Source organism: Platichthys flesus, chromosome 16 (assembly GCF_949316205.1).
Source record: "Platichthys flesus chromosome 16, fPlaFle2.1, whole genome shotgun sequence".
NCBI classification, from domain to species: Eukaryota; Metazoa; Chordata; class Actinopteri; order Pleuronectiformes; family Pleuronectidae; genus Platichthys; species Platichthys flesus.
Genome location: NC_084960.1, coordinates 13932366 through 13990947, shown reverse-complemented (window position 1 = coordinate 13990947; position 58582 = coordinate 13932366). Strand labels below are relative to the sequence as shown.

Below are 58582 nucleotides of genomic sequence, written 5' to 3'. Positions count from 1 at the left end.
GATCAGGAAATGAGCAGTGGAAATGAGGGCGTCGGGGGCACCAGGCTCCTACAGTTCAGACTGATGCTTAACAGGATTAGTGTTGCGGTGCAAATGCTTGTGTGTGATGGCATCATCTCCATTGCACTGCCCCGCATCTCCCCATCAGCCTGCATAACCGTCAAATAAAGCAAGTCATCCAGACGCTGCAGCCAGACGCGTGTGCATCTTGCCAAGACGAAGACCAATCGGCTGCTGCTTTGTTTGTGAAATTCAACCCACATCTGAGTTTATCTGGACGATCTAGTCCCACTTAGAGGCAGGTTTATTACGGCAGGATGTCCTCAAATTCAGCAATGTGATCAGCCATTTGCCCTTTACCTCTGAGACGCCAGGGGGATTAGTGCCTTCGCAGGTCCACGCTCCGTCTCTGCATTCTTGACTTTCCCTTCTCCGGCTCTGACCGACACAGAGAGCCCAGTCATCTCAGCTCCGGAGCAACCCAGAGGTGACGTCACGTGCACAGGAAGTCCACCATCACGGAGCGCTCTTTGGCAAATTACTACAATTTGCAGATGGGGTTGTGTCCTCAGAAATGGCAGAGCGACAGAGAGAGGGCAGAGAGCGATAGAGAGAGAGAGAGAGAGAAAGAAAGTGATTGACACACCCAGACACACGGAGGACGGGTGATGGAGAGCGAGAGAGACAGTACTTGGCCCGTCTGCTGACAAAAGGCCACAGAGCAGTCACAAATTAAATACAGTCATGAGAGGATTCGTAATGAGAGGCAGTATGCCACACACACACAAACACACACACAAACACACACACACACACACGAAACTGGCAGAGATTACGGCATTGACGCTCACAAGAAAATGCCTTCAAAGGCATATTAATCTGACGACCTCGCCCAAGTTACCGCTTAAGATTTTCAACTTTATTGTTTCCCGCTTCCCAGTAGATAAACTCGACAAAGTAGAGTCCAGCCTGGTCCCCTCCCTTTTGTTGGTTAGCAGTGAACCACAGGCTATGGAGATTGATTAGCCCACGGTTTAGTGCTTTCTGCCGTAGTTAAAATGTGTGACCGAGTTGATCGAGTGTGTGTGTGTGTGTGTGTGTGTGTGTATGTGTGTGTGCACGCGTCTGTACTCGCCTACATCTTTATCTGTATTTGTCTCTGTGACTGAGGTTACATCTGGGACCAACATCTCAAAAGTAGAACAGGGGAGGATTTGACTAAAGGGAGAAGTTATTGATATTGTAGAAGGTGAGTTTTTCCATCATGTGTTCTCAGATGGATGCACACACATTTCCCTGAGGGATTAGAGGTTGTGTGACTGGGCTGTGCGACGGGGAAGCGGTGGGGGTGGTGGGGGGCTGATGTGGGGGGGCTGACGTGTGGGGGGCTGATAAGACGTAAAAGATGGAGAGGTTTGGCAGCGATATTCAGAATCCACTGCTCGAGTCTTTAAATTGGAGTCCACAGACTGATTCATATCTTGGAGGGCTTCCATGGAAAATAAACCAGCTTTTATCTGTGATTGAGGTGAACAATTCGGAGGATTTATTGTGTGTTGCAAAGCTGGAGCCGGTCTGAGCTGTTGTTTTCTTTAAACTGGGCTTAGTTAATTGTTTTAATGCTTTACTAACATTATGTCTTTCATGCTCTGAAAATGGCAGCCACGATCAGAGCCGGAGCAGAGCCATTTTCTTACGTCATCAAGTCACGTCTCTCCTCGACTTGAAGACATTTTCCATCGAGGTCAAGGAAACGTAGGAAACTGCAGCCTTAGGGCTCCATTTTAATTATCTCAGCTCATGGTCTAAAGCGCACAGTGCATTCTGGGCTGTTTCCAAATCCACTTTTGCTCGTTTCAGGGTGGAACAAGGTTTGTAAAGGGTTGTGCTTGCTCTCCTAATGAATCCCAATTTGTCAATTAAAGTGCTATAAATCAATCAGAGAGCCAGCTGCTATTCCCTTTAAAAGCCAGGTGAGCTTGCACCTTGGTGCATTGCTATTAAAAGGCGGATTTCCAGGTAATAGGAAAGAACACTTCTCCGGAGAGGAAACAGTTTCGCAAAGCACGTGAATAGATCATCTGTGTGCTTCGCGCTAATGATTGGGCTTCATATGTAGGTGCATAATACCATCTTGATAATGCACATATAATAACCGAAAAAGACCGCAGATCAGATTTTAAAAGTGTGGTTATAAGTGTAATCACTTTCCACTGCGTCACACATCTCCACTTCCTCCCACCATCCAGAAAATGGAGGATAAATAACCCGGATACAAACGCTGCCATCTTGTGTATTTGGACCCAGAGTCTGTACTGCAAGGTCCCATTGGTTCACGTCTCAGCTGTCAATCATGACTTTTAATCCTCTTCTCATAGCATCAGATAATTAATTAATGGAGGAGGTGGGCAGAATGACCTGTACTGCAGCCAGCCAACAGGTTGTGATTGAGTCAATTTAGCTTCTCTTTGAGGGAAATGTCACGTCATACGCCTGACCACAACTCGTTTCAAACCAACACAGCATGAGTGGTCAAATGGTCACTTGCTATTTTAGCAATATGGGAGCTGGATGGGAAAATGACTTGTTTGGTCTGAAACTAACAGTCAGTGGTGATGTGCTTGGAGTCAGTCTAAGTCGGCGTAAGACAGGGCCCTTATTCCTGTCAACTTGAAGCAGCTACATGTGTTAGATTCTGAAGTATATTTGTTTGAAGTCATATGCTCAAGCTGTCAGGAGCCAATCATATGCTAAATAACTACCGCAGCAAGTTGCAATTGAAGCCACTTTGCAAATATCGGTTCTGCAGCTGTAGTTTTAGTGGTCTTAAACAATCCCTCTAATTGTTGCCATGCTTTGGGATGGGTCAATAAACCCAAAGATGTCCTTGTCCACAGTCACTTGGGTTCCAACTCTCATACATGTAGCAGCCAGTTACGCAGTCACACAATAGGGAGATGCCCTTTTAGTCGTCCGCCATTGTACCATTGAGCAGCTCGACTGGAGCAGCCGGGGTTCTGTGCCTTTATAAAGGGCAAGTCACTGTCAACCGCTTCGGAAGGGAAGAGCATTAATTATTCACCACTGCCAATGAGGTAAGATCATTTCACCTGTTGCTGTTCCAGTTTGACCTGTCGAGGGAGCTTCTTTTACTAACCAGTGTTTTAAAAAATCCTATCTTGAAATATGTCAGAGAACAAAGGTAAGTGTCCTTTGGAATTAAGGTTAATTTCCATTGGAAACCAGACATGTTTTTCTTTTTGGTCCATCAGTTATTTTTTTATTAATACGAAAAACTCTGAATCGAATGCATCTTAGAGCTAATTAGGTTCTTGAGGACGTGGTTTGGATATCTGCTGTAAACCTGAACTTGTATCTTCCTTTGATCACATCCCTGTATTTCATGTTTGCTCCCCTGTATGCAGCTGGTCAATAAAATGTGACCATAATGCAAAGCAGCTCTCGTGCTGAACAGAGAATATTGTTTGACCTTCCTAAATAATCAAACTCTTGGCATGAGGTTGCTCTCTACCGCAGCAGGACGTAATATATAATATAACTTTTGTCCTTGAGGAAATACTGGCCTTGTGGCCATGCAGGTGAAAACGCAGAACTCCCACAGACTAGAGCCTACAATGCATAAAGCAGAATAAAAAGCCAGCAATCTGAGAAGGCAAAGGAGTACGCACTTCCTCTTACACAGGGGAGGTCAGTTGAGTAGGTGGTCTGCTATTGTGGTTCCGGACACATTTGCCTACACACCGCTAAAAGACTAAGTCTCACATCACCTCCAGGTGTGGTCTGAGCAAATGGATCTCAGTATGTCTTTATGATCAGAGCACCCAAGAGTCACATTAATGCTGGATATGAACAGGGCCCCAGTCTCACCCGAACACTTTGGAAGAAGTGAGGTAGTAGTGGGTTTGTTACGTTTTTCAATTGCTTGGAAATCTAATCTAACTTGTTTCTATCGGAAATATAACCTTCTTTTTTTTTTAAACATTGACATAGCCTCATGTGCTATAGGGTTTTGCTTTACTGATCATTCTGTCGATCATAAACACTGTTTTTCAAATAAATAGCTTGACCTTTACCCAATAGCATCTTCCAACTAAAATTGCATTCAGAGTGCATATCTCCACCAAGGCCCAGCAGTCCCCTTAAATTAAAACAAGCCTTACAGGTTTACATGACGCTTCTCAGCTACACATTGGTGAAGTAACAGGTATCTAACTCTATTTGTTAGCATAGAGATGAAACAATCCTACACCTGCACTAAAACCACATTTCAATCCCCTCGATCCAAATCTGCACCAAATTGCCCACAACCATCAATATTTATGACCTAAATATTATTTATTAAGATAATTCTCTGAGAAATTCATGAAAATGTCAAAAAATTCCACATCAAACAAAAAATAAAACATTCTCACACTCTACCGATTCCACAATTCTTTTTATGTGTCTTTCCTGACCTGTACCCCATCCTTCCACCGAGTTTTGTGGTAATCTGTCCGGCAACTTTTTGTATTTTTCAACACTGTACCGTGTTATAAAGTAGATTCTGTGATAGAACGGTAACAGAGGATTTGTATTTTCTGGCAGTCAGAGCGAGATGAAGCAAACCAGCCGCACACAGTCAGCCGACCCAGCCACGGTAAATGTGCCATCATGAAATAAACACATTTCAACCATAAACAAGATTTCAATCTAAGAAAAACCAAACTATGACGCAATAAACAGCAAAGCACTTTCAGGGAATTTTTGCATGTGTGCATTACTCTACTGTATTTTTAGGGTTAGTGGTGAAATCCTGACATGTAAAATGACATGAAAAGGAAAAAAAAAAAAAAAAGCAAACGATTCTATGCACCTGTTGGGTTTTACAAGGCTTCAATAAACTCGAAGTGACATAATTGATATCATTAACTAATCAGCAAGTCCTTTAGCTTTGTTTGATGCAGTCACTCAGCGTGATATTGAGCGTGTGTAATGGCTCCCATGTAAAACCATGTACCATGTGCATGAGAACAACACTTCAGATAATTATAATCTTGCCGGCCCCGTCGGATATGAGAACAAGCAAACCCATAGAGGCCACACATAATGTCAGCGAAGAGGCAGCCTCATCATCCGTCTTCTCTCGGGGGAGGAAGCATCTCAGCCTCTGCACCAGCTCAGCCGAGGTGATTATGGAGCAATAAAAAAAGACGTCACTTGTGTATCACAGATCCGACTTGTGAGGCCGACTAATCTGCTGCTGAAAACCCCCCCACTCCCGCGTACATGTGGCTTTCTGAGACAATAGGAGTCTGGTTTGGACAATTAAACACACATTAGGGAACCAGTCAGGTGTTGTGCCACGTGCTGTCGGAGTCCTCCGCCCATATGCGCGCCCCCCCGCAGGCGTTTCACACCCGTTCCACCAGCGCATCAGCAACAGAACAATAGAGCTGATTGTAAATCACGGCTGTTATCATAACAGAGACCAGAGAAGAAACACAGCAAATTATTCAAAGTGGGCTCTCTGACAACCTGACGGGATGAATAGTAATATGATTGTGGCAGAATGTGAATCTGACCCCGACGGGTTTCCACAGAGAGGCTGACGTCATGGCAGCCGTGTGCGGTGAGGCCTCAGACTGTCGATGAGCGGCGTCCGAGACACGTCGCCGGTTGACCTGGCGGAGGTGAGTCCCTCGGCTGGACCTCAGGGCAACGAGCAAAGCCGAAAAGTGCAACACGTAAAAGAAGAAGTGGTGGAAGGAGGCGGACGGAGGAAAACTAGAGAGGGGGAAGAGGTGTGGACATGGGTGGTTTATTGGTACGGAAAAAGCCACTGAGCCATTCCTAATCAGACCTGTGTAGCCCTGAGCACACACTCCGCCATGATGCAGGGGCTGGAGTGTGTTTAGTTGACTGGCCAGCTGCTTTCCCCTCGTCCTGCTTTGTCTGGCTCTGCATTGTAAAAGGTCACTAATGTTATTCAGACCACTGATGCCAGGGTTGTAAGAAAACTCCTCGGACTTCTTCAAGCTGCAGCTCACTTGGCTTCACTGTGTGTGTGTGTGTGTGTGTGTGTGTGTGATATGCAGGCCTTCACACACACATGAACAAGCTTGTTTCTTCATATTCTATTGACCTTTGCTTTGGTTTTACAGGCACAGCTGTCTATTATTACGCGAAAAACGTGTGCTCCATAAGAGGGTGTGTGTGTGTGTGTGTGTGTGTGTGTGTGTGTGCGCGGTGGTGGGGGGCTGTACTGGCTGCAGTCCAGGCCCAGCTAAGCCATTGCTGCCAGTTCTTTGGATGGCATATCACCAAGTTGGCAGCGATCGCTTTCAGACTCGGAGGAAAGAGCGAGAAACAGAACGGGAACTTTGTCATGTGGACTGCTGCTGTGGAGTCGCTGGGTATAGGTTGCCTCGGCAGTTAAATGGCAGCGGTGTAGAGCTGGCCGGCTTCGACTTGCACTTTGCAATTCAAACGAGAGAAGCGAGGGAGAGACTCGCACGTCGAGAGCCCGACCGCACATTTGTGCACGTTATTTCAGACATGTTATTGCACACTTACATGCGTGTAGAGGGCATTCACGCTCCACTTTGCTATGAGCAACAAGTGCCTCCATGAAATGAGAATTAACATGTGCACTTCCCTCAGCGAGCTGCACATGCTGTGGGTTTGCTGCCGAGTGTGTTTGAATATGAATTTAGCGTCTGATCTGGTATGTTTGTTATGCAATGAAGTGTACGGGTGAATCTACTGCTTTGGTTTGTGTGCATGTGTGTGTCTTTGTTTATTTATTTATAGCTTCATGGCAATGCATACATTTATGCTGGGCAAAGAGGAACAGATGAACAAACAGCGAGTGAAGGAGGGCTGGCCTGAAGGCTTTTTATCTGTGTGTGTCTGTGATTGTGTGTGTCTGTGTGTGTGTGTAGGAGACAGTGAGAGGTAATAACCAAAGCTTATTTTATGTCCTGTTTTGGTCCACCCTGAGAGTTTGCATTGAGTTTTTTTTCCATGTGCATAACTCCTGTTGATGGCTGAGTTGTGTCAGCAAGATGTGTAGCCTCCCTCCTGCGCGACACATAAATCATCGCCTCCCCCGCTGAGTGACTACACACACACACAAGCCCATCAACCCCATAACAACTCTGGCCACAGAGGAAGCATCCAGCGTTGCATTTCCTCACCTTCAACTTTCATATATAGGCAACTTCTCTGTTTTCCACAGGGTATTGAATCTCTGAAGACAAATGATTATTACAATCTACCTCAACATTTTGTTAGGTACAATATATATTCCCTGCCCCCCCCCCCCCCCCCTTCAGATTAAGAGTGACAGAGGAGAAAAAGAACTGAACCACAGCAGCTATACATGTTCCTTTCTCCATTTACACCCATGTAACATACAAGCTGCAGCTGGTGGTTTTTCTCATGAAATGTTCAGACCTACACGTTCCAACTGAGCTGGTTACATGGGAGACATCCAACACCAGACTGTCATCCTGGCTTACGAATGAGTCCTACACCCCCAGGGCAGGCCTGGAGCCAAGGTCAGGGTCTGGCACACCGGAGGAAAGTTAGCTCGGCGGAGCCAGAGGACCTCGTTGAAACGCCCCGGGCTGGTCACTGCAGCCACACAGGCGTGAATGCATCTCGCGCCGGGGAGATTTCCCCGAGGCGAAACACAAGCGCACGTTTTGGTTTGTTGCCTAAGCTGAAGCTGTCGGCTGCAAGGATCTGTGGTTTTTGTAAGAGGTGCAGGTACCGGGCTGACGGCTGGTTTACTGTTAGAAATACTCCAGATTTTTTAACTTGGTGGTTTATTTCCCTCGCTGCACTGCTGTGTTCCATTTGACACAGATCATTTCTTCTTCTATGGCTTTCTAATATAAGGCCGGGGCTTTTTGTTAAATAAGATTAAACGCAGTTCCCTGGAAATCCTCTGTAGGCCCCCGATGCGTTTCACTTGATATTTTCCAGTGGAGGAAATGAATGTGAAAAGTAATCGCTTTCAGCATAAGCAGCATTTTTCTTCATGAAGTCATTTTTATAAAATTTCTGCCAACTGGCAGCCACACATGAAGGACTTTGTGACAATAAAATAGGAACAATGATTGTAGAGAAATAAAGCAGACACATGCACTGATGGATGGTGCTTATTTTTCCAATACTTGAAGTGGTTTGACATCTGCACGCGTTAAGACATATCGTCTAACAAGGTGGAGGAATAAGAAAAATTACGAAGATTACAGGAAAACAGAGTAGATGTGAAATAGGTGATTATGTCGACTCTAAATCTGAGTAAACATTCACGTTGAGTGTCCCAGAAACAGGACAGCTCCGACGCAAGTTTTCTCCAGATTGTTTTCAGTGTAATGTTTTCAAGTACACACGCGTCTCGATGATTGACGCAGCTTCACTACAACATTACAGTAATGGCCTCAGCACTTCCAGCTGTCCCCGGTGTCTCGGTGTCAGAGACAGACAGTGAATGGCAGTGAAAAAAAGTGAGTGCCAGCCAAGGAAAATGGGAAAGTATTTAAAAATGGATTTCCCATTTAAACTGCATGTAAAATCAAGCAGATTAGAGATGTATACATTTAGCACTTCACAAAGGATTTCTCTCTTTTTTTCTCTCCGTCAGTCTCCCGTTCCCTCAACCCCCTCTCGCTTTTTTTCAGCTGCTATTCTACTCTAATTTGGTCTTTATCTCTTTCGTGCTGATTACTTCTTTTTGTAAGACAATGACACAGACTCACTCGAAAATGACCAGCTACGAGGAGCCAGGAAAATTAGCCCGTGCTTGTGATTTAATTTCAGATTTTCATACTTAATTACTTGTGTGTACGTACGTGTTACTCGGAGTGTGTGTCTTTGTGTAATTTGTGTGTCGCCCGGGTACGAAAAAGAACATTGTGACTGACTGTGGGACAGCACATGTGTACGGACCCCCATAATCTTGGCATTGTCAAACTCAACTCATTATTTAAGATAAGATGGCTCGAGTCTGTCTCCGGGAAACAAGAAATGGAAACCTTTGTGTTTCGAGAATAAATGTGTTATTTACAGAATGATGTATCTTTGGATTATGAAGCCTGCATGCTGGAAATGATCGTTCAATATTCAACAACCATTCAGAGTTGTTACTGACATTCAGAAGAGTTACTGACAACTCTCGATGGAAAGAATGTTGAGAAATGACATTTGATTAGAGAATGAAAAGCAAAGATTTATTGCAAGGGTGGAAGCAGTTTTTTTTTAAAATATATATTTAGGTGTCCAGCAACAGCAATCACTAGTTACCTGCTTGGTTTGCTGGTTTGTTTACAAGCACAATTACCCATTACTTGGTGAAAGAATGCGTTATAAACCAGGTAAGAAGACATTTAGTTGTGATGCAGATTGGGATCAGAGAAAAGATCCAGAATTTGTTTTTTTTAGTGATAGATTGTTTTTGAACATTTCACAGATTTCCCAGGGAATTTATCTTAGATCTTGAAAAAAAAAGTGAACTGATACGAGTGTGTGCAATTTGGCGCAGCTTGGGTAAATGTATGGTTTTAAGACGATTTGAATCTGGCCAGAGGAATGCGCTGTACTTTAATTTTTTCTAAGCAAGAACCTGGAAAAATGTTAACGACCAAACAAGTTGAACACGTCACAGTGAAAAGAATGCGTCCATATCCCTGCACCCCAATTTTCATTTAAATAGAAATGTTTAGTTGAGCAATGGGCAGGACGCACTTTCCGACGTTACACTATTACAACTTTGGCTGTATGGGAAGTCACTCTTTATATATTATATTAGTTAATGTATGGTCAGAATTGTTTATATTCTGAACATAGGGGTCTTAATACTGTATATGCAGCACAGGGTGGCTGTGGCCATGTGAGTGTGCGGTTCAGGCCCCGGCCTACAGGCACTCCGCACCGCGAGTACACAGGGGCTCTCGAGTTTTGATGTTGTGGTCCAACACCCGGTTGAAAGCCTTGTAGACTTTGACAAATGGACCTCGACCGTCTCCTACCTAATCACTCAGCATGCTAGAGGACTGCTTGGAAATTCTGAGAGTGTGGGTTTGAAACTTACCAGGCTCAGGGAATTACCAACCCCAGAGTGAAGGCGCGAAAGCACCCAGAGAGAAGCTCCTAATGCAGTTGGAAGCGTAGTGGGCTTGTTTGTGACTGCAAAGTGCCAGTGGTGCAGCATCTGGCTCAAATCCTGTAATCCTCTAGTGTTTGGGAAATACTAGCTTGGCTGTGATATCCTAATGCTTTATTTACTTCTTCCAATGCTTCGAAAACCCTGAGTGGAATACATGGGCAGCAGAAGCAGTGGCAGCCATGCTGGGTTTCCAGATAGCTTTGATGGCCTACGTGTGTACTCCAAGGAGACAAGATGAGGGGGTGGATGCTCCTGGCCTGGGGTCTGAGGGTTGGTACTGGTGAGTGTTTTTTTTTTTTTTTGGTATGAGCAAACCTGAACACTGATGGGCCACACCCTGGAGCATTTGGTGGAAGCTAATTCTTGGGTATGAATGGAAGAGGCTTTCAAAAAGGACAGGGGAAGAAGACAATGCTGCAAAAGAGGAGGTGGAGGAAGAGTGTTCTCCTGTTGCCTTGGCAGCTGATGAGTCAGGAAGTGAGAGAGGTTGGCTAAGAAGAAGAAGAAGAAGAAGAAGAAGAAGAAGAAGAAGAAGAAGAAGAAGAAGAAGAAGAAGAAGAAGAATTGATTACTGATTACACTGAATAATGAGCACCTATGGGATCTGATCATGCATCAATGGTGAGATTATTCCCGATACAATGATATATCCAATGTCTGGACAGAGATCATTTAAAAAATCACCAACAGAGCCTTATGTTAATTTTCCATGAAATACTGGATGACAATATTCTGGGCTGGGCTACGCCAATGTTTTAATATTCCCAACACCTCTGTCTGGAGAAATGAGGTGTGAAAATAAAATCAAATTAGCCAAAAAAACAACAACGAGGCAGCCACATCCAAAGCAACTGGCAAACAGACAAAGCGATTCCCACTGGTCCTCCTGAGAGGAAGGGCCAGGCCTTCTCTCTCCATGTGGTCACAACACCAGCAAGCCAGAGCCGAGGACTTCAAAGCAGCCACACAAACGCCACACACAGGGTCCGTCTGAGACATCTCCGGTCATGTGACTCCACACCAGGTGCACTCCGACCGGGTCGCTGGCAAAGCGGCGTGGTCGCTGCCCCTGTCAGTTTGGACCCGCAGCCAATCAGGGGCTATCCGTCCTTTGAGGAGGGGGCGTTTCGGGGGCTCAGGCCGCCTCCCAGATTGGCCGAGCACCTGCTGCTCTCCAATATGCCCACCCGCTCCCCACGGCGTCTCAACAGGCCTCTCATTCACACTCCCTCAAGCACCCCTCCCCATCCATTTCCCCCCGCCAGGTGGGACCCAACACATGCCTGCTGTCTAACAAACACCAAGACGTGCCAGCGTTGCTCAGCTAGCTGCGAGGAGTCCAGAGAGATGTCAAACTATCACAAAGACTCGTGCCGGAGCCAAGCAGTTCACGGAGGAGCCAAAGAGCTGATGTGCAGAACAAATCCCCAAAAACTTTAAAACACAACAGCAGGCACAGACACACACACAATGAATCAGATGATTGGAATAACAACGCAGCAGAAGCAAAGAAAGACAGAAAAATGGCAAACAATCTCCAAAGCAAAGGCCTAAGAAAAGATTTTTAGCATGAATAAACACGATGCAGAAAATCTCCACACCATATTTACAAGAGGGATGAAGGGAGGGAAGGGCAAATGAGAAATTGCCTTTCCCCTTTTGTTCGTTCATTTCCTGCAAAGAGGCAATGATGACCAATATGTCTGCTCATCAAACCATAGCACCCTCCTGCAAATGGCCATGTGATGTCGGCAGGGGCGGCATTAGGCGCTGCAGCGGAGCCCCAGGCCGGCTGATGGAGCCAGAGCGGCTCCCCCAATGAGGACAGACATGGGGTAAATCAAGCCAATCATTCACTCCCCCTTCACTCCTTCACATGCCTCTCTCTCTCTCTCTCCTTTTACTTCTCAATAACCACACTCCCCCGCTTTTCTCTTCTCTCTGTCTGTATCACCCGCTCAGCCTCGTCCGCCATCCATCTATTAACCCGTCCCTCTCAGCAGAGCTGGGGCAATCTCAGCAACGCAGAACCTGATAGTGTAATGCTCCCCACTTCAGCTCAGCTCCAACTGGAACTCTTGAGCTGGAAATTACATTTTCACAGCTTACTAACACTGAATTAATGACAATTCTAATGGGTGTTTGAGCCGAAGATGCAGCTAAAACATCGGCTTTAAGCCGAATGAGCATGTTTGTCTGAGACCAAACGTCAATATGACTCCAGCTACATTTTAGTCAGGTGTAAATTGCATTCAGAGCAAAATCTGAAACTCCACCTCACCTTTTCCCTCCCCTCTGTCTTATCGACCAAGTGAAGTGGTGTCAGATATAATTAGAAAACATAGAACATGATCAGCATAAATGTATGAATGACAGAGTTCAAAGAGTGAGGAGAGGACCGAGGACGACTAGCGAGCAGTGTCACAGAGTGCTTGTGTGTCTGGTGGAGAGATTCGGATAAATGGAGAGAAAATAACGGCACTTGGGAGGAGAGTTAATAGTGATAAAGTGCTGTGCTGGAACAAAGTCCCCTCAAATCCATATAGTTGAGGCTGTGTGACTGCCTCAGACAGAGAGGGGGGGGACTAAACAGTTATTTTTCCAGAGTTGACAGATTTTCAGTTTTTTTAAATGTTCCATGGTGAGTGTTAACTATTTACAACCCCCCCCCACCCCCCCACACACACACATACACACACACCTAAGTGTATCTGGAACTATTCAAATGTTGGTAACAGAACTACAGGATTTACAAAACTGCAAATCGATTCTGGACACTGTCAAGCTAATTTTTTTCCCGTATATTACGAGGCAACATTTTGATTATGGTACTTAGATAACTTTATTCGGTACCCGTCAAAAGACTGGACACACCTTCTCATTCCATGGTTTTTCTTTCTTTCTACATTGCAGATTAATATTGAAGACATCCAAACTATGACATTGAAAAATACTCAACAAACCGGAATATGTTTTATATTTTAGATTCTTCAAAGTAGCAAACATTAGCTTCGATGACCCATTTGCACACTGTTGGCATTCTTTCATGCTGTAAGTCACATTATTTTCATTTTAACCACAGTGAGAACATTGTCCTTGTGCTTGTTAATGTTGGTTTAAAAAAAAAAAAAAGCCATTAGTGTTCAAGACACTTCTCCTGTGTGATGTGTAGCTGAAATTAGAACTGAAATATCACACATTGTGTCGCCAAGTGTTGCCCAATTCCCCGTGATGATCACACCTGTCATTGACACCATCTGGAGCCGTCACGTTCCGCTACTCAGATTCACGCTCGCTCGCCCTCACTCCTCTCCCCACGTCCAGAGCCTTTACCTCCACTAGTTGTGTGTGTGTGTGTGTGTGTGTGTGTGTGTGTGTGTGCGTGTGCTTTTGATATATCATTTATAAACCAAGTCCAGCAGGTCAGGCATCATAGCCTTCTCTGATGATGGAGACGCTGCATATCTCTCCTGAATTGCAATAGAGCAGATACGGGGGTTGCCATGCAGCGCTAGAGTTGCTGTCGATGTTTGCAAAGAAGCAGCCTTCAAATGCAGATTACCTATCATGTACTTTAATGTCATTATGCGTGTGTATGCATTTGTTTGAAACGCACTGATAGAGAATCAGAGTGCGGGAGGAAACCGGGCCCTGATGTGTGACGGCTCATCTCTGTAGGGCCGTGTCGTGGATGTACACAGCTCATTAAAATGAGCCGCGATAATGGGGACAGGCTTGATTATCTGGCTAATGGCATGTTGTCTCATGAAGAGGGAGCTACAGCAGATGGATTAGTGTACAACACGCTAGCGCAGAAACAAATATTTCAGACTCGCCTCTCAGATCTTAATTGTTTGGCTGTGGACAGATGAGCTGTTCTAATAAACGGTGTTTTGTAAACGAGAGCCAGGGTCACAGTGTCACCTCACCCAAATGATCTAGGGGTGGATTTTCTCACAAGTGGTGTTCAGTCATGCAAACAGTCTTTAGCAAAAAAAAGAACTGCAGGGTTCTTTCTCATGCAAGCTTTGGGCTAAGTGTGAGATTTTGCCGTAGCCTGCACACGGCGCACTACCATGTTTCTGCAGAAGGTTCCTGTTGCAGCGAGCACAACGATCGCCTATTGACTGAGAGGCTTCCGTGGGCCAGTGGCCGTCTGCCCAGGAGCAGAGGGATGTTTTTCGGTGAGTGTGTGTGTGTGCCCATTTGCTCTTTTCCCCCACACAGAACCTCTATTGTGATGCTTCTTGGCGCTCTGCGGCAGCATTTGACCAGGGGAGGCAGGCTCTGCCAGTTCCCTCGCCTGCCTCTGTCTTGGGATTTAAAGAAGACAGACAGGTGAAGAATCACATACTGAACTGCTTCTCCTATGAAGAGGGTGAATCAGAGCGGGGGAGGGCCAAGGATTTGCAGTTGGTATATTCATCAAAAATCTGATTTTTCCTCAATATGTGCAGCCTCCGGACATCTTGGATATCAGATTAGTCTGTTTGATTTTTAATTGAGGAGCTATGAGGTCTCATTATCTTCACATCTCCTGTACGATAGAGCTGTTGACGTTTGGGATGTTTCAGCCGTCAGACTCTTTTTTGAAACCACCGAGCTGTGGGATCAAGAGTCAGCGCAGGTATCCCTCTCTCCTTTCCTCCCAGTGGTTCACCCATCTCCTGCCCCTGTCAGTCAACCCCTCTCCCGCAGAGTGACGGCTCTGTCGGGTGGTGGCGAGAAAGGGGAGACTGGGCGGGTCCAGTCACATCTGTTGTTTTACAGGCGGCCTGTTTTCAGCCCCAGGGATCTCATTATAACCGGGGCCTGTCGAGAGAATCGCTCATGAAGCGCTCAGCCAGACAACGACACACAGACGCAAACGAGACGGCCATGCTTTAAGACCAAAATAAAGCCATACGTTGCTCGTGTTCACTCGATGTAAAACATGCCAGTTCAACCACAGAGCTTAGCAGTGCAGGGGATAAGAAGGGAGAAATGAGGAAATGACAAAGCAAAAGAGAAACTGCAGCACACGCCATGCAAAACAATGAGTGGCACCGCTCAGTATTCAGTATTCACTGCTTGTATGCTGCTGTCAATGTGGAATTACACTTTGCCTGCAAACAGACACCTAAGGTGAACGTTCAAAGTCAAGAAGGCAGCGGTCAGGAGGCGGCTGCTGCTGCTGCTGCTGCTTCCGACTGGCCTCTCGCTCAACGTCACTCCTCCATGAGCCCATGTTGGCTGATTGGCGTCACATTGCTGAGGCTCAATGGAGTGACGGGCACAGGGGTCCATGCAAATCAGCTGTGTCTGCTGTGTGTGTGAGTGAGTGGAGAGGAGGTGCGAAGGATATCATGGATAAAACCAGCGTGCATGCTGGGATATATATGTTGATGCAAGTCAATGTGTCACTCTGGCTTTCTGGGAATGCAGGCTCCACATTTACCCCCCACTAGTTATTACATTAAGCACACACACACACACAAAACATGCAAATCTACTGTCCGATGTGCTTTTCAATATAAATAAACAAAATCCTATGAACATATAAACAGATGATTCTAGTTTCTTATTTTCAATTTTTCTGTCACGCTCAAAGTAACTGCTGAGAATTGGGAACAGAATAATTATAAGTAAGATGGAGCAGTAAATATAAGCTCTCAGATGACAGGTCACTTTGTAAGAAACATTTTAACATTTTAACCTGATTATCTATCAATTTATTTTCAAAGCAAAACCAAATGTAATTTACATAATTCAATATGAATAAATATGAATGCCTCACAACTACAGGAGTTTATTTTCTCCTCCAAATAAGTTTGACTAACTCACAAGAGTTTCTGACAAGGTCTCCCATACTAGATCTTGGTAAATTATTTAATGACTGTATCTGTGTTATTTCCTGCACCGAGGAGGCTGTTTGTTTTTTTGTATGTTTTTTTGAAAGATTACTGATGGATGCTTTACCTCAAAAGCTCCAGGAATTTAACTTCACCATATTTTTGTGATAATTTCCCTGGGAATAATTCAAGGCTCTTGATGGGAAAAAAAGCCTGGTGCATGTAGGGAACTGATATTTTAAGTGTGTGCAATTTGGTGCAGTTTCAAGGGACTATTGAGTTTTGTCTTTTGTCCGAGGTATGCGTTCCAATTATCCTTTAATTGAAAAGCTAATGTGAATCTTGTATAAGCAAAACTCTGTCACACCTTGTCTAGAGACAAGTTCAAATTAGATGATATTCTTACACAGGAAAATAATCAATATCATATTCAACGCACACGGTCCATTTTCTTTGATTTCTGATTCCCTCCTTATTCACCACTCTGCCTCTCGATGTCTGTTTAATAATTCAGCACCCTCATCGCTTTTAGTGAACACCACTGACCCGTGCTCCCATGTGCCACGGGGGTTTTCGACGAGACATTGTGCGCACGCTGGAAAAGTGCGTATTTTAGCCTTTGAAATTTTCAATCTGCTTGGTCAGAAGGGTTAAATTAAAATTCACAAAGAAGTGCTTCAAATCCAAAGGCATGTCAGGAGCAGAGAGAGAAGATATGAGTCGATAAACACGGCAGCCTCGGGTCAACACACTCAAGACCACATGCCCCGGGCCAAAGCTGGGCCACTGTCATCTCAGTCAACTCACCTGGGCTCGCCGGCGGCATTTATGTCGGCACTGTCAAGTCGAACAGATTCCCAGAAAGGGCCTGGAATGAAACATCTCATCTCACAGTATTTAAGCTTCCCTGGTTGCTCAGGATGGCACTCAGCTGCAAACTCCCTCATTAAGACGTATAGGTTCTGATGGTCCTTGTGATGCAGCTTCAGCAGATCAACCTGCTGGTCCAAGTGGAGAGGAAAACAAACTTTGAACAGACTAAAACTCTGCCTTAAAAGAATCCTAATCAGCAAACTAAATTGTGTACAGGCAGAAACTGCCCTCGATCTGATGCATGGCTGCGAGGCAAGCTCCTCCACAGTTTCCCATTTATAATTTGATCACTCGCCAAAGGCTACACACCAGCTTAGACAATCCTCTTTAACCAGCTTTTTATCCAGCCACTTGTCCAGATCTGCAACACTCATTTAAAGACTCTTTATTCCTCTCAACAGGAATTAGCTGCTTGTTTATAGTTTTGAGGCTGATAATTGCTCTTTAGGGATATAATTACTTCCATTTGTCAGGATATTCTATCTTTGGTCCAGACCATAGACAATATACATATATCTTTACAGCCTATGGTCAGTACGATGTATTTTTTTGCACAATTTAAAATATTGAAAGTCTTGTTAGGTATCAGGCAAACTCTGAGCCAAATGATTATGGCCTGTTGAAGGATTGGCCTCTGGGACCAGTGAGCAATGGGCTTCTGGTGTACACAGCAGAAATCAGGGCCAAGACTCTGTTTGCAATACACTGTTTACAGTCCGACTAGTTTCTTTTATCACAGGAGCGAACATTTCTCCATGTAAAGAACAGTGAGACTATTGTAGGGATTTGAGGTCCAGATGCCATTTTGGCAAATCTCTATTGACAGCCAATTGAATGCTCAAATGTGATTGGTCAAACTGCTGTTAGAAACGGAAACCAGAATTTCCGCCCCCAAAATCTTGTGCCTCGCCAACAGTTCTTTCATAGGGAACAAGTTTCGGGTCCACACACACACAGTTATTATATAAACATGACTACACTGTATATAAAAGTGAAGATTTAAAAAGATCCACTAAAGAAGGCATTGATAAGAGTATTACAAGGATGCAATAATAACTCTGCGTAAGAGTAATTTAAGAAAAATCTAAAGAAAACTAATGTGAACGTTTTTACTTTCCAGAAAAGGATCTATATTTTATATATCCTGATAAAGTTTATGTCTATTATTCTATTTAATATGTACATTGCTTGTTTACTTGGATATGGGTGTTGACTTTGTAAATATCTCCAGATGGAGGAGACAGATTAACATAGAATGTGACAGTGTGTGCATCATCATCTCAGTCTCAATCAGCCGTGACGGAGAGAAAATACGGCAACAAAGAGTAAAGCACATATAGTGTCATTTACACACTGATCAGTCAAATCTAAAGCTCAGGCACAGATAATATTCAGTCAAGAGCAAGGAGTAGTCAACGTAGATCGCGCGCTCACTCTGATAACATCCCTCTACAGATGTCGATACTGTATACTGAAGGTGAATAGCTGATGTTGGTGCGGTGGTGTGGAGAACACAGTAAAATGCTTGATCAGTTCGGTTCACAGTCACTTTCAAATTCTAGCATTTTCCAAAAAAAAGACGACCACCTCAGAAAAATGTTCATTAAAAGAAGCCAGACGATTCAAAAGCTTTGCTACATTCAAATCCTGAAAGAAGGCCTTCACCATATCACCTTCACTCTGCTTGTGGAAGGTTTTACTCCTCATGACTCGATCCCTCGCCACATATTGACGAGCGTAGAAAGGTGAGAAGGAGTCGGTAAACGAGCCTGCTACTTCGCCACCGCATGACACAGCACCACGGAGAAATTACCTTTATTAAGTCTACAACGACCATATCGATTTCCTGCTGTGCGTCTGCCGCGATAATGAAGTCGGAGGGGGCGCGGTGTATTGGGTGTGTATGCTCCGACAGCCGCGAGTGATGAAGAGGAGAAAGGCCGAGCTGTGACGCTGAGCCACCTGGTGGGCCTGCGAGAGAGACTACAACCGATTTGACCACTTAGGGAAACAAATGAGCTTCTAAAGTGAAAGCTGTCATCTGACTTTAATGTGCACATTATGACAAACACACAGCATCCGGGGTTGGGTGCTGCTTAAGATTAAATGTGAGGTAGATACAGAGGAATATTCAGCTATTCTATTGATTCAACTCCTTCTGAAAGGTTGTGCAACTTAAGACAACTTACATATTAATAAATCCATGCAAAGTCTATGAAAGAGTCAGGAGAAGAGCCTTGTCAGACACGGAGCCAAGTCCTGTATCATCTCCTCACTTAGCTTATGCTAAGCTAACTGAGTTTGCCACTGTTACATAAGGCCACTTCCTCAGGTCGCCGAGCGTAGCAAAAGAGATTTATTCACATTATCCAAGCACGGTATCATGAGGCTGCGACTAATGTGGATATGTTCTGTCGGAGACTGTATTGAAATACTATCCGATAAAGGTGAAAAGGCCAAAAAGAGATTATAGGAAAGGGATGTCGGGGGGGTGGGGGTGGGGGGGGCTAGCCTTGAGATCAACTTCAGCAATCTCCTGTAAGCCTTTTCTCATACATGCACCCACACATTCAACGCATAACTATTCACGCCACTGCACAAAAACACACTGAAGGCGTCCAAAGATCCATGACCGCACAATCCCCCGAAAAATTGTGGATTCTGGACTGGATCCCTCTCACATTCATATGCTATGTAAATCTGCAGCTCCTTTGCATCCCATTGGCACCGTCATTCACCGCTCCTGCAACACTCGCCACGGGACACTTTCTTAAAGCGGCCGAGGAGACTTTGATCCTGCTGAATTCCAACGATGACACGGCTCCACAAAGGGGCCTTTCACACGGACCGCGCTGTCATGCCAGGCCGTTGCCTTGAAGGCACGTGGTGGTCACATTAGCTACACTTGAACCTGCTAAACCGCTGAGAGATGCTCGGCCATGCAAGGACACACTGAGCACGGGAAGACATAGCATGCAGGGACGTTTTTTGATTTTTGCCTCCAGTGATGAGACAATCAGTCGAAATATTGATTAGTTGACTGACATGAATGGAAGAAATACACCTTTGTCAATTGATTCATCATTTGAACCTGACGCTTCAGGGATCTGAAAACTTGTTTTCTGTGAAGCAGATTTTTCCCACTATTTTATGACATGGAAATTAAACTAACTGACTGAATAATTCAGAGTGGAAAAAATGATAATTTGCAGCTGTTCCTTTTTAATCCAGTTTTTTCTGCAATAACAGATGAAGGAGAAGTAGCACTTGCAAGAAAGAAAAGAACAGTGACCTGTCCTTACAGAGGGGAACGTTCTCATACATCATGTTTAAGTTTAATAGACAGAGCACTCTTCTTTTGTCTCAAAGCTCCTTGAAGATAAGGGATGAGAGGAAGACAACCTTACATATGGAGGCCTTGCGGACACGGTATGTGAAGGTTCAGAGATGGGCGACATGCATTCACATTGGCTCCCTGTGACTTATTGCTCCTCTAAAGCCTTTTTATGTAGTGAGAAATCTTCATGTCTTCTACCTTGATGTGCAGAGTGCCGGCTCCGTGGGAGATGATGGACAGTCGCTCTGTGAACTGCAGGCAGTCCTGTCTGCTCCGTCTCGACTTCTCTGCCTCGCTATTCGTCTCCCCGGCTGTCTGGTCTCTGCAAGAGGGAAGCAACATTGCCTTTCATTGTTTCCTCCCTGGTTTCATCTCGCTGAAGCTTGTTCCAGCTCAGCAGTTGTGACATTTTGAGGGTTGTTCTTACTGTGTTCTAGGGTTGAGCATCCAGACATTATGGATATACACCACCTACTTTGCATGTTTGTGCTATTTTCATTTTGCCCAGTGTCTAAACAGTGGGGTATTGAATTAATGTTTTCAATCATATCAATGCATGCCAGGAATTCGGGGCAGGTAGCCGGTTTCTTTCATGCTTTTGATTTTGAAAAGGAGAATAGATTAGCTTTAGGAGATCCTTCCGCATTTTCTCCAAAGAAGGGATATGTGTGAACGCAGATGTCCGAGAGGGTCCACCAAGAGAAAGTCTGCAGAAGCCGAAATGGGTGCACAGCAGGTGAGTGGTGCTTCTGTTGCTTTGGATAAATATATGTTCATCGATGGGACACTGACAAAAGTAAAACTAATTTAAGTACAAATCTTATAAATGTTTCTTTAAGATGATTTCTGCCATTTTAGGTTAACATCATGATTGACAGTTGAATTTGACTCAAAGTACAATAAGCTGTGTATGTGTATTAACAGTCATTGGATGAGATGAGAGGTCTGAGTAATAAAGAGTTCAGTGACTCATCCGACACCAAAACAGAATAAAAGGGTTTATGATACTTTGACACTTGATTGTACGACAGGATGTCATCACAATGAAAATGCGTTTGTTCAGTCACAACAATCGGAAATATAGCATTTCATACACAAAGTATCTACTAGAAATGTTCTCGCATATATCTGATTAGGATTAATAATTAGTTTTAAACTTATGTTCACTAATGAAGGAGTAGTTTAACTTTTGAAAGTCTTTGCTTCTGACATATTTCTTTTGTTACATATAATTTGATGATTCTCACTTTGCACTTGATTGGCATTAGTCAACATTTTAAGTTCTAGATTTAGTAAAATATTGTGCTGAGTGATGGCCACAGCCACATGTTACCATGATCATGGTGGGAAGTCACTTCCTGGTTCATCACAAAGCGTGGCTAAAGGCTGAGGACACTTAAAAACTGGGGACAGGTGAAGGGATTAAACCATGTGCTGCCATATCATGGGGGGGATTTGATTCAGTTGGGTTTTCTTTGTTTTTAGTTGCGTCCATTGTATTTCCTAATTATATTATTGGTCAAACCAGTATATATTGTCCCTCAAGTATTTGGAAAAGTGATCTTAAATTCAAGTTTTTATTAATAAAATGATATAATTATGGGAGGTCTGTTGGTACACTTAACACATTAATCATTTAGTTTTTTTAGTTTAGTTTTTGGATTTTTGGGGCACTTTTCATCCAGAACTCCTGTTTCCTCTTTAATCACTGCCTTCTCCGCTGACATATTAATCAGCTAAATCAATAACAGAAATAATTATTACTGCTGGGTCAGGGCGGGTCATATCTCAGTACTTCCAGATGGAGCTTCTTCCGCCATTCAATGCCCACACTACAAGTGGTTTTGAATGGGTCCCCTCATAAAGACATCTGCTGTCCGATCATAACTTGAAAACTTTGTCCCTGTGTGGTCACGTTCACATCACAAGTCACTTCTCACCGGCCATGCCCGTCTCCTTTAATCACCACAAACACCAACAACAGTTCCCCTCATCCCTCCCCCATTTCTACCTCTCGTCTCCACTTCATAGCCCGGCCCACCCTTCGCTCTCAGACGGAGAAACTCATTATAGCTGAGGATTAGATCGATCAGTGGGGTGGGGGGGAGGGGGTGATGCCCAGTGGAGAGGCAGCATGCCTGGGCCAAGCAATTTATGCCAACAATGGAGCTCATCTCTGCATATCCTGACTGCTGCATAGAGGAAAACACTCAGCGGCAAACACACACACGCACACACACACACACACACACACACACACACACACACACACACACAGAGAGAAGCAGCCGTGGGTGCACATCTATTTCTGCTCAGTTTATTTCAAGCAAATTGGCGGGGGATATACTTATTAGTGGAAACAGCACCTATAGACATCTGCAGATATAAGACGTGACTTGTCAAGAATGAGATTACACCAAGAAGCTTATTGGTTGAAAAGCTGTTTCGCTTCTTTCATATGGCTAATTTTAAAACACTCACACGCACGGACACATGCAGTCTGCATCATCCCATTCTGAGAGCCCCGCTGCACGTCAGGAAAAAAATCGGTCCTGGTAATGTAACACCCCCCAGCACCCATCCACCCACCTATCATTTTCATTCTGAAGGCCGACATTCTCTCCTCTAAGTGGGTTTGCCTCCACAGGAAAGGCAGAGCCTTCTGCCATCGCCCTGGAAACCGGTGAGAGTAAACAGGAGTGGGATTGGGTTGTTGCTCTGCGGCGCGTCCTCGCAGTGGCCTCATCTCACTCCTCAGACTATCTTTATTTCCCAGAGGGATAATGTCGGCCTCAGTATCTGGTTCCTCCTGACTCAGGAATCCTCAGCTCCTCAAGGTGTGCGTGCACGAGGAGCTGTGCAAGTGAACGCATGTTCGCGTTAGTGTGTCCAATGTTGACGGGGTTAATAACGGATTAGGCATCAAAGGGGCGAGCCTCCGAGCAGCCAAGCTTTCCATAAATTAATTTTACCTTTTGTCTCTTTTTCTTCCCTCGTTTGTGCTTCCTCCCTATAATTATTATTTTTTGGTGGAAATCCATGCAAATGAGTCTGTGTCTAATCTCGTCCCACGATAATGGTACCTTCTGTGGTTTTCAGTGAGGAATTAGCATCGGGCAGGTTGAGGAGTGGGCACCTTGTGAAGTGATCCGGTCACTGCTATTTCGCCCCAAATATGATGAACAAATTGTGTCTCAGGGACAGAAATTGGCTTTGAAAACAGGAATATCCACTAAAATGGCACTAGAACGCAAATTATTCTACATGTGTAACTCTAGATCTTATCAGTTTATTTACTAATATCAGAAATCTGTTGAGAAGCCTTCATCTTAATGGCCTCATGTTTGGCAGGTGTAATTTGGACCCAAGGAAATACAATGTTGAATTTGGTGCGATGTTGACCAACAGTTTGGATCAACTCTAAATAAGCATGTGACAGGCACTCTGTAGCAGCGACGGCTGGGACTCATGAGTCTAGGTGACGACAACAGGCATGTTCGTCACAAAGACATGACAACTGATTCTCCAGTTCAGGGTTCTGTGTACTGAGTCGAGCTTCACTGAACTTTGTATAAACAGGTGAACAGCTCTTTGTGCAGCAACGGGGGTGCAGCGTCATGGTTCTGTGGACTGAGTCCTGCAGCAGGTCTTCACATTCCGCGGCTCAACTCCTGCAGGTCACTTTTACAATTTCAGAAAGAAAACTGCAACCAGCGTCACCCCAGACCAAACAACATTCCAAACAGACAGAATTAGAACTTGCAGTGCACTAATAATACAAAATAAAAAGACAAAGGACGAGGTCTAACAATCTGCACTAAATTGTTTAAACTTATAGATCTCAACATTATAAATGTCTTATTTCTCATTTCAACATCAAGAAAGTATTTCCTGAGAGATTCAGACAGTTGTTGAAAAAACGCCCTGTATATCCCATAATGCTAAGGAAAGTGATTTAAAAAGAATTCCTGCATCTGTCACTTCAAATCTGATCTGCTGCATTATGTAACGGATTCTTTTGTCACGTATCACCTATCTCTCCATTAAGTTTAATTCAAATGAGTTATCTGCTTTTTGTGTTATCACACTAACAAACAAACAATTTCTGATGCAAAATAAGACATGAAGTGAGATACTTCTCCTCAGCTCCTGTATCACTTCATCATTCGTACATAATAGCATTTGCTTTAGAAATGAACTGCCAACCATGCAGGCACTAATTAGGCCCATTAAGGATGCTAATTACACAACCACGCCAAAAAAGAAAAAGTCCCACAAACAAGACGACCAAGTGCAGATCCCAGCTTCCCCCGAAGACAGAGGCTTGGAACAGGTTGCCCAGAATCCCTTTCACCACACGGACGCTGTCCTTGGCCTGAGACGGAGCAGCGTCCTGCGGGCAGGGACATGTTCTCATCTGCACAGAGGAGATAACCACACCACACCCTGGCTCAGCTCCTCCGCCACCACCAACCTGCCTCTGCACACCATCCGTTCTCCCGGCCCCTCCATCATTCTCTCCCTCTTACAACTGTCCATCACAGCACGCGCTCACAAACTACACGCTACTGCAAGCTCACTGGAAAGACAAGGGGAGGCAAGAAAGACAGGAGCTCAAGTGAGTTCAGACAGCAGCTCAAGTGTTTGTTTTTTGGTTTCCCTCTCTTCCTCGTGCTCTGGTGTTGACGCCCTGTGTGTATCTCTGCCGATCCAGTCACTCTGAGGTGTACAACGTTTGATTTGGACAAAGACAAGGGAATTTGAACCTCCTTCTTTTAGGGAGCCGGCACGCAGGGGTTGTTTTCGTGACCATTAAATAAAACAATTCTGACTAAAAATCAATGTCAGATTTCAGACGGGGCTTTGTCTGCTCAGAGTGAAGTGCATCATCGCTGGGATTGTCAGTTCTCCCCGCGAAGTGATTATCAGGCGACCCGCTGGCCGAGGAGATTATTATATTGACTCCACACTCACAGTTTGGAGGACTTTGGTGATGTGGTGACAACGGCTTTCATACTGAATGAAGACACACCAGAAGCAATCTCAGCCAAGAGCTCTTACCACCACAGGATAACAGAGGAGGCGACGCCATCATCTCTCTAGTGGCCTTTTATAAAACCATGCAGGTGAAGTGCAAGTGCACCGTGAGCACTTAAAAGCACAATTTCAGGACCGGGCCCCTTGTGGAAGAATCACATTGATTAGAGAGTCGCTTCAGCCAAATCACACATACAAATATTTGATTTACTCTTATCCACATTGTTTGAGTTTCACTTGATGCAAATTTATTTGAAATAAAGGAGCTACTATCCATAGCAAGGAACCACTGCTTTGTTCCTACATGCACTGTTGCTTGAGAGTTTTTCTGAAAGTCAAACCAGGAAACATTTCAATCCACCATCATGTTGCTGGGACGGTTATGAAGATGTCTACTGAGAGATGATAGAAAATTTCACCCTTCAAAGATTTAGCTTTTTTCCTCCGTGTTGAGGAAGTGATCTTTTTTAAATGTCTCATTTTGTCAGTGTTTTGTCAGTGATGTTGCAAATCCATGTGCAGGATGGACTTACAGCAATATTTAGGTTTATTTATAAAGCAGGTTTAAAGAGAAAACACAAAAAGCAACCAAACTTCATATTTATTTACAAAAAAAAGATAACTGTCACTTTTTACTGTTATAAAAAAAGCTGTCTGACTCATGCACGGATATCAACCCAAACAGGGAATCACCAACACTGAGTGACAAATGCCTCAAAACTAGCACATGGTGGTAAGGTTGCACAAACATTCACCTGCATTATTGTTGTTACAATGCATGTTGTCCACTTTAATCAGCGCACATTGTTTTGTAAATGAATTCAGTGAAGTTGCTGTGTGGTTATGAGAATGAGCTGTTTGCTGATCATTTGCATAAAGTCTGTCTCTTCTCTCTCTTAGGTGCCCATTTGGAAAAGAAGTATTAAAAACACTTGATTATACAAGCAAGCAGGTCTGACTGCAGAGAAAGTTTGTTATTATTACAATTCTTCACTATTATTATTATTATTATTATTATTTTTATAGCTTATTTTGAATACAACTTAATCTGCTGCTGGTGTAAAGAGGTGGTCTCCCTCCACACACAAATGCAAAGATGCACAAACACACCCATGCGCTTTCTCTCTCTCTCTCTCTCTCTCTCTCTCTCTCTCTCTCTCTCTCTCTCTCACTCTCTCTATCTCTCACTCTCCCTCTGTGTGTCTCTCCTCTGTTGCCAGCCCAACAGCTGCTTCTCCCTTGGCCAGCCTCCAAATGGATGACTGAGGAGAGTGAATGGGTTTTTAATTTTACTTGTTAACGCTGTTTTCTCTGCGTCAATCCCCTCCCTGAAACCTGCAGTGCCAACACGGTCAGATAGGAAGCGGGGGGGATAAACAACCGTTTGGGACCGACACAAGAGCAGGGTCTCAATACCACCCTTCAAATTAAGAGGACATTGATTAGGCACGGGCTGAGATATTTGAAGAGTTTCATTCTTCTTTCTCTCTTCTTCAGTGGGCTAATTAATCCTGAAGGGTTTACTTTAGAACTCAAGTATCTCAGAGGCGAAGCAGTGATATTGTTCTCTTCATCCCACAGCTGAGACCTCCATCGGCCGCTGTCTGTCTTTCAACTCCAAAACCACAGGAAGGTGCATTTGAAAACGCCTCAGGCAAGATGGCTGCTTCCTCAGCAATGGAAGCTGTACATGTGTGGAGAGGAGGCCCCCAAGTCACATTAGTTCCTCCTCATGATTCAACCTCTTTCTCCTCAAGCTGACACTTTTACACCGACCGCTCAGTGATGCATCTCTGCATCATCACAAGAGGGAATAAAGGGAGGAAAACTAAAAGATTTGTCACTGAGGCGAGAAGAGAAACATACAAAATATAAATCAGACTGAAGTTGTTACATTGAAAACCAAATGGCAAAACCAAAAAAAATCTCAGATTGAGAAATCAGATACTCTCGTCACGAAAAACAATTCACATGCACACACACACATATACACAGATACCACTAATTGCACAAAAACACATGCATCCATACACACAGACATAGACATGCATGCATAGAGCCCCCCCCACACACACAAATGTACAAACATAAACAGACAACACTCTCTCTCTATCTCTCTCTCTCTCTCTCTCTCTCTCTCTCTCACATAAACACACACACACACACACACACACACACACACACACACACACACACACAGACTTATAATATTATTCCACCTGTTGCCACAGACGTTTTAATTAAGAATTAATTTAAGAATATACATAACTATTCAGCATTCCTGCTAAATACTGAAGAAAACACATATCTGTGAATACTCTCAGTCATCCTGGTGTTTTTGTCCAAGCAGAGTTAAATTGAATGCGACTGGATTTGGCTTCGTTTGTGTAAGACCTGAGGAAGCCTCTGGATAAAAGGTGAAACATCTCAGAGCTACAGCCAAGTCCAGGTGCCCTCAAATCAATAAAACTCTCCTTGGACTGAGGACAACAAAGTAAAACACCAGGGGAAGCTGGATTCAACACAACAGGACTAACTGGTTGCAGCTGCAGCTGCAGCATGCAAATAGATGCTGATAGAGGTTGAGCTGTGGGTGTTAATCAACCCAGAGAGAAATTGTTGGAGAAATTCTTTGAGGATAAGTTTCCTCACACAGGAGACGCAGTAAAGACGACAGGTGACTGAGCTGGGAAACTTACAAACAACTGCTGCAACAAACAACCTTGGGATTCTTTAAACAGAGTGCCCCCGGCACGCAGTAGGATGAGTTCTGACATCCATCCTAAGTGAGACAGATTACACTGAACCAGTTTAATTTGAATTACAAGCAATTTACTTGCGCAGATGTGATTCTGCAGGTTTCACTGCGAGGAGGAGGCGACAAGCTTCCGTGACAGTGGGTTTGAAACTCTCGTCCCACTTGTCGGCCTTTACCTGTTCCAGCATGTCGAGCCAGGGGCCAGAGGGGATGGAGCAGGAAGCTGCTGCGTCTGGACCGACTCCCAGGCTTTGGGTTCCCAGCACAGCTCAGATAAAGGATTAATGTGGGGATAAAAAAAAATGAACGTGAGCTAACAAGTATAATGAATTACAAACGAAGATCTAATCCTCCATACTCCACTGGAGATTTAAAAAAATTCTGTTGGTTAATGTTTGTTTTCACCTCTCTTGATATAAATGATAAATGGCTAATGGTCTGTGTTTATATATCTTAATGACCACTCCCTTTTAAATCCAGTTTTAAATTCACACATATATTCATACAGTGCATCTATGCGCAGCCCTTTTCTCTAGCAGAAGGGGTAATTTCGGAGGTTCAGTTTCTATCTATCTGCTAATAATAAGGACACTTTGATCAAACCCCTGACCTTCTGGTTAGAGGACAACCGCTCTAACCCCTGAGCCACAGCCGATGCTGTCTGAAGAAAGAGGTTCGGCCTGGTGATGATTCAACAAACAGTTTGTCCATAGATCTGCCTATCATACCTTTTAGGCTACTTTTTGATCATTTGCAATATGTGTATATGGATATGGAATGCATTTATTTATGTGTGTGCATGTTTTTATGTTGTGTGAGTACACTGGATTGAGTGCATTGTCTTTTATTCTGTTTTCTATGCATCACTGGAGCAGCAATTTTATATTCTATTATTGAATTCTGCGATGCAATGAAATTTTTTCTTTATCGTTAAATAAATGTGTCCCTTGAAATTTTCAGGATCAGATCTCTCATAATCTCCATTTAACAGCTGAGGTTCAGATTAAGTTACAATTAGATGTAGTAGTCAGTCAATCTGCAGAGACAATGGAAAACATACAGTGACCCTGACAGTGAGATTCAAGGGAAGCAAATGTTAACATCAGCATGAGGCGTCTCACAAACCAGACGAAGAGTGCCCTCTTGTGGAAGAACATGAACATCACAGTCCACGTTTAATACATCACTTCCACCATATTTAAATTTCCAGCACATTGCTTCGAAAACTTAACATAAAGGCAACTGAATTACAGACAACTGGAAAGTAAAATAGAGAAATAAATAATGACGCATTAAAAACCATAAGAGCATAGGTTTTTCAGAACATGGACTTTATTCATTTCATATAAAAATGACACAAACACTCTTAAAAAGTTGAGCAGGTGCTTCAGGAAGTCTTCACAGGGACGTGAGCCAGCCTGCATCGCACACTCCATCACACACACGGGGGCCATTGCACCTTCACATCATCACCACCTTTAAGTTCACCTCTCCTGCACGTGGAGGCCCGACCTGTACAGTGAACCACCAGCAGAGGCCGGGGTAAGCCTCTGACACGCCACTGAACCCTTTGAACTCCTCCTTCCCTGCTTTCCTCTCTTCCACAACTCCTCCTTTTTCCCCTTTTCTCCTTCATCTAGTCTTCCTTTTTTTTTCCTCAATCGTGGTTGTGACCCTTCATATCCCTGAGCCCAGCTTCTCTGATTGGTTCCAGACGTGCCACTGAGCTCTTCTTGCCGACTCAACATTCCACAGCTGGAGACTGCACACACACTCTAACACACACACACACACACATACTCTTTCTCACACACACTATTTGCTCCCTCTCCTCCTACCTTCCCCCTCTATCTTAGTCCAACTCAGGGAGCAAAAGAAGCGTTTTTTTTTTTGTTTTTTTTTCATGGCAGTTAGTGAGCCTCAGACTGAAAAGGCTTCCAGAGCATTCCTCCGAGCAGGAAGACAGAAATGCACTCAGAGGCAAGAGCCTCAGGAAAAAGAAGAAAGTTTGAGGCGGCAGAAGAAACGCTCATCAAGGTCATTATAAAGCACAAACGTGAAAATGACGATTGGAGGTTTTTCTCTCACGAAAAATAGCACGTTATTCGCTAAACAATCTCTGGCTCTCATATATAAAACGTCGTCGTTCGCATGAGGGATGTTTTCCTTTGCCGGGGCAAGTGTTGGCGTTTATCCCGTAACAGAAGGAAAGTTTCCAAATGTCTTCACCGGTTGTACTTAAGCGAAGTCGCACAAATGAAACCTGCATCATCGAAAGGACAAAACGAGAGAGAAGTATACCGGCGATAAAACATTACTGAGACGTGAAAAGTGGTGCATCAAAGTGATGAATCAGCCAAATATCAAATTGCAAAACCTTTTTTTCGTGGCAAGCACAAAGAAAATGACTGTCCACAAAAATGCTGAATCACCTCCAGATGGTGGCACGAGGAGCCAAAACAAACAACAGAGCAGCGACTGCATCTTAAGTATAAGGACAACAGGCTGAAAAGCGTTGGAGACGAAGACCGATTTAGATCAGGGTAAGAGTAGAAAGTGCCAAACTGTACACAAAGCCATAGATGCTGACAGTCTGATCATTTGATGACAACCCTAAGTCCTGCTGTGCCACAAAGACAATGTAATCTATTTTAAAGACCAGCTTTCAATACTAATTATGTGCACAATTTTAGTGTGCAGCCCTCAGACGGTTTGAGTTCACTGGTCCCTGTCACCCTCCACACATTCACATTTGGACTTCTCCCTCCTCTGCTCGGCGTCGGCCAGCTGGTGCTGACGTGTCAGATCCGAGCGGAGGAGAGAGGCAGGCTCACACAAACCACACATGCATCATCAGTAACAGTTCTCTGCGGCTGCAGAGATAACGACAAATCAACAAGGAAGGACGCACAAATGCAACGAAACAACAACAAAGACAAAAAACAGACCTCAAGTTCCGGTATATACTGTCATGGCAAAGACCCTTACAAAATTGAAAAAAAAGGAATTTGGTCCTGAAGAAGAATGGCTGTGTATTTGGAGAACGGAGACAAATGGTTTTAGTTGACCTGTGGCTGTGTGATTGTCTTTCAATCGAAATGTGGAAAGGAAAGAAAATAAACACCAACCAAATATTTACGTTGGCACCAGGGTAAACGGTGAGGAGTTGTTTCGTAAAACTGATTTTATGTAGAACTTTTCAGACTGCGACGAAATGAAGTTCCCAGTGGATCCACAGATGGTCTTCGTGGAAGCTTTGGGGGAAAAACTGTACGTGAAAAGAACGATCTGATTTGACTGGAGGGGAAGTTGCTTGGATTGTCTTGACAACAGAAAAGACGAGGGATTCAATTATAAATCTAAATATCTGCTGCGCTCTACACAGCCCTTCAGCCCTTAAAAAATGTTTTTTTTGGTTTCAAAAGAGACGACATAAACGCCACAATGGGTTTTGATCCTTTTTCTTTTTGTCCACGCCCTCTCCGGCGTTGGTTCGGCTCCAGCCTCGTGGCTGGTCGGATGGTCGGTCCGGGGCAAAGCTCTGCTACTCTGGCTGCTCGTTCAGCTCCATGTCCGACACCAGGATGTTCTTCTCGGCCTGCTCGGAAAGGCTGGAGCTGGTGCGGCTGTAGCGGGCCCCCTCGTACGACCCCCGCGACCCAACAGTTCTCCGACGGTACAAGTAGATCACCCCGACGATCAGCACCACCAGCACCAGGCCCGCGACTATGACGACGATCAGAGTGGGCAGATGGTCGTCCTCCACTGGGCAGAGACAGAGGATGGAAATGGAGATTAGCAAACACACAAATACACACAAATGGGGCCACACACAAACATAAGCAGCTAATGACCATACTTACTTATTACAGCTGAGGTCTCAGCACCTGTAAATGGAAGATAGGACATTTTATTGACTAATCGATAACATTTTTCAGCAATACATTTATCACAATTTTAACTGTACTTTCTGTTTTTCTTTATTTGTAACCCATGCAAGGGTTAACATAGACAATATTCAGTTTCTATCATTATTATATATATTATATAACACAATCAACCTTTCCCTCTTTTATCAAACACTGAAACAATTAGATCTTCTCTTGTTTCGTTGGCTTGTCTGCGAATCAGACTCAACACACATGACGCCGCCTCTTGTGTGTGTGTGTGTGTGTGTGTGTGTGTGTGTGTTCGTGTGTGCATGCTTACTGCGTGGTCGCTTGCAGATGACCCCGTGCGTGCGATTTCGGCACGAGCCCGGCTTCCACAGGCCGCTGTTGCTCTGGATCCAGAAGCAGGAGTTGGGAGACAGAACGGAGAAGGCGAGATCGTGCGCCTCCCAGTTGGTGTAGGACATCTCCGTGTCCTCGCTCCACACTAGACCCCTGCCTGCAGCGGGGACACAGGCGCACGCACCCAGACACGTAAACAGGAGAGCACGTTGTATAGCATGCTGAGTCATAAAGGTTTCCATATTGGCTTCAGTTATTTCCATTAGCTTATCAAGCATGTTTCTGAGCATGTCAAATGATATAATTGAGTCGTAGTAACTATGATGTTTAAATTAATTTACTTGTTGAAAATAAGGCCCCTGGCTATAACATTGAGAGAAACAGTGCTATCACGATTCCTCTACTTAATTAATTCTTTCAAGATTATTCTGTAAATGATATCATAATTAATCCGGATAATTCAACTCAAAGTGGCACAAAACGGTAAAGTTTGAATTTAAACTTTCTGAAGGTTGATAAATCTGCTGCTGTGGATGCTGTTTGAGGTTGGACCTTTCACGCTGATGCCCAGCCAAGCTCCATGTGCCTGCTCCGCAGAGCTCTGGATGTGTTCCCACACAAATCCGTTCTCCGTCTCGTCCAAGACCGAGAGAAGCTCTGCTCCCTCTAGAAGAGAGGAAAAAAAGAGAAAGGAAAGCACAAAAATGGAACAAACCAGAATTGATTGTGCAGGGAGATTCACCAGTGGTACGGCAGGCTCAATGAAACACTTCTAAATTTAGACATATTGATGCATCTGGTCAATTGTTTACAGCGGAGAAGGTCAGAAGTGTTGCACTTAATTGGCTTTCAGTTCAGTGTCGTGAGGCCGAGCGGGCAAAGCAGCAGGAGACCTGAACAGAACAGGATGAGTGTGATGAGCTCCTGCGGCTCTCCCCTTACCTTTTTTACAGGACATGCGAGCGTCCTGCTGTAGTCTGAGTGTTTGCAGGTTGAAGGCATAACAGTGGTTTCTGAAAGACACCCAGGCCCAATCCCCGACAGAGTTGGGACACTTGCCAGGGTAGATCCATTGGTGACCCACAGGCTCGTCTGGCAGGGAGAAAGACATGGAAGACAAGGATTAATTAAGTTTAGTTTATCTCAAATGAAAGTCAAGTTTTTATAATGTATAGACTGATGTAAATTGGTGTTATTTTACAAATAAATACCACTAATTTGACAGATTGCAGCATCAAGCTTATCGTCACAGGGAGTCATGGTCCACTGCCCTGTAGTGGTCATGTGACCGCATCCAGCCATGTGATTGGGCTGCCCATCATTCCAGTTGGAATACGACACTTCCTCTTCGCCCAGCCAGGTGAAGCTCTTTCCCTGAATCAAAGAAAGTACAAGTTGAGAATCACTGCGTCCTGTAGCGTGGAAAACACTGTTGTGCCTCGTGTGACTCCAGTGATTATATTAAAGTTAAGATCTCAGGCTCACTCCGTAGTTGTAGAGAGCCACCCAGGCCGGCCGGTGCAGGCGGTTGATCAGCAGCGTGAGGTACGCCTGCTGGTAGGGATCCTTCACCGTGGCCAGCGTCCCGTTCAAAGATTCACACAGATGCAAAGCGCCGGTCCAGTCCAGGCGCTTCTCCACCACCCGGTACGTCACTCCACCCAACTCCACAGGCTCCGACAGGGAGGCAGGAATCAGGGCGGGTGCCGGAGGGAGACCTTGGTCTGAAGAAACAAGGTTCACTGTGCGTCAACACACTTGCAAGTCTCCAGATTTAAAATTTCACACATAGTTGAGGTGATGATGAGCTCCACACCTTGATGCCTCTGACAAATGTAGCCATTATTCTCCATCTCACAGGCGCGGGAGGCCCACATGCCGGCGTTCTTCTGCGGGTTCCCGTGAATCATCACCACGCAGTTTCCCTGAGAGGCGACAGTGACATGATCAGAACTGGAACAGAGCGAGGACAACACCAAAGCATCGGAGCTGTGATTGGTGGGTGTTGTTGTGAGTGGGATATACCCGCGTCTTGTTTTGGTGCGGTCCACTGTTGTCGAGCGGCTCTCCGGGGCCCCAGTTGGTGTAGCTGAGCAGGCCAGCCTTGGCCCATTGGAAGTGACCTTTAGAGCCCGAGGTCAAACCCACCCAGAGGTCGACACTGGCGTTGTTCAGCAGGGTGGTGACGAAGGCTGTGGGGCGGAGAATCGATTGGGTCACAGTGGGCATGAGCGTGGAGAGACTTGGGTAACAAACTTCAGTAAAGGCTTAAAGATAAGGACACGCAAGTGCATACCGATGGAAAGACAGAAAGATTGCTTGGGTCTAACCACCTCTCCTCTGTTTGTGAGGGTTCTGCTGTAATTACCTTGCTCCAGATGATTGGTCACCACTGCCAGCACACCTCCCTGAGTCTCACATCTCAGCTTGGACGCAGACCACGTGACCCGGTACGACTGATCGAACACCCTGAAACACTTCACAGAATTCAGCTCAGGTCAGTTTGCGTCCGGACAGTTAAAGGTGCATCAGATAAACTATTACTCTTTAGTTGCCATGCTTCTCTGCTGTACAACTAACACGATAAACACACAATGAAAATCTACCTTATGCTGATAGGAAGCCCATTCGTCCGGGCAGCCTGCGGGGGGGTGGGGGGATGATGGAGTCGGAGGAATGGTGCCCGTGACGTTCACTCTCTTACAGATGTAGGGCAGGTCAGAGGGGCACTTCTGATCGGCCCAGTCCGCTGTTGGGAGGTGACAAACACAAGCGGGCGTTAAGTGCACTGCCTTTTCATTGAGCCTCCTGAGGTCTCACATCCCGGCTGCTCCTCGTACCTTTGTTGGCCGACATGTGAACACATCTGCGATCGCGGCTGAGCGGATGCGGCCTCCCGAGGGCCCAGGACACGTAATTGAGCACAGAGTGGTCAGACCAGCGGAAGCGGCCGTCGTTTTCGTAGGTGTGAAGCCCCAGCCACCAGTTATCCCCCTCTGCTCTCCCCATCTAGAGCGGGAGAGAGAAACTGTGAGTAAGGCTGCAGCGGCCTTGAATATTCAAAGTTTGTTCGGAAAAAAAGAAAGTACTGCAGGTTTATACCACAGTGTTACTGTAAATGCACAGTTATTTCATCCTGAACTGCAGTTACACAGTGTGGTGGTGATGCAGTATGCAGACACCATCATTAGTGGTGATTTAGGGTCAGTGTATCACGTCGTTGCCCAGATTAAACTGGACCACTTGCAGACACCATCGTGATCAATTGCCTCTTCGGGTTAAATCATCTCCTATAAAGGATGATGAAGATTTTGATAAAGTGTCCAGTGCCTTGCGTAAAGTGCTGCCCAGGAAAGCGTCTTCCTCCGCCGAGTGGACGGACGCCAGCGAGGAGTCAAACCAGGAGCAAATCCTCTGGGCCTGGTCCCAAGTGTTGCGGTGGTCGAAAAATTTATATTCAGCCTCCTGGAAGGGAATCCACTCGGGGGAAGAGGTGCCTGATGGAACACGTGGCGAGAAACATGGCCAGACAAGATAGGAGGGTTTTTCAAATAAACATTTATGAGATTATTTCATTACATTTAGTGGTGAAGTTGAAAGCAAAGAAAATAAAACTGACCTTCAGAGACTTCTGGTTCCTTCTCAACACTACCTAAGAAAACAGGCACAGGGGAGAGGTGTGTTAATGATGTCCAACATGAGCCGGTGGGGAGAAATTACTTAAGACGTACCAAAAATCAGAAAACAATATTTCAGATGTAGAATTTAAATATGTCCAGGAATAAAATACCAATTCTCATCCAAAGGACCTTAAATATTCATAAAGAAAAGGTCCGCTGTAGGTGTACCTCTGGGGATCTTGCAGATCCAGTCCATCTCTGAGTCACAGTGCATGGCCAGCCACGTCATTGTGCCCAAGTCTGCCGCAGCACACTGGCGAATGTTGTAGTAGTAGCGGCCGAAGTTCTGGTACGTGAACTGAAACACAAACGACAAACAGATTCTGTATGAAGCATCATTTTAAAAAAAACAATCTGGACAATCAGTTTTTCCTTTTAAATTGTTTAAGTTGCCTTTTTTTTGGGGGGCAGATATCTTTTCATTACTCACAGCCAATCCGTCGCTCCACTTCCAGCTACCATTGTCAATGGGGTTCCTGCGGTTGAGGCCAATCCAAAACCAATGCTGCTCATGGTCCTCGGATTCCCTATGGACCAAAGCTTCATCATCATCATCATCATCATCATCATCATCATCATCATCATCATCATCATCATCACCATCACACTCGTCATCATCACCTATCAGCTGGTCAGAGGTGCCCACCTACCCGAAGGCCTCATGGAGGACCTGTAGGACAAAGTGCTCCTCGTCCGGGCCGCTGATGCTCAGCAGGTCGGCGCCGTGCTTCCGGCAGAACAGGTGAGCCTGCAGCCAGCTCAGCTTCTGCTCCAGCTGCGAGTATTGAAACACCTGCGGCACAGGTAGTGAGGAGGTTAAGCACACATGGTAAAGTTTGACTTAAACTGCAAAAGACACTCCCAGCAGAGCGCCGACAGTGGGAAACGTTTTCTGGGACGAACCTTGTAGCAGTAGCGCAGGTTACTGTTGCTCTTCCAGCCGCTGGGACAGGAGCCGCTGAGACTCGGGGTGGGCTGGGGGACGGGCGGCTCGGGGCTCAGAGACGTGGCCTGGTTCTGTCTGCAGATGAATTTGGCCTTGTATGACGCACAGTCCTTCACCTCCCACAGGCCTGTTGCGAAGCCCGTCGCCATGGAAACGCAGCCGCCATGGACGTTGACTGAAATAGACACCGGGTGAGACGTAGGTGAGTGAAGAGAAGAAAACATGCCGCACTGATGGAACATGTGGAATCACAGGAAGGATGAGGAAGACTGTGGACATTATCTTATAAGGCGGGGAACTCTCTTCCGCTGAACTCTCTTACCGATCATCATTAAGGATCATATTTCCTAAACTGCTGTGTGGTCTGTTAGTATAGGGCAAGCACATATTTACCTAAATAAATTAAGAAAAAAATGTCCTATTGCTTTTCTCATAAAACTCGGGCTTCAAAGTAAAGGTCTTGAGGTGGAAGTGAGGTTTAATAACAATAATAAATCATGAAAAAATCCAACCAAAGGTTTCTTCTACAAGTGTTGGATGTGTTTTGATTAAAGCCTTATTATGAGTACATACAGTCTATGTTACTCACCAGTGTCAATACAAAAAGCATCATCCTATGACCAAAACCTTCAGTTAAAGTTTAACAACGTCGGCCTCCATCCAGCCAGCCAATCCAACTGAAGTAACAGACTCTGGCTATAATCTGTGCAGAGGTCAAAGTCCAAATATCTGGATCTATCAGGCCAGAAGACTCGGCCGTCACCAGGTTTTAAATGTCTAAAAGGTCTGGTTTCATGATTATCTGTATAAAGAGAACACCTTGATCACATTTCCTGCCTCATTCCTGTGCTGCCGCCATCACAATGTGTCGTAAGACTGTTTCACAATTTCCTTAACAAATGGTTCAGATTTTGATGCATTAACCTCAGAAAACCTCAGGTTGTGTCTGCTGCGCTCGGAGAATCAGCTAATCAATGCTTCTGTATAGAGCAATCCGGATATCAGCATTTAAAAGAAAACAAATCCAGTACAATCCAGCTTCTTCTTTGAATCTGATTAAATCCCAAACTTGCTCTTGTTCTGAATGGACCTCATGTTTTGGTCAATTGAAAATCCACAGCGATGGATAAGAGGAAACTATAATAATCCCCTCAGAGAAGTGAACTCATCACAGCGACAGTGGTAACAACTCATAAATGAGGCACAATGAAATTAAAACAGCAGTAATAAAAGACCAGAGCTGAATCAGACAGACCAATGTAACCTTTTAAAAACATGTTGATGTGCTTATTATAGGTAAAACAGATCTACAAGGTTTTAACAGATGTTTCATGAATATGCAATTGAAACTGACTCCTCATTTATATCCTTTACGACACCCTGATTGTGACCAAAAAGGTTGTTCTTTTCCTGTTGTCTGTCTTGACCACTTAACCCAGAGTTAATTCTGTAAATCATGTTTCTGGGCTACCTGGCTCGTCCCGATTCCAGTTGGTGTAGGTCACTTCGTCCCCACTGAGCCAGCGGAAAGAGCCGCTTTGATCATGGAGGCCGATCCAGAGGGAATCTCCCAAGCGACCGAACAACAGGCTGTTGGCGAAGGCCTGCTCGAACCTGCAGAGGTTTAAACAGGGGCTTTAAGGAAAGCAAGCTATGACAAGGCAGACTGTGACGACTTTCAAGGTAAAGTGTGTATGTGTGTGTCCAGGTGTGTGAACGCTGCTGTACACACCTATTTGTAATGGTAACAAGGAAGGCTCCTTGTTCCTCACAGGATTTCCTGGCTTTATCAAAGGTGAGGAGGTCTTCTCCCACCCAGTAACAAGCTGGACTGTGCCACTTCCAGCCCTGAAAGGACAGAAAGAGGAAGAGGAAGAGGAAGAGGAAGAGGAAGAGGGAGAGGGAGAGGGAGAGAGAGAGGAAGAAGAAGAGGAAGAGGAAGAAGAAGAGGAAGAGGAAGAGGAGAGGAAATTAGGAAGATATGGAAATTAAGCACCTTAAGAATGGAAACTAAGTGGATTGGTGGATCCAGAGAATTTCTATTGTTTGTACTTTTTTAACATTACAAGATTTTTCAAAATAGTCACTGTTTTCCAAGAATAATTAATGGATATTTCCGAAAACAATCAAACACACTAAGGGAACAGATATCTGTGAGCGTGTGTGAACTTTGGATGCAGCTTGATTGTATTTAAAAGGACTGTGAGGCCTTCTGGGACAGGTTTCTGCTCTGTCCCAGAGCAGAAACCTGCTCTGCTCTGGTTCAATAACCAGAGCAGAGCAGGTTCTGGTTCAATAATTTTAAATCACTCTATCGGCTTCAAACTTGAGGTGAACAGCAATTATGCTAATATTAATGGAAGTGCAGTGATACATTTTAAACAGCTCAGTAGCAGCACAAAGTAAAGGACTAGGGCAACAACTAACTGGAGCAGTTTAACGAAAACAGCATCAAATGACATTCACATTTTGTTTGAGGGCGGAGGACGTAATCGCTCCACTTGAAACACTAACCACATCATTCCTTTGCCCTTAATCTTCCACTGAATTTCACATCTGTTTAGTACTTTGAAACACATTTTGCTCACTAGCAAACAGACAGACAAACAGGGGAAGTGAAAAACACAAACGATTTCCCAGAAAACAAGTGACTTTATCACTCGCAACAGAAGTGAGTCCACTCGTACGACCGGATTTGATCCTGAATGCAGAATACAAAAAAGAACAAGTCTATGCACGCAGCCTCGATCCCTCCTGTCGGCTCTTGCACTGTAGTCGTGGAGGTGCGCAGTGGCAGCCAACACGTCGAGAGTCACAAGGGGTGAGAGATATTGAGTGAGATCGGAGGGGAGAGAAAGTGCAGCTTCTTGTGAATAAGCTCCACCTCGGACTTTTTGCACAGCCACGTTTGGCATCTAGACAGAAATTTCAAATATTATACCTGCTGGTGAGGCCTGATCTCACATCGCCTTAAATATATTCTCCCTCTTTTCTGTCTTTATTTTCTGCAGAACATCAAACATCTTGAGTATTTTTCCATGATGTCACCATTATGACCAAATATGCAAATATAATTTTCAACCCCATACCCTCAATTTGATTTTCGAAGAATCATTTGAAAATAAACAGAATTTTGATGGAGTGCCTTGGTCACCCAGTGCGGTTTCAGGGTACATGCAGTTTTTCCCCAGACACCTAGTTCACCATTACCTTTGACCTTTGACCATTGAAATTGAATGAGTTACATTTTTTAGGCCAAGCGACACCTTACACAAAAAACATGTTTGTTGTGTTTTGAGGCCACAGTGACCTTGACGTTTGACCTTTCACCACCCGTATCTAACCAGTTTATCCTTCAAAGCAAACATTTTTGAGAAATTGGAAAGGATTTTTTCATGATGGTCTTAAGATAACACTATCAAAAGGCTAAACCTAAGAGGTTTGAGAGGTCCCAGTTACCTTGACCTTTAACCTTCAAAATATACTCAGCTTATCTTTGAGTCCAGGTGAATGGTTGTACTAAATTTAAAGATATTGCTTCAAAGTCTTTAAGAGCTGTTGCTTTCATAAACCAATCAGAGCGATCTTCACCTTTACCGGCACGGACGCATAAAAACCGACAGACAGTATCACCATTAGCCTTTTTTTTTAGTTACAAATTATCTTTGTAATTTCAAATCCCTCAATCTCAAAGAAGTCTGTTGTACTATTCGATAACTGTATCCTTAAACATTAACAATAATGAACACAGGAACCCAGGGAGTTTGCATTTTCCTTATTTTCGGCCCCCCCTTGTGTCTGAGGGGCCTTAGCAGCTGCTGAAACCACAGGCTGCCTCCGACTTTAGCGATCAGTCTTTTTCTGATCTCACTGTTTGTTCGCACATGAAGCAGCTGCGCTACCCTCGTAATAAAAACACTTTCTTTGGTAGGTAGACGGAAGAAAAGAATAGTGTGAGGAGCCGCTGCTCAATATGACGGCGTCGCAATAATGAGCAATCTGTTGTGTGTTTTTTTGAGGAATGAGCTCAGGATGGGGTAAATGGTTTTGGTGATCATGTGGTTGAATGTTGCAGAGACGGTCAGCGGGCTCTCATTGTTGTTTCACATGTTGCGTGTAGTCAGATCATCTGCTCGAAAACAAGTCACACCGCCGCAGGGCTCTGCAGCGTGCGCTATGCCAAATGGCCCCTGTCACATTACCACCCATGACGCCTCGCTCCCCGGGGAGGGAGGTAAAGATTCATTCCGCCAAACAATGGTCCATCCATACAGGGATCTTTGTTGAGAGCCGAGCAGCTGAGATCAAGCACTACCCTCAGCTTTAGATCATTTGCATCATGAGTCAACACATGAACACACAAAGATGTAACACTCCTTCATATACACAGACACACACTGTGATATCGTTTCTCACTGTGATAGTTCCCTATAAGTCACACATCACGGATAAAGAACCCACTGACTTTAACGATAAAGATTTTCAGGAAGCAGGTAGAAGTCAGGTATCTGCCGTGTAATCTCATATGGAGAGAATTAAGTAGTGTGGAAACAGAGACAGATGTTGATGGATCCTCCAGATGTGGTTCTCTTCATCATGTGGGTGAAGAAGTGGGCGCCACAGTGCACGGTAATGTATGAAGTCAGTGCTCTTACTGAATGAAGGAACAAACGTTTCTATTTGATTTGTTTTTACTTTCACTTTGACTTTTTAAAATCATGCATAAAGCCAAAGCACTCTGTGTGTGTGTGTGTAACCTCTCTAGGACTTCCTCACTGAAACACTGTCCTTGTCAGGACCAATTAGATAGGGGAAGTTTGAAAAAGTTTGGGTTAGTTTGCTCACAATGAATGAAGTCAATGCAGTGTCCTCACATGGATAGCTGTTTAAAAAAGGAATATTGACTCTAACTTTTTCTCTCTCTTTTCTTTCCATTGAGTTGCAGAAGCCTAGAGAATGTGTGTGTGGGTGTGTGTGTGTCTCTGTGTGTGTGTGTCTGGTATGCCTGTTAAACCTCCAAGTCTTAAGGGAGTGATTTGTGTTACAGTTAGAGGCTCAGGGCAGACGAGTGGGCCGGCGGACGGGCGAGAGCCGGGCTGCAGCTCTGGGAAATGGGGTCAAAGGTGAAGAAATGCTTGAAATATCTGAATATTAACAGTAATAGTTATGTTCCCCTTAACATTGCAGACTGTCAGCAGCTGGAATAAGATCACTGATGTGTTCTCAGCGGAATCTTCAAGAGAGGAAAAGAGCCCTACTTGTTTGCACTCTTGATGTTGAGGTTTCCCATCCCTCTTTGTTCCTGGTTTCTTACAGATGGAGGGCAGGGTCAAATTACAAGGGCTGTCGTCCCAGCGGCCGTCCTGCACATGCAAGCAAGACACAAACCAAACAAGAGAGCACAGCTGTTGAATATATACAGATGGAGGAGAATTGCTGACAGTCATTTGGCTTTGGAGAGGGGTCAGCGTGAGGGTGAGGGTGGTCACTCACGAGCCCCCACATAGAGACGCAGTCCTCCTGGGTGTTGCGGAAGTTATTGGGTTCAAACGGGTGCCAGTAGGTGAAGATGACGGGCGTGTGGTCGGTCCACTGGAAGTCCATTTGCATTACGGTGTCATGGAGCCCTATCCACAGCTGTTCGATGTCTGACAGAAGACACACACAACACAAGAATCCTGTTATGGAAGAAGTTGGCTTAAAAATAGTATTAGGCTCAAACGATGGCCTTCATATGAAATTCTCACTTTTTCCACAGGGTTCAATAATGAAGTTGGAGAACATCCATGACCTAAATATTTGGTTTCTCACTTCATGTGCTGTTAATCAGCTCAGGAAGGAAACTGGAACTGTCTCGTTTCCACTGCATTTGAGCTTGGTGTGAAGGCATGGGCTAAAAACATAACATAATCTATATATTTTTACCTCCGCCAAGAACACAATAATGGACGGGATTACCATGAAACATACTGGAAGGATGTAGTACGTGTCAGGGAATTATGTTTTCAGGTCATCCGTCAAACCATCCCCACATTATCTGAAGAACGTCTAGAGGGAATTTCTTCAAGTTTGGTAAAAGATTCACTTGGACTTAAGAAAACACTGATTTTTTTTATTTAGTAATCAATTGTCAAAGGTCAAGGTCCCGATCGAACAAATCCGAATTTGTATTGTTGTTATAGATGTGAGTGTGTGGACTCCCCCTGACCCACTGTACTTCAGAACATTTCAATTTTTTGTCTTCGCTAAGCCTGATGTTTTTTTCTTCTTCTACGTCTATACAGACAATATTAATACAAATATTTTACATTTCACGCCATCAATCTAAAGACAAGATGAAAGAGGAGCAGCCATAGAACCCAAAGAGCAGGTAACAGGAATAAAGTTTAAGCTTGAAACACAAATCTGACATGTCACAGTGAATAAACACAGATGAAGTGAAAAAGGAATATGATTTGTAAGATTTCATTTTGTGCTATTCAGCGGAAAAGATTAAGTGCTATAAAAAAAGAAATCACCTTTTTTCAAGTTGTGAAGGATGAACTCCAGCTCAGGTAGGGTGTGGAGGCTGACCAGGTTGGCCTCCATCTTCTGGCAGGTTTTCTGAGCCGTATCCCAGTCGCTCTTCTCGGAAGTCACCTTGTAGCAGCCGGCCTGGAAGGCCTGCCAGCCCATATCACACTCGTACTTCTTATCATCCGTCCAAGAGTCTATGGGAGCAGAAAAAACAATCGAGCTGTGGACGTTGGCACTTTGGCTGGACTGTTACTGCTGTGTTTTACTTGAAAGGACGAATGCACAGACCTGTAGTGAAGGGGTCCAGGGTGGCATTGGGCCTCTTCTTACAGACATACGGCAGAGCACCAGAACAATCGCGGTTTTGCCAGCGACCTGAAGACTCAGTCCTGATCACAGCACAGTTCTCCTCATCTTCGTGACTCGGCTGATCTGAGGATGACACATAGAACCCATCAGAGCGTCTCTCATGTCCTCGATCGAAGCAGAACATTCTCAACAGTGAAAAACTGTGGCTGTGTTTGTTTGAATTAAAAATGAGAAGGCCTTCTGTGGGAAGCAAATGTTTCAAACAAAATATCAGGCTTCAAAGCTTGACTTGGTTTTTCCAGGCTAACCTTGTTCCCAGTTGAGATACTTGAGCGGTGAGGAGTCGGCCCACTGCCAGCCCCCGTTGATGTCCAGGTCATTGAGGCCAATCCACAAAGCAGCGCTGTAGCCGGACAGAAAACCTATAACAGCAGGACAATACCTTTCTCAGATGGTTTTCTCTGTGCACTTTTGAGAGGGAGGACAGGAAACAAGGCAACTTTTCACTACTGCGTTCACTTAGAGGCTGAGGGGCCTCTCAAGTCAGTCAGGATTTTAACTGTCAACACACGATTCAATAAAAAATTTAGTTTTTTGTGAGAATAGTGAGAGGAAAGTTTGACCAGAAACTAAATCCTCTACTCCTGTTGGAAGATTGAATATGCAAACCACATGACAGTGTTTGTTTGTAAGACGTTATGCTGTAGGCACATTTCCCGACTACTGACTTTTCAATTTGTCAAAGGCAAAAAATAAAATTTCCTATTTTGTACAGTGTGTTAATAATTAGTTGTAAGTAGATTTGCAGTTATGTTTTGTGATTTGTTGCTGTCGTCAGGATTTGCACTTCAGGGCCACCGTAGATTTTCTCCATGTTGATCAATTTGTTGACATTTCTGATTTATTTCTGATGTGTTTCTTGTTTTGCTGTTATGTTTTCTAATTTATCCTTTTTTTCTCGTTCTGTGTTTTCTTTATTTGTTAATCTGATTTGCACATCTGGGCCACCGTAGATTTTCGAATTGATTTTTGGGTCATATTTCTGATGTGTTGTGTTTAGATTAACCGCTGTGTTATGTGTAGAAGCAGCATGTGAACAGACAGTGATCATGTTATATATCGAGGATTAGTTAACAGATAAAACCAATTAGATGATTTCATGGAATAGATTCAGACTTTATCAGTACTGTGTCACAGAAGTTGTAGGCAGAGGAAAAACAAAACATTTATTTCAGAAGCTTCAACAGATGTGAACACCTTCTTCACACTGACGTTACCGTTAATGTAGGTCTGCTCATGCAGCTTGGTGATGCTCAGCAGGTCTGCCCCCTGCTGCTGGCAACTGATCCGTGCCTCACTCCATGACAACGTAGCGTGGAAGTTAAACTGGTAACAGCTGTCCGTCAATGGGTCAGTATCCCAGAATGTCTGACAGCCACTGCCTGAGAGCGAGGAATAGACGAGAGGATTCAGGGAGAGCAGAGGAGAAAGTAGGAGGATACCAGAGTTGACACGGCTGAAAAGAAGCCCAGTGAGATAATAGCGTTCCAGTGAGCTGAGAGATGTAACAGTACAGTCCGGAAAGGACAAAGTGATCACTCACTCTTAACAGGACAAAACCCCCAGCTCTCGTCCTTGCCATAGTCAAAGGTGGTGGCGCACCAAAGGTGGCCGTCCTCCCGGCCGATGCCGGTGCAGCTGTGGAACCACTGGCTGTCGTACAGGAAGGGCAGGTGGCAGGGGCGGCCGTTGGAGCTGCCCTGGATGGTGTAGATCTCTGTCAGGAAAAAGAGAGGGAGGGGGGGGGGGGGCTGTTAATCTCTGACTCGCTTGAGTTGCCTTAAATTATGGCTGCGAGCTGTGCTGAGCTGAAATACCGTATCTGTTTTCTCAGCGACTCGCATAATCAAACAGAGGCTGATGTTCCAGTCAAAACAATAAAGTAAACCAGTGGTCAGCAGAGGGAGGGGCAAACAAATAAATAAAGGAAGGTTATGAGGAAAACAATATTTTCTTTTCTGAAGTTTATGTGGAAATTGAATTAACAGCTGTGGATTAATGGAAAAGGGCTGGATTTGAATATTTAAACTCAAAAGCAGTTTCTTTTAGCAGTGATCCCACACTGCTTCAACACATTCTCATATAGGTATTTGGTTATTGTTTTCATCGATATACATTAAATTTCATTTAGCTGACACTTTTTTCCAAAGCGACTTACAATAACTGCAATCAACCATGAGGCTACAAACCCAGAACAGCAAGAATTAAGTAAGTACAATTTGCTTCAAGAAAGCCAAACTACAAGTGCTACATGTAAGTGCCATACATATAAGTACAACTAACTTATTTTTTATTTATTTAATTTTAATATTAACACCAGAGTTGACAATGTATATTAGATAGGAGCCAGGACAGCGAACAGTCACAATATTTGTGTTTCAACGCTGGATCTATGAGCAGTTTTTAGACTAGTTTAATTTACTCCATCAAGGAGGTTATGTTTTCGTCTGTTTGTTTATCTGTTATTTAGCAGGAATACACAAAAACAACCGAACAGATTACCGTGGAATTTGGTGGAAGGATGTGTTGTGGGTCGAGAAAGAACCATTACAACTTTTGTCCACATTCGGATCAGGGGGCGGGTAAAGTGAATTTAACTGAGGGAAGATACCGTGCTCTACTCAGTGCCATTCTAACTTATATCTGATTTCTGCAGTTTGACAAAATCGTCTGAGGTCCCCAAAATACAGGAGTCCATTTGTTCTTTCCACCAGTGTCGTTCGGTGTGAAGAGAAGGCCAACAGTGAGGGAGAGAGCTGGATAGAGAGGGAGAGAGAGGGAGAGGGAGAGAGAGAGAGAGAGAGAGAGAGAGAGAGAGAGAGAGAGAGAGAGAGAGAGAGAGAGGGAGCCTGGATCTGTAGTGTTACCAAAACACTTTAGGCCAATGGAAAGTAGGGCAGACATGTTAAATGAGGGAGGAAAGATTTCTGAAGCTCCCTCGCTGACTTCCCCTCTGTGCTCCACCACTGTCTGGCTGCAGTGGAGCTGCTCCCCCGGTTGACTAATGTCAGAGGTATTCCTCTCCAGCTTCGAGTTGACGCCACAAAGAAAACTTGTGAAGATCGTCACATGAAAGTTAAATATGTCCATGGATCAAGTTGCCACAAAACAATGAAATAAAAGAGGTGAGGAATAGTAAATAAGGAAGTTTAAGGACAGTTTCTGTTCTTATATTTTTGCCAGATCTGGTTTTAATTATAAGCTAAAACTCGTTCAGCTACGGCAAAGTTTCTCAACAAACAACCATGACATTCGATACGGGTCAGAATGGCCCTGACAGCGGAAATGAGGCTTAGCTGCAAACCAGCGTGGTCAGATTTAATCCAGAGTGAAAACTATAAATAAATACAAATATACTTGAGGGTAGGGTCTACTCTGAGTGTTTACTGGAGTTTACAAACACCGGCAGTGTTTTGCTTGGCTTTCTGACTGGCAGCCAGCCGCGTGTCCTGGAAGATTCAGTCACAGCAACGTCCAGTGGATCAGATGCAGCTGTGGCGCCCGCAACAGTAAGACTATCTGCCGCAGAGAGGCAGCACAACACACAGGGAGGGAGCAGCTCATTGGTCACTGCAGCCTGATGGGAGAAGAGATGTGCACGCCCTAACCCTAACCCTTCCCTAACCTGACTGGTATGTCAGTCCTCACTTTTGTTTTGCTGTATCATTTTGTGTATTTTGTAATTACTTTTGAAGATTAAAATATGTAGCAATTCTTCATTCAAATGTATAAAAACAACTTGACCCACATGTACACATAGTGAGAGTTGTATATTTTGTTGACTTGTGTAAACTAAAGATGTTTCCAAAAACATTCAAACTCAGATAAATCCCCGATTAAAATACATTGCCTCATCCGTGAAAATGATTTGCGCCCATGATTCAATGCTGCGTCACTACTTCATCAAACTTAATCTTTGTTATTGTTTTGATTGCTAGGGCCGAAATTAGTTTTTGTGGGGTTAAGGAAAACAATCACATTCACATTCCTATACTATCTCTTACGATTTCCTTTTCTATTTAACGTTTGTGTTAATGTTAATGGGAATCTGGAAGTGTAATTATTTTGAAAACCTTTTTGCATAAGAGAGGTAAAGAGAATCAGAGCTACTGTGATCCTGCTTCTTACCACGATACGTTTTGGCACACAGGTCCTCATGCATGCCACCATGCACAGTCCATTTCAGCTTGGAGGGCGAGGGGGGCGAGGAGGCGGCGGAGGAGTTCAAAATCGACGGCGACGGAAGGTAGCGGTTGAGGTTCTCCAGCATCTGGCCACAGGTCCAGGTCCAGCGTACTCTGGGGGGCTCCCGGTCGCATGTGTACACGCCCAGAGGAGTCTTGTGCGACTTGGAGGTGAAGTTACCGGTGGTCACTCCCAGGCAAAGCGAGGAGCCCAGGTTGAACAGGCGTCCCCGGGTCACCCACTTCCAGCGCTGGTTGTCTTCCTCACAGGATTTGGACAGGATGAGGGAGTGATCCTGCACCCCCAGGCACCCGTTCTCTCCCTCATGGAAGAAAGCAAACTCATCAGAGTCCAGTGGCTCTGTGGGGGGGAGAGAGAGAGAGAGAGGGCAACAGTGGTGAGAGTCAATAATGCTGATGAAAACCGGAGCCCTTGTTAGCAGCTAGTGTGGCAAGAGAAGAGGTCACAGAGCAGATCGATAACTCCATTACTGGACCTGCTGCTGGGTTACAACTAGTTTGAGTCGTGGACTGCACTTCAGAGGTATTAATCCTCTAGTAATCCTGTAATAACCCTAAAATCCTGCATGCACCTTATACGACAGGGGTCTCAGCAGGAAGTTATTGAAATGACATGCTATAAACCGTGAAAGGGGGCTGCACATGTTTTTAATGTTAGGTTAGGATTGGTTGAAGTATTTCACAGTGCATCTCAAGAAATAACCCCGTTCCCCGGTTTGACCTGGAAAAGCCTCTCTCCTTGTTCACTTCAGCTTGTGGTGTCTATTTCTTATGGGTTAAACTGCGGAGAGAGCGGTGCATGAATATGTGACGACACCATCATGGGAATCAGTACAGTGACTCATACGTGCATGTGACTCGTGTAAGCGAATGTTAACAGGTCTGAATTTGATTAATTTGATGAAACTGTAATGGGCCTCAGGGGTGAAGTGGTAAATGTTTTCACGCTGCCGACTTCTCACCACCGCACACTGATGTCTTTTACTTGGGTCCGATTTTCCGCGGAGCTATATCTGCTCGTGAGGTGTTACCCACAGAGCCTTACAGTACTTTCCTGCATGTTCCCGACACCCAGAACAAATAAAGATGTTAACAAAAAACAGCGAGTTACTGCAAAAAATATGTGTTGAACTTGACACATCCGCAGCAGTGGCTGGACGCCAGGCTCGGTGACTGGAGTTTCGGGAACACAACCCAACACCCTTTCTCCATAAAAATATGTGGTTTTCCTTCAGTTCTGTTTGTCTTTTCTTTCCTTTTCTTTTTTTCTTGCAGGATTTAGAGATTGGCAACCGAAAGGCCAGGACTGCGAAATGTGCTGGTGTGTGGTAACGACAGTGTGTGAAGTTGGAAGACAGGAAGACAAAGAAATATATTTCAGGGCGTGTGGGAGTGACCGTAAATTAAAACAACTCTGGAAAAGAAAACATATCCCCAACATAAACATGAAGCTCCTCTCCCTGACGTGAGATTCGGAGGAGAGACAGTAAGACCCTCTGCATTCCCACTTGGCCCGCTCCTGTGAGAGGCCAGGAAGTGGGGAAGGTGGGAAAGATCAGCGGGCATTTGCTTGAAAAACACGACTCTCATGTGCGGGTCCTCCAGTCCGCTCAATCCCTCGTTTCCTACCCCTCAGCCGAAACACTCAAACCTCCTGTGCTGGTTTTACGGACACAGAGACAATGGAGTCTCATCAAAGGCCCCCATAAAAACAAAATCCCTGTAATCTGGAGGAGACGGCCGACACGCCCCCCTCTCCTCGCACTCAGGCTCTGTGGTCAGGTTTCTCAGAAGCTGCGTTAGATCGTTTGGTTCGACAGCAAACACAGCAACACAGCCTCGGTGGCAGAGCGGCTCCGAATGAGTCTGAAAAAGAGCTCTGTGTATAATCAGATATAATAACCACCCTGTTCTTTTTTTAAAGCCATCCATCTTCCACTAATACTCAGCTGTTGGGACTGTTTGCAGCCAGTTTATTGCTTTAGACTCAATTCAGAGCAAGTGTGTTGACTGACAGGGACACCAAAAACCTTTAAATCCCCAAAAAATAAAGTTTGTCAAACTAACACAAACTATCTTTCCATCAGATCTGGTCACATCAATCCAGGACTGGAGAAAAAGTCAAAAAATCTAGAAAGGACCAACAGTCTCCTTATGAGACCACATGGAAATTGACTAGATCCAGAATCTGTCCCCAAAGCTGATTTTTCGTAGCAACGATCTATGAATTCAAGAAATCAATCAAATCAACTCCCTTTCTCCCGAGGTTGTGTCCTCCTTATTTGAGATAAAAAATGCGAACACCTGCAGACAGGCGTCCGCAGTGAATTCCTAAACCTCACCGACCTCTAAAATTACAGTTAATTTATCGGATAAATATTTTCCTTGATTAACTAATTAATTGTCAGAAAAGAGTGAAAATCAGACTCCCTGTTCTGATTGGCTCTGCTCTGCAGCTATAGTGTGATTTCTGCCACGACAACCAATAAAATGGTGTTACGCTGTAATCTCAGCTCAGGACTTAGCTACAAGTTAAACCCATGTGGATATTTGTTTAGCCGGACACATACATGCCAATAAATCAGTCACTTGGTAGTTTTCACGATGCAAATAAAAGGCATTTGAAGAAAACCAATCACAAATCGGCTTTCCACACTCGAACCCCGCTTGTTAAAACCAGCAGAACATTGTGTTGAATCCACTTCAGTGTGCGGATGTGAGGCTCAGTGTCAACGACAATATGAGACCTGGTGAAAAGCTACAGAACCACTCGACAACCTGGGGCTTAACTTCCAGACAGCAAGAAGCAAATTCAAAAAGAGGTTTTAATGCCTGTCGGCGCGGGGGGACACGATGGGATGTTTGATGTGAGAAAACTCCCGGGCAATCAGAGAGAGTGCAGAATTCCAGATTAACTTTAAGCCATTGAGCTCTGTGAACTCAGCCACAACAGCTCTCCAGCTGTGATCTCATCCTCTTCTCTGCCCTGTCACCCCCTCTTTTCCTTTTTTTTCTCCCCCTTCCTCAACACTGAAGACAGTTTTCTGCTGGAGAAAGAGGCCGAAGCCCACGGCCAAGAACAACCAGCAACACTCGCCAAGAGAGGCAGATATTCCCAGAACCTCCACCTCCTCAACAGTCATCTGTTGCTTCAGGTTCGAGAACAATACTCAGGACTGTGGGTGATTACTCAATAGCATGTTTTTTGTTAGATATAGTGTTATAAACTTTTCAATATCCCACTGTTTGGTGGATGAGTGTGACTCAATGTTGCAGCCGGATAATCACATTTCGGTACATTGTTTTCAACATTCCTTCTGTATATCTGATCTAAAGATCTAAACTGAAGCACATGCAGAAAGAGCTGCTCTTCAGTTGGTCAGAGTGACACGGCGACAAACAACAAACAGGCGGGAAATTCCAGCCTGCTGTGTTTGTGTCTTTGGTGTTTTATGGTGGCCTGGCCTCTGAGGCAATCCAGACCGTGGATGGGTTTTACCTCACCCAAGGAGCACAGGAGGGAGAAGAGCGTGTGGGGGGGGGGGGGGGCGATTGAAGAAAAGGTTATATTTGCATTTTGCAGCCGCCCTCAGAAAACAGAGCTCAACCGGAAACCTTTGGGAAAAAATCTCAAATCAAATTTAGAAACCAGACTCAGCCTGAGCGCACACTGTCGAAAACTTTCCATCACTCCCACACTCATGCACAGTATAATGGAGATAGCACCTTATCACGCTGCAGGTTTAAGCATGCTTGCAGCTCAGGAGGAGCCGAGAGCACAGCAGAATAAAGGACATCTTACTTTACTGTCTGGGAACAGGAGCAGGGCGATATAACCAAAATGTCTTCACGATGACAAATCCTCATTTCAGTTGATATCGATAAATGCCAAAGGATGATTTATTAGTTTAAATGTGTTATACCTCTCACCATACTTGTGCAATCCACAAGCATCATGGTACTTTATATTGACCTAAAGTGAACTTATATTCAGATAGTTATTATGTTGTCACTCGTGCTGCCCAGCTGGAGACTCAATGTCATCCCACAGCAGTTAAAATGTCTCTCATGCCCAGATAAACTCTTCTGCTATAGTAACAGCAGGATCGAATTGCATATAAATAATCCTGAGTATCATCACTGTCACAGTTCAGCTTTCCTTCTTTGTTTGCCACTGACGAATCAAAGCAGAAATCTTTTCTTTTGATCATAAAACACTAGAAGAAAGTTCATAGCAACAAGCTGAGCTGTTGCAGATCCCAGATTATATATATATTCAATGTTAAACTCTGGTGGGCGGGAAAAGAAAAGGACAAATCCAAAGAGACAGCGTTTCGTAAAAACTAGGAACAAACCCTTGTCTCCCTTTGCAGCTCCACCATTTGGTTTTCGAGTGATTGAATAGAGATTCTCAGATTTAGCAAAAGGGGGAGTTTGTTGGCAGATACGGCCTTGATGTAAACAACTTCAGATAACTTAGGATCCGTTTATTTTTATGAGGGATTAGGGAGTGTGAAGAGCAAATGTGTAAACCCACATTATCTCATTGTTAAAACATAATAAATTAGCAAGACAACTTAACTTTTAAACAACGTTAAATCCTTCTTAAAGATCATTGTGACTAAATGAAAACAGGTTTTCAGCGTTCTATGAATGCTGCCTGTGCTATGATGACCAGAGATGACCCAGATTGTACGGTATAAAAAAGTTCGGTAGTGACTTTATATTATCTTTATCTGTATTTGCACATGAATCTATACACATTTGCAAATGTACAATAACAACCTGTATTTAATGGACATATTCAACATGCAGAGTAGAGCCTGGATGTAAGACATATCAAACATACATATTGCAGAACATGCGTAGAATAAGTCTACAATTCATTGTATATTGTTGTCTATATAATTTATATGTTGGCATCTCATTTATTTGGATTCTGCCTCTTTTTTTTTTCTTACTATCTTCCTCCCAGTGCAACTACTGGTTGTGCTGTTGTGTCAAATTGGATTAACACTACAGGGGATCGATGAATGTCTAATCCAATCTGACTGTTTTAGTTATTTCTATATAAATACACATGCATGAATTTATAAACGCACATTTACAATAACAATCTGAATTTCATGGAAAAAGTTCATATGTAGAATCTGGATTTAAGGGACTTGTTACACATGTATGGTATAGGTTTATTTTGTATCTTATTTACATGGAGTCTGTTTGTATTCCTATTGTCTTACTATATTTCTCCTTATATATATATGCACTTTCAATTTACCCTATTGGGATCAATAAAGGTTCAACCTATCCTATCCCAACTCATCAAATTCAATGCACTAAACAAGTCATGCAGTCCACTTCATAACACAATTCCCTCACACTGCAGTGGGAAAGTCAATTAAAGTTGCTTCAAAAGCTGTATGGATTATGAAAGTGCTATCAATTTCCCATCTGATCTTTTCCAGTAAACATTGTGTGGGTGGCCTGCCCCTGCACACACCATCCCATAACACTGTAATGACTGTAGTTGCTGTTCACTGGACTGAATGTGTTAATGGCAGCGTCTAACAGGATGTAAAGGTCACATCTGCCCTCAGGTTGTCCGATGTGGCGTCACTCCACGTCACTTTTTGTTTTTTTTTACAGTGTCGACATGAAGAAAAAGAAAGAATCCAGAACAGAACCAGGACACAAAAAGCGAGAGAGGCCCATTCACCTCGCCGCTTTAAATACACTTTTAGGCAATAAATATAAATCAAAACAGAGAAAGTATAAGCCTCCAGCCCCAGCTCCCTCCCTCCCCCCTCCTCCTCCCCCAGCTCCTCCACATCTGTTTCCACTCACTGCTCGGACTTTTGGTTCGTGGCATACAAAAGCACCTAATACGCACACACAGGCAGAGAGAGAGGGAGCTAGAGAGAGCTGATTTCGGCAATCGTTGCTTTTTTTCCTACAGTTTTATGACATTAAATCGTTGCCTGAACTAAAGCATGCACGATAGCTTCACCGTGTGGCCCCCCCCCCCCCCCCCCCCCCACACCACCGCACACACACACACTTTAATCAAGAATGAGATTCAAAGCGAGAGTTGAAATCTTTACGCACCGGAGTCGCTCTTCTGCAGCTCCACGCTGAGGATGAATAAATAGAAAGTGCAGATGGACAGGAGAAGTTGCCGGCTCGTCCATGTTCCCCTCGGTTCCTTGTTTCGGTGGCTGCCTTGCATGCTCACAACTGGGCTACAACACACACGCAGACCCGCACACGCATACACACGCACACATGCACACACACACACACGCACACACGGGCTGCAGGGGGGAAAAAAAGAAGAAACCAGAGGTAGGAAAGAAAGTGAACAAGTGTCCGAGTGTTTGACTCAGAAGACGGAGGCTGCAGAAGAGTTTCGCCGCTAGAGCTCCGTCCTCCTCAGTCAGATGAGACTGGAATGAATGGAGCAGCGTCACCAGCGTGTGTGTGTGTGTGCGTGAGTGTCAGTGTTTGTATGGTGCCCAACTTGAGGTCCGGGGACCTCCAGAGGCCTCCCATCATGGGGGCTGGTCAGAGGGCTTCAACACATGTTCTCAGTCTTGTTTTGTAAATTCTGGAATTTTGTTTTTTTAAAGAACTTCCATTCACAACTTTCGGGTTTGTGCAGTCATGACTTACTCTAAAGCTGTGTGCCAATTCAAGATTGGTGACCGAAACATATTTTTGCACAGGTCAAAAACATACTTACAGCTGGCTTCTCTCCGCAATGGGAATGGTTCAAGCTGCATTTGTATCAACAGTGATGAAAACATGACAAACAGTTGAAGGAGACAATTTCTTCCTCTTCTTTATTGTGGCAGTCTAGACGCTGACGTACTTTTTAATGCGCAACAGTACACCGGGTGCCTTTGCAGCGTGTGACAGCTATGCGAGGTTTCTCAAATAAAAGTAGGCATATATACATACTCAACTAAATGCCGGACTCTACGGTATGGAGCCACACATCTTGCAGTACTGCAAAAATTTGAATAAAGGCTTTTTAAAACTAATGGTTTCAGTAAACAGAAATGGAAATAAGGTTTTTACTTTGAAACAGGTGCAGTAAGTGTTTTAATTATATAATATTTATGTTTGTGACATATTCAATGTCACAGTGAGCAGTCCAGGCCGCTCCAACCTGATAACGCGGGCACCGAAATGAAAAGCGAGACATTCTGCCCCGACGTTAGGCCGCCTGAAATTTTGGGCGTTGGGAACAACGTGCAACAGCAAGTTTTTTGTTCATGTTGTGCAAGATGCAACACAGGCAAGACAGGCAAGACTAATTGTTGGTGTAAAGGAGGAATGTTTGCTTCACGGCTTTCCCATTTCGAAGCCTCCTTCAAACATGGATGACAAATGGGTGGATCCTTTTCGGTCCAACCTCTCTGAGGGCTCATAGTGCAGTGATGAAGCTATTGAGTTGTTTATGCCGAGCTGCAGCGCGTTCAGCAGGTCAGACCAGGACAAGCTGCTGATGAAGATAGGGATCCTCCTTAGACCGGCCCTTCCCATTTTGATTTGATCTTTTATGGATGCAGTCCCTGAATTACACAGCCTAGAATGAATGTGGAAGTTAGAATCACTTTTATGGCGCAACATTTGTTTTCTGCAACTTATATTAATGCTATCAATACAGTGTTAATTTCGCCCCAGATAGCTCACCGGTCCCGAGACTCACTCGCTCAGAGAGACACCGTGAGATCAGAGCTCGTTCATGTGAAGCAGCCGCTCAGTGACTGACTTCTTAACAGTTGAAACAGTGAAAACACAGAGTATCTCTGGTCTCAGCTGCTCAGAGTTCAGCGCAGCAGCTTCTTGATCAGAGCAGAAGCTGCATTTGGTTTGTACCGAGCTTCAGTTTCTTTGTCCACCTCCAGCCTGACCTGCTCTCACTTTTTATTTTCACATTTTAAACTAAATATATATTTTAAGCTATTAGGCTGCAGCTATATATTTTTATTTATTTCGAAATAGGGTACTTCTTATTTCATACATTTCCCACAAATATTGGGAGGACTCAAATAGCCCTATACAGTTCTGTGTTTAATTTATTTCAAAGTAGGCCTACACTTGCCTGTGTATTTTCTTCTCTTCATAAGTGTTCGGTGTTTTCCTTTGTTGTAACAGGTAAAAATAGCAATAAAATGTCAAGAGTTTTCTTTATTATCGTTCTATAATTTCGTAATTGCAACAAACTATAGTTTCGTATAGTATGACTTTATTTTAAACTTTATTAGCTTTGTTATCAAACATGTTTTGCGGCTTCAGACACATTTTATTTGCGGGAAGAGGGGGCAAAATTATTCTTTTGAAAGTAAAGGTTGCCGACCCCTGCTATAGACTTATGCTGGTAGGGATATCTAATGGACAACTAAAGTACTTCAAGCTAGACTATTATGCTGTTTTAGACACAACACAGGGTCCCTGGGCCTGAGAAGGGAAGAAAAGGAGTTTAAGGTTGCTACTAATTGTGAATAAAACTAGACTAAAATGTAATTTGTTTTCGTTCGACTCAAACTAGACTAAAACTAAGAAGAATAAAAATGACTAAATGTGACTAAAACTAATATGCATTTTCGTCAAAAGACTAGGACTAAGACTATATCAAAAATAGCTGACAAAATTAACACTATCAATATGAGGGGTAGAAACTACTGTTATCCTTCAAATATATCCGATGTGCGCATTTTCAATCGTAGTAAAAATAACTAAGCATTTGTGAAATCACACACCAGAAGCCGAATAACAGAAGTTGTCATTTTTGAAAGTTAATAACGATTTGAGTTTGTTTACTTCCATTCAACCCTGTCCATCTATGAGCTTTTGTTTTTCCTTTTTTATGAATGTGATGCACATGACATTTCTGGGATATTGTTTTTGTTGCCAGAGCAAACAGGTGAGAACTTCCTTTCTATTTCTACTTACTGCCTGAAAAGGTCACTCTGACAGAAATGTTCAATTTATAACCAGATATTTATAACAATGTGTGGATATTTTTTCCTTATAAGAGACAGCAGATGTGTGAAGTGTTTTTCTGAGCAGCACTGTCACACATCCTTATTATAGAATATTTGCACAGTTAAAACAGCTGTAAATGTCACTAGTCTACATTCTCTGTAATAAACTATCCCTCCATATGTGTTAAAATCATAATACATTACATTACATTTCATTTAGCTGACGCTTTTATCCAAAGCAACTTACATTTAACCATGAGGCAAACCCAGAACAAGAAGAATCATTTAAGAACAGTAGCTTTAAAAAAAAGCCAAACTACAAAGTGTTACATGTAAATGCAATATATAAGTGCATCTATTTATTATTATTGGGTATAACTAGAACTGCTAAATGTTTCTACTTCACTATAAAAACTTCTATTGATCTTTGTGTAAAGCTTTTTGTCCCAGTCAGGACCCTGTAGAAACAATGACTTGCATGTTTCCAGTGATTTGAGGGTTTCAGGAGTTTGGCTGTTGGCTTTGCTCCGATAGCGTGAAGTAGCCGTGCAGCTATGGTGATTTTACCCAATTTAAAGTGAGCAAGCCTTTTTTGTGAATTAATCCCCATGGAAAGCTGGATCATTGATCCAAAAGCACATTTCCTCCCAGACAAAATAATCCAGAATATTATTTTAGGCAAATTTAGCCATTCTTTGCTGAAATTTGAGCTTTATATTTTTTTTCCATCATTTCGATTACTGGTCCATTTGTTTTAGCCAAAGACTAAACAGGATAAGATACTTTCAAAAGACCCAATATGTTGCTTGAGCTAAATTCCCTTCTTTAGAAACCATCTATCTTAATCTTAATCTGTGATTGTTTGAGGATGTGTTATTAATATGAACAAAAGTTAAAGTCTTGCTCGTCTGTGTCGTTGACTCATGAGTCCTGACATGGAAGAGTAAAAAACAATCACACAATTGTAATATTTCAGTTAAGTTCTCACATCTTATACAGTACATTTATCATTATTTGACTTTGCATTAGTGGACTTGAATATTGGTAGTGATGATTTAGTACCACTTTTAGTGATTGAGTCTTCTAAAGCTTTCTATTGACAAATATAGTTGGACAAAAACAGTCTTACATTTTAATGTCTAAAGCTGACACATCCTGTCCAATAAACTCATATGCTGAGAGCGACTTGCTAGAAAAAATTAAAAATAACATTATAGAGGTCAGTTTCTGAAGTGTGTGAGCACTTGAGAGACACAGGACAAATAAGAAGCCGTTGAATATTTATCTTTGGCGTTTGTATTCTCCCGACAGAAGCAGGGCCACTCCTGAACTCCCAAACCAGATTTTAGACGCTTTACTAATTTTTCTTGTGCACTACACAAATATTCTAAGTAGCCGTTAAAATCGGATCATTTATGGAGCAGGCTTCAGTCAATGTGACATTACCATAGAAATATACCATTTGTTTCCTGACCCTTTTACTCCCTTATCAGAAAACTGAAAGTGATTTGGTATATTAACACTACAAGCCATCAACGAGGTTTTAGCAATGACTTGGAAAGGCTTGAATGCATCTGGATAAATATTTGATTTCTAATCAGTGAAACCAATTTTACAGAGAATAATGAACAAAA

The 58582-nt window shown here is 43.9% G+C and overlaps 1 protein-coding gene across 1 annotated transcript; it reads right to left on the bottom strand.

Moving 5' to 3' along the window:
* Window positions 1-29322: 29322 nt before the first annotated feature.
* mrc2 (mannose receptor, C type 2) lies at window positions 29323-54391 on the bottom strand. The gene is made up of 29 exons (XM_062408818.1): window positions 54064-54391; window positions 47882-48298; window positions 45297-45470; window positions 44971-45135; window positions 44002-44115; window positions 43673-43816; window positions 43387-43578; window positions 42362-42516; window positions 42127-42231; window positions 38601-38716; window positions 38340-38482; window positions 36826-37043; window positions 36573-36715; window positions 36353-36449; window positions 36091-36220; window positions 35862-35894; window positions 35573-35739; window positions 35083-35251; window positions 34849-34991; window positions 34611-34719; window positions 34268-34434; window positions 34059-34167; window positions 33728-33966; window positions 33454-33616; window positions 33185-33334; window positions 32795-32908; window positions 32220-32399; window positions 31874-31897; window positions 29323-31775 (listed from the first exon to the last, which is right to left on the bottom strand). The coding sequence occupies exons 1-29, from the start codon at window positions 54182-54184 to the stop codon at window positions 31555-31557; spliced, it is 4422 nt and encodes a 1473-aa protein (XP_062264802.1). The 5' UTR covers window positions 54185-54391; the 3' UTR covers window positions 29323-31554.
* Between the last annotated feature and the right edge of the window lie 4191 nt (window positions 54392-58582).

Excerpts from the sequence above, each read along its gene's own strand:
- mrc2 (XM_062408818.1), bottom strand. The coding sequence starts at position 54,184 with ATGCAAGGCAGCCACCGAAACAAGGAACCGAGGGGAACATGGACGAGC. Across the intron at positions 45,471-47,881 it reads GTGTGCCAAAACGTATCGTG|AGATCTACACCATCCAGGGC; the intron begins GTAAGAAGCAGG and ends TTTTCCTGACAG. Across the intron at positions 32,400-32,794 it reads GCTGGGCATCAGCGTGAAAG|GCAGGGGTCTAGTGTGGAGC; the intron begins GTCCAACCTCAA and ends TCCCCGCTGCAG.